A 61,329-nucleotide genomic window follows, 5' to 3' on the forward strand; every position below is an offset into this window, starting at 1 on the left:
CAGTATCGAACCCCAGCGAGCATAAAACATTTCCTATATCGGTCAGGCTGATGGTGAAAGGTGAAACCCTCTGCTGCGTGGCTCGACATGAAGAGATCAGCACCCGGGGATTGGACAGCTCCCGGCACACGACAGTCTTCATTATTTTCTTGGTGTTTGTTTGAGTGTCAGCGATCAAAGCTGACCTGCTTTGTTTGTGTTTATATGTGCTGCTGCTTCAGTGATGATCTAAGCGAGGCATCTGCAGTAAGATACAGTGTGTGTGCAGCGCACAGCGTGAACCTTTTTTCAAGGTTATGCCAAGTTCATCAAGATCTTACTTGGAGAAAAAGCAAACAAAAAACATGCAGCGTGGGCACACTGTGCAGTACACGAGTAAGACAACATGTGCTAGATACACAAGGAAAAAGTCTGTTTTAGTTGATGAAAACTGACTACAATCCTACTGACGCTCAGTTGTGATTAAAAAAAACAAAACTGGAAATACTCACTGGTTTCAGCTCGTTAGCTTACAAATGCAAATCAGCATCTTTAGGTTTCAGGCTATTGATGATCAAACAAGAAATATGGAGATAATTAAGATGAAACACATTTGACAACGTGTTGACAAGGATAATAAAGAAAGGTGAGAAATCATTTAATCTTAATTGATAACGCATGCAGACGACTAGTTTCATGTTAGTGCATAATTTCTTAATTATTATGATATTTGGTTAATTGGCACCTTGGATTCTGGGTGATATTTAACATGAATTAAGACAAAATATTAATAACACAAGCAGGAAAATAATCTGCAGATTACCATTTGTATTAACTAACTGCTGGCTGCAAAACTATTCAAACTTCATTTTGACACATGGACATGAGGACCAAAAGTCTATAAAATGCTCTGAATGAAAACGAGAGCGTAGCCACGGTGATGTCACTCCTGATTTTGAATGACACCAATACTGTTAAACTATAAAGGCAGCTTATGTAGGGGAGAGCAGTGTGTCATGATTTATGAGAGGAATCATCATCAATTTGCAAATGCTGAACACACTTTAATGACCACTAAATCACTGTGAATTTTGCTTTCCGCAATAATTAGTTGATACAACAAAACACATCTTTCAGCTTTTCAAACTTTTTTTTGGGAGACCTGTAATTTTAATGTGGCTGTCTTCTGTTCTTTAAATGTTCTATAGGCTGTAAACAAAATAGGCGTGACAGTCAACACAAAATATATTTTTTGTGACATTTTTCATAGTACATAGGTATAGTTTTTCCATTTCAAAAAGATTTATTTCTTACAGTTCTGTGAGATACATACTGGACTTGCAGGATAGAAAGAAAGTATCAATATGATACCGGCTGCCGGCTTTGGTATCAATTCTACTGATATTTGGATTTAAAACTTAAAACTAGTACCTGAAACCATGAAAGTCTTTACTGAGATCACAAATCGAGTCAGCACTGGATTCGTTTTCTCAGACTTTTATACAACGGCACTTCATTTTGAAACCAGAACTGTCAAATCCTGCTAACTAAAGCCCTTTTAAAGGAACTTCTGCAATAACTTCCCAAGTCTATCTATCATATAGTCTATGCTTTAAAGTAGAAAATATCAAAGTTTTATCATCACCAGACTTTCTCCTAATCAACAACAAGGCAAGTGGCAACGCAATCAGAGAGAAGACAGATGTCGAGATACAGCTGAGCAGAGACATCCTTCAGTTCAACCTGATCAAACTGTCATCTCTCTACAGCTTGACTAGATCTGTGTGGGCTGCGAACAGCTGTTCGCCAGTGGTGTGACTCTCCCTCTCCATCTTGTATACACAGTATCACACAGTAATATTAGGAAAGTTATGCCTATGTAGTGCTGATAAATAGATGCGCCATGGTGAAGGGATTGTCACACCTAAGCTTTGGGTGTTTAGGATGACATCACATTTCCTCCCCCTTCCCCTTAATGTACTTTTTAAAATGTTTAAATCCCATCATCATCACCTCTCAGGATATCAGATAAATGTGTCTGCATAAACACATTCATGACTGTGCGTCTGAGAGCACCCACTGGGTGTGTAAGCTCATTTTTGTGCACATTTGTGTGAGTGTATGCGTTAGGTGTGCCTCCGCCTCAGTGTGTGTTTGTGTTTCTGTCACTCACTGTGACAGGTATAGCGTTATAGGAGGAGAGGCTGGCACACAGAGACGCGGCAGCTCTCTCTTCCACTGCGTCCTTGCCCGTTCAACCCAGGCTGACAGTGAGCTGCCTCACACATGGCCTGGGTCTCATGCATATGGAGGAGGGCAGGGAGAGGGAAAACAGGAATAACAACTACCAGTATATGTGTGTGTATTTCACACGGGCGTATGTTCATGGTACATATCACAGCCAACCACTTGATGGAATGTGTTTGTTTACCACCTTCTGTCTCTGTGCTCTGGGACTAATGCAACCCTCCTCTCCTCTACTGTCCTTTCCTCAGTTAATCCCTCAATTTTTCTTCATGACTCTGGGCATCACAGGGGCCTCTCTCTACCTGATCCGTCTGGCAAGAGGGCCGCATGTCACGTAAGTTTTCATATTGTTTGTCTGCACACCGTAGGATTCTTCCACTTTGCTATTGCTAGTGTGAGTTTACAGGTTTTGAAACGTTGGCTGATTAAAGCTTGATATCAAACTGCCTGGACGGTTTGGTTTCAATAGCTGGTCCCAGTTTTGATCTGGGTCTCTGCTGACATGACATACTCTATTTTAAAACATAAAATCAGAAAGATTTGGAGTCAGCAAGTGGATGGAATACATAAAACGCTATCACCTCTGAACCCCAATGTCACTTGTATAGATGTGTTAATTTCTAAAGTAAAAAGAACCAAATGTAACCCCTGCTTCTCTTTAAATGTTAATTCGCTACTACTTTCTGCTGCTGAACTCTCTTAAAGTCATTATGGATTTGGTAAGACCCCTAAAAAGTTCGAGAATAATTCAGTCAGCTAAGTATTCAAAAATTGGTAAAAATTGTGGCGATAACAACAAAGAGGTTCTTAACCACCAAGGATCTGAAAATTAGGTCCAAATTACTGCGACATAGTCAGACAGTCAGAGTCCATCTTCTACCAAAGCCAATGTTCCATATCACAATTTGAAATAAAGTGATAAAAGATCAGAAACAACATTTTTTCAGTTTTCAGTTTTACTTGTCATATGCAAGTTAGCACAGGGTCAACATCGCAATGAAATGTATTTGACGAGCAGAAGACAGTCACTCAGCAGAATGGTACAGTAGAAGAAAAAAACCAGGTACCATCTTTGCCCATGCTTCTCCAAATTTCATGACAATCAATTCAGTAGCTGAAATTTACTCCCGTCTCAGCTACTTGTTGAAGCCAAACTACGATTGACAATGTCTTCATGCTTTTAATTTTCACAGTCCAAAATCTGATAAATCCCACATGATCATTACAAAAATCAGTGTCTGAAGGGTAGACAAATAAAACAAATAATTTGTGTCACAGAGGAAACACTCCACAGCTGGAAGGAATAGTGGATTAAAATACCAGGATCAGAGTCATCTTCAATCCTGATGAAGGACACAAGCCATCTGTTGGTCAAGTAAAACAGTTGTTCTACATACGACCAGTGTTGTTGGAGTTTTGACTTTTCCAACTAGTCACCATCAGCTTGCAACCATTGGAGAGCTGGTCAAACTTGGAATTACTTTGGTTTTAACAACTATGAAACCTGTAGGCCAACAGACCTAAAGAGCCCCTCCTCATGCAGCCTCTAAATTAACAAAGTTCAAAGACCAGAGTTCTTATTCTTTCACTTAGTCACAGCCACAAAAGACCCAAATTCAACTCTAACTGCCCAGTTCCTTCTAACATGAGTCTTAGACAATTAAAGTTCATGACACAACATGGCCTATTAAACAAAACAGAAGTTCTCACTTCAGCATCATTAAAATCCAGCCACACATGTTTAAACATGCTATCCATGCAAGTTTAAAGTATCTTAGAACTTGAAGTGATTGAACAAAATTGTCTGAAATTACCTTAATCAAGACTACAAACTCTCTCAGCTGAATACAAAGGAGCATTTGCTAAAAAGCAAGTTCTTAAGCAGCGACTTTGTATGGTTAATGCCTATTTTCTGGATGGCTTGTGTTTATTTCCAACTTTAAAAACCAAAAGGATATTTTGCCGAGTGGTGCTGAAAACACAGAACTGTAAGTATGCACTGATTTCAATACGAGTATCAAAACAAGGCGTAAACACTAAGAATAAGACAATTTAATCAGGTAGCAGCATTAAACTGTCATGTTTTAGAACTGCACTAACCGCACTGAACTCGGTGACCGCTCACATACAGTAAATGTTCACTGCTCGTGTCCTACTTTGAGCTACACAAACCCACTTGTTCTGAGGGTCAGCCATAAAGCCTGACCTCATCACCAGCTGCAGACACTACTGTTGGTGGTAATGGAAAGCGAGGAGGGGAGATATGCTTTCTCTGCCATCGGTCTCTCTGTCTCTTTGTTTGTGCTTTGGCGGTGTGACGTGTTGCCGGAGGGGAGGAGGAGGAGGGATGGACAGTCACAGAGGAGTGCTGTGAAATCCAGACTTTGGTTAATGAACAGAGGAGAACTGCCAAGTCACTGGGATGAGTTCACCTTATCTCATAATCACTCTCTCTTCTCCCCCCAACTTCTGTCTCCATTCGGCATCCACATATTTATCTTCTTTTGTCTCCGTCCTTCTGTTGCTCTGTCTTTCTTTCCCTTGTTATTTGTTGCATCGTGGTCTGTTACCCTTGTTTAAGTCTTTTTCTCTTTACCTGCCTTGCTTTATGCTTATGTTCTGTCTTTTTTCTCCTTTGTCCTGCTCCTCTTTATCCTGCATGCCATGAATCTCTGCACATTTGCAGCCTCTGGGATAAGAACAACAACCCGGAGCCCTGGAGCAAGCTCGACCCAACCTACCAATACAAGGTGACTATAATCCCATCACACACCAAGACCACATTTGCACCAATCATGCCAGAATAGTAATCTAGACAAGAATGGCATTGTTTCACTCATTCACTGAAAATCTCACATTTATCATCAGCTTAAAAATGACCAAAATAGATTCTGACAAATCAGTTCTGGCAAAATGTCAAATACATGACGCTGCTTCCTGGCTTTCTTCACATCTGCTCAAACAAAGGAAAACAAAGTGTCTCTCAAAAACAAATTAAAGCAGATGGAACCAGGAGCTTTTAGTGGTTGGTAATAATTTGCCTTACCTCTGAACAAGGCCAGAGCTCTAAACAAACTAAAGAAAATATAAACAAAACTGACCCAAAATAAAGCAGAAAAACAGCCACTTGACAGGACCCACTAAAGAACATTTGGATGATATTTTTCAGAGAAAAAGAGTGTTTTCTTGGGGCTTGAAGGCTGCGTTGCACGCTAGTGGAATGAAAGTCCCTGCAGACAAAAGGTCAGGGCATGGCATGTTTAATTCTCGATAGGAAGGCAAAGGTCTCGCATCGAAATTCTACTGAAGTCCAAACAATGATCATAATGAGGAGGGTGAAGTGAGAAGGGATGAGGGGGGAGGTGAGGGTTTTAGTGGCAGACCAATCAAGAAAAATACATGTGGAGAAAATAATCACTGCCAGTGATTTCACGGCTGGAGGTCTGAGAAGCGTGCAGGACACACACATGCACTCGCACAGTATTTATTATCCATGGCATATGCAAACTAAGGGTCGACCGATTAGTTTTATCAGGGCCAACGCCAGTAGCAGTTAATAATCCAGAGAATGATAACTGATATTTGGAATTTAAATCAATTTGCAGTGAATGAACATTTCGGTGTTCGGTGAACAACACAAAATTTTATTGGTATTTACAGTAAAAACTGCAAACTTTTTTTATTCTGGACGAAGTTGTTAAGAATGGATTATGTTGCCAAAACTGTTTATTTTATCTGAGGAAAAGGTCTCGCTGCAAAGTCTATTTTATAGTTTTCTTATACTACATTAGCCACGTTTGCCAGATCATGCAGAGACAAAAAGGCAGTGCAGGATGTGTATGAGCAAAGAAAGATGGTGGTGAGATATGTGGTAGTGACAGATGGCTTCACATCAGGAATTAGGGGGTGGGATTACATCAGGTACTGGCTCTTAGCTAATTTTTGTTTGCAGTGGTGATGGACAGGTTGACAGATGAGGTCAGGTCAGAGTTCCCATGAACTATGATGTTTAAAGATGACCTCATGATTGTAGTGAGGGTAGGGAGCAGCTGGAAGAGAGTCTGGAGACATGAAGGTATGCGCTGGAAACAAGAGGAATTAAAGTCAGAAGATGCAAGATAGAATATGTGTGAGAATGAGAAGGAAACAGGTGTAACACTGAAAATGCAAGGAGCAGAGGTAGTGAAGGTGCATGAGTTTAAATACCTGTGGTCAACCATCCAAAGCAAAGGACAGCAGATGAGAGGTGAAGAAGAGAGTGCAGATGGGGTGGAGTGGGTGAAGAAGAGCATAAGGCTGGGATTTGGTACAGAAGGACAGCAGAAGTGAAAGGCAAGGTTTGGCGATGGAGATGGAGGAACTAACAAAGAGACAGGAGACCAAACTGGAGATGGGAGGTTTGACAAGATTAGGTGTGAGCACATCAGAAGGACAGGATGAGTGGTTTGGAGACAAAAATTACAGAGGCAAGGCTGAGATGGTTTGATCATGCGGAGCGGTGATGGTGGGTATATTAGACAAAGGATACTGAAGACGGAGCTTCGAGTCAGGAGAAAAAGAAAGACCACAGAGAAGATTGAAGATCCATGGATGTAATGAAGAGCAGAGGATTGGTGTGACAGAGGAGGATGCTAAAGATGTTGTGAGATGGAGGCAGATGCTTCACTGTAGCAAACCCTAAAGGAAGCAGTCGAAAGTAGAAGAAAAATCCAAGCAACAATGACAGCGTTGGGGTGCATGTAGCCCATGAACGAAAGTCAAGGGAGTTTCACACCCTTAATTTAAAAAAAATAAAATAAAAACAAACATATCCGCTTCTGATCACTCACCAGAACTGCTTCACAGAGCTTATCTTGCATAGTTCCCATTTCTGTATAGCTGTATATCTCAGATTTCTGTAAAGTTATTTATTTATAAATACAGAATATTTATTTCATATTCTGTATAGTTTTTCATATTTATATCCTGTTCATAGCCTGTACATAGCTTGTACTCACTACAGCCTGTACATACTTATAGTTATAGAATATTCACAACATACTTCATACCGTGTATATTATAACATAATAGACCCATTTCTGTAATATACTTACATAACTATATTATTGCTAATATATATTGTAATATATCTATATCACTAAAGCACTTCTGGATGGATGCAAACTGCATTTCGTTGCCCTGTACCTGTGCATGTGCAATGACAATAAAGTTGAATTCTATTCTATTCTATTATCTGTGACGTAACCTGCAGTGCTCATTGGTTACACAGCACTCTGATTGGACAGTGGAATGGAGAGACATGTTTCTCAAGAGCACAGATTGGCTGTGATATACCCACCTCTCAAAGAACCATGCCTTTAAGTTGATTTACTTTATGTGGAACTCGGCCTCAAAACTTAAAGAAAAATGATTTGGCCAGGGCAATAATCTGCCAACCCCTACAGCAAACTGTTGTCCTAAAAGCATCAGTGGGATGAAAATATAAGAAAAAAAAATAGACAGAGGTCACAGTACATGGTAGTGTTTGTTTATACTAGAGGGTGAGAAGTTCTAGGCTTTTTTTGGTTTTTATATTCCCCTCTGTTTTTGTAAAATGCTATCCTAAAGACGACACTGATGAATTTAATTTAAGCAAAACAGATTTAAATGTATTCCTCCTTCCTTCCGCAGTTTGTGGCCATCAACACAGACTACAAGAACCTGAAAAAAGAGGGACCTGACTTCTAAAAGGTCCTCCAGGCAACTCCAGGGGCACCAAGTTTAGCAGGACCTCCTGCTGTTATCTCACTGATGTGAAACTTCTTTCTGATGCTCTCTAATATACACTGTGAACAAAAATAAATAAAGATCACATGAGACAGATGACTGGATTTTTAGTGTTGTCATAAAAAGTGTTGGTTTATCCAACTGACATACACAGCATTAAAAAAAATCTTTCAGTGGACTCTAAATATAAACATTAAGTTTTTTATTCTTAAACGGCTTAAATAATAAGCACGAATCAATCTGTGATAGTTTTATCATTTTTCTTTCTTGTAAGGGCACTTTAACTAGGAGGTCAAAGGTCAGGGTCTTACTCTGAAATTCATCTCTGAGGCTGGAAGTGATCCAGCCTATTTTCTCAAAGCTGCACATATCACACATTTGCAATGTTGATATGTGCAGCTTCATGACTTCTCACCCTACTCTGCATTACAACATAAACATGCTTGAGACATAAACAATTAAGCAAGTGTGTGTTTCATGCCTTCTAACCTTTCTAACACACTAACTTAATGATGTGATATAAAGTAAAGTAACATAATGCCAAGCTGTTATCTTCTTTTTTACCAAGTGCTTTGCATCATGCTTATTGTGTTTATGCAGATGTATTTCACATCATGAAATGGAATAACACACCAAAAAACACAGGATCAGCAACTTCCTACTACTTAAAACACACACACGCAAATAACAATAGGGAGCTTCTGTCAAACAAAGACCTTATGATGGCAACAAGAATTATTTATAATAATAATAAAAATAATAATAATAAACAGATGAGCAATTTACACTTTATTATGCACCAGGGTTTCATAGATGAGAAACAATGGAGCCAAAAGTAGATGGAAAAAACAAGAAACAGTGGACATGAGCGCCCTAAACCTGCATTCTTTCTAGTGGCCAGCAGGAGGAGAGGTCCGGGGTTAGTTATTTAGTTATTAAGCAGAAGATTTTAAGAACAGCATCCGCATATAGGAAAAATTTAACACAGAATTCCACTCACGCTGTTGGTGTTAATTAAACGGTTTGTAAAATTGTTACATACACTATAAGCTTCTAATATTTGTAGCTGACTTTTCTATTGAACTTTTTCATATTCTATAAAAACAAAAAAACAAAAAAACAACAACCTCCAGACAAAAAATAATATTAGGCTCATCACCTCACAAATCTGCGGCTGATTGGATGAGTAAGCCACACATGGACACATGCTGAGAAATGAACTTGCAGATAAAGAGGACAGAAATAGAATCAATCATGAGAGACTAATGTTTGTGTGGGTTACTGAGCTCTTAAACCAAGTTTCTGTCCCAGAAAGATGCCGTCCAAAGACACAAAACTGTTTGATCACTGCGTGTCTTTTAAAGACCAAAACCACATTTTTTTTCAAGGTATGGAGCAGGAAAAGGACACTCAGAAGCATTCGTTTCTACAAATATGTCTCCTGCTGGCACAATTCTCCCCTCTTGGAGAGTTCATTGAATGATGAATGTTGTGTGTCTGTGTGAGTCTACATGTGCGCGCGCCCTCGCTCAGTATCACTGGCCACCTGACAACATAAAATCCCGCTCTAATGGCACACAACCTGTCTCGATGACAGACCCCTGGGTTCTTCTAATACACTGCTTAATAGACAATCTATGTTCCAGACCCTGCATGGGTCCATTTATGTGAGTGTGTCTGTGTGTGTGCAGCTTTTAAACAGTAATATGCTTTCTCCAACAATGTGGTGACCTGCCCTGTGGGTATTGTCTGTTGCTGGGTATTGTGTGTGTGTTTGTGTCAGATGCACAAAACCTGCTGACAGGTAATCAGCTGGGCCAAAGTATCACACTGGGGCATAATCGCAAGGTCACACACACAGACACACACAGGGGGGACAGTTATTACCCAACCTGAACAGCTTCACAGGTCGCCGTGATTGCACTGCCTCTTTGCGGTAATATAAAACTAACACACAGAGGCGAGAGCAGCTCACTATGAAACAACTTACTAATTAGGAGTAAAAGCTTCCTTTTATAATCTATTCTGATGCCATTCACTCCCTCCTTATTTACTTCAAATATGACTTTTCAAAAACATCACCTGCACCCTGTTCCTTCACAAACATCATTTTTAAGCTCTCGTAGTCTAATAATACGCTTTCCTTGACTGCTTTTTAGCTATTTTCTAAACTCAACAGAAGTCAAGGCAACACTGCTATTTAAGGAGGACTATAGAGCTGAATTAGTATATTCATACGGCTTCAAAACTCAGTGTGTCACGGCCCAGCGGCACGAGGGAACAAAGATGGACACAGGTGCAGAAACCAACCCGGAAGCGAGACGGTAGGGAACAAATGATTTATTTCCGCCCACAGGCAAACAAAAGCAAAAGCAAAGCGGCGCCACCACACTCGTGGCGCGTAGGATTATTTACGATAAAGAGGGCGACCTAGACACCTCTAGGAGACGGCTGAACAGCAGAGGCAGCGGGGAGGTAGAAACAGGACTAGGCAGGGGCCGGGGCACTGGAATAAGAGGAGATCACGGTCAGTGGGATCCAGCAGACAATCAACGATCCTCCACAGTTGAATTGAGTTGCCTTACTTGGTTTCAGGTGGAGGTGACAGGTGGGGCGGAAGCCCGGAAGCGGTCGAAGCGTGGGGAGGCAGGCAAGTGAGTGGTGGGCCGGCAGGCCACGTCGTGTTAGCAGCAGGCGGCCCAGGTCCAGGAAGGCGGGAGTGAGGGAGACAAGATCTCCACTCCAGGTGCTACCTCTGAGGACAAGAAAAACAAGTAAGACATCACACAGCGTCTGACAGAGTTATGATGCTCCACTCGACTGACATGGGGATAGCAGATACTCAGGCGATGAATGGTTGAGAGCGCAGGTCTGATATACTGCTGGCATGATTGCTCACAGGTGGTCAGCCAGGGAGGAGCAACCGAACTCCGCCCAAAGGAGGAGGGGCCACTGTCGGAGACCTGCAGGTGCCCACCCAGACCATGACACCGTGTCAACAAACCCAGGCAATCCTTTTCCATAACTGCAAACATGAATGCAGACATGCAGCCCCAATCAGACTTCAGAAGGCAATGAACTATGGCAGCGTGTGATTAAGATCTCTGCTTCACAAACACAGGTAGTGCTGCTTTTCCATTACATAAGTTGATGTGAGAGCTCTCATCAGCGAAGCAGAATGAGACAGACTTATGAAGACCATCTCCTCCTCGATTAAATCGTCTCTGAGCAGATATTTTTAGAAGAGGATTAATTTTAATGGCTGAGATAAGAAGTAAGTTGTGGGTGGAGAAGGGACAAATAAATAAGTAAATAGGACATGCCGCAAAACAGGAGGCATCGGTGGTGGTGGTGGAGGGTAATGTGGCAGTTGTTGCGAGGCCCTGGGCAGATCCACTGATCTAGCAGAGATAGAGAGGCCTTTCATGTTTTCTCCCAGAGCTGGAGTGATGTAAAAATCAAAGAGAAAACCAATGTTTGTCTTTAACGCCTCTCCCTCATGACCTTTCATAAAGGAACAGGTTGTCAGTTTAAATGCTGCATTTCTACTTTTTTTAGTTTCTAAAAAAAAAATGGCCAAAAGGTGAATAGAAAAAGGATATAAATTAGATTAAAATTAAATGGGTTATGTAATTCCGATTTTTATTAAATTTAACTACAGACAGACCTTTTTATAGCAGAGATCTTTACCAATACTCGAATGCATCCAACTTTATAACAAGTATCATATTGTCTGCAATCATACCAGCATAATTGTTATGTAATAATATCATTATTATAGCAATACCGTCCGTTTTTGTTCCCCAGTGTGCACAACAACAATCAAACCCAGGCATGTCTGAGAGTAAGAGCCTCATAACAGCCTTTGATGACAATTTAGGACCTAAAAAGGAGCCACTTCAACAACCTCTAACAAATCTCAGTACTTCAGGTCTCCACCCAGCAGTCCTCGTAAAATGTGAAAATATGTTGATGGTGTCATCAAACTGCGCCTGTTTTGGAAGACTGTTGCGACGTCGGTCATATGCACCTGCAGTTGAATGTTAGCTGTTTTAATTTTTTCAGAAATCTCTCAGTCAGAACATGCTATATCATGTTTAGGTGGAAGCTAGCAAGCTAACTTCCTGCTAACTTTGGATGCCTGGATGTTAAACTTAATTGTTACATCTTGTAAAGCAGCAAAGCTGACCATTTTATTAAAGATTAAAGAATTTAGACAGTTTTTAACTCTCAGTGATGCCACAGTGTTCGTTAGACTTTGGGAGCTGAAGCAAATGGAGTTTTGGACCCAGATTACTTCCCGAGGCTCCTGACTACGGTAGCCATAATGATCCGAAACCCCATCAAGCGGTGCAGCCATTCGTAGCGTACCAAAGTTGTACTAAAAGATTTGACAGATTTTTTTAGCATAAGGTGCACCAAATTATAAGGTGCACTGTCGATCTTTGAGAAAATCAAAGAATTTTAAGTGCGCCTTATGGTGTGAAAAATACGGTTTACAGAAGAAAATAATAATAATAATAATAATAATGGATACTTTATTGATCCCCATGGGGAAATTACTTGTTTTTCTCTGCATTTGACCCATTCACTCAGTGAAGCAGTGGGCAGCCCACTAAGCAGGCGCCCGGGGAGCAGTGTGTAGGGACGGTACCTTGCTCAGGGGTACCTCAGGGTAGCCGTTAAGTGGATTCGAACCGCCGACCTTCCGATCATGGGGCGACCACTTTACCTACTGAGCTATCCCTGAATATATCACAATATATATTGTTACTGCACATGCTTCAAATTACATTGCAATATGGATTTTAGGCCATATCGCCCAGCCCTACCCACATGCAAACAAAAAACACCACTTGAAACCTCAATAAGATGTTCTGATTGCTCTAATCAGAGCTGCACAGATACAGATGAAGATCCACTTCAAGAACTGAATGTTTATTTCCAGGTGTCATTGACTTTAATGTTGTGACTGATGAATTTATACAGAGTTTTTATACAGCCTATACTGAGTTTTCATATGACTATCATCAGTAAATAGAAGGAGAAAAAAGTTGTATTTATCAACTTCACAAAACAATACCAGTAAGATCGAGTATTATTAAATAAACTGTAAGTGTTTATAGAGACACAATGTTTTGAAATAATTTTGTCTAAAGGCAAAGAAAGCTTCCCTGCAAAAATCAACAAAAACAGGATTTTATTTTAATGTAAAGGAACCAATACAGTTAAACCTTTAAGCATTTTATTCACACGCATCAGCTGGTGATATATACACATGATTTTGTATTCCAGTCTTTCATATGTTATAAGAACATCGCCTACAATGATGCGTTATTGAGAAGTGTGCAGAGCTGACCTTTATAACATCACAAAACCACAACACAGTCGAGCTGCTTGTGAACAAAGCTGAAAAGAAAAAGCAGAAAATGGCACATCCCACCAAAAATACAACAATGCACAGGTAACATCCGCTCTATATGAAACTCTGAATATGCCAGCAGCAACTTTATAATGTGGTGTATGAGAATAGCTCCCACTGTGTGAAAAGCAGGACAAAGAATTATGCTGCATTGGCAGTCTGGCTCCTTGAATCCCTCTTCACTTTAGGAATGAGAACAGCTTCCACTGCGGTAAGGGTGAAAACAAAAACAAAAACAGGTTTCAATTACTGGCTCCCTGCTGCAGGTGTGGGAAAATATTTGTTTATTTAAGGTCAAGGTAAAAAGGAGAAAATCTGTGTGTAAATCAAGTGTAACTGGCTCACTTAGAGAGCACTCACTGCCACACCGACACACGAACAGAGGTTACATGAAGAGGAAGTCATAGACAATAACTCTCTGCCTTGCTTTTTAGACTAGCTCAACTGATCCTTTGTATCTGTTTTCTGAAAAAAATAACACAGTTTTACTCTTAATTAATAGAGCACCAATTCAGTGCACTCACTGTATTGTCATCAGGGTCATTCAGTGTCAATTGACCAAATGCTTACAGCTTGACCATCTCTGATTTCGTTGATCTTGATGCTTTGATGTACAGTAAGATAGTGAAATAAAATTATAGTAAATGCATTTCATCTCTTGTGGTGTTTTATTATTTCTGCAGCAAAAGACTGTTACTTTATGGTAGATCTGAGAGGTCAAACAGACTGCAAATTAAGAACGCACTAGCAAATCAAAATACATAAAAGATGCTGAATAAAACAACAAAAGTAGAAAAAAGGCTCACAAAACACAACAGAAGTGCTTCTACGGACACAATAATGTGATGGACCAGTGTGGAAGTGACAAAAATAAAAAAAATGCAAAGGATTGCCCTGAGACACGCTTATAAGAAGCAGAAGGTTCTTTAACTTTTGTGGGTTTTTTCTATTTCTGTTGTGTTTTTGCTTCCTGTATATTGCAGTACATTTAGCCTCTCAGGGTCACCATAGTACAAGTGCATATATAATTTAGCCAAGTCCAAAATACATATTACAAAATAATCTGGACAAGGCAGGAAGTAGGAACTTATGAACTAGGTTCACACAAGGGAACCTGGAACTCACAGAGAACAGGGCAAGAGCGACGCAACCTAGAGGGACAATGCGACAAAGGGCAAGGGAAAGATGAGACAAAATATACACACACAGGATAATGTGGGGACAGACCACAGATGGAACGTAGAACAGAACCAAAAAACAGAACAATGAGTCCAAGTCCAAACAAACAGAAAGACTGGTAAGTCAGGAGGACAATTTCCTGAGGTGAAGCCAATCAGGAGGCCAGCTGGGTGGCCAACGACTGAGATGGAGGCTTTTGTTATTGCCTGTAAACAAAAATATAAATAACTCAAATATTCATATTGGGAAAGTGACACAGAACACTTTCATAAGTTCTGATACTACCAGACACCAAATCTATCAATGAAAGTGAAATTTAAGTTGTTAGATGCAATTTTTTTTAATTACAATGTTTTTGCAGGATACTCTTTCCCCCCCACCAATTTCCTAGGTTAATGTCTTTGTAATATTCAAATCAGATGAACGGTCTCAAAGTACCATTTTATGGTACTGGGTACACGTCATATATGGTAATCTGTGCTACACATTTCAACAGCTTTTCAAAAATTCTAGTGTAGGCTGTACTGTCAAATTTTCAAGCAAATTCAAGCTCCCACAATTTTATGCAGAATTTCAATTACACTTTTGAAATTCCATAGTCCTAAAGTCACAGTTTGGCCTAAAACACTTCAATGACATACCTTTAGTAGGTTGTACTAACTAATATGGAATGACCCATTATTATAATTGGCTATAGGTTAACAACTGTATAAGTTGTTTTTTTTATGTTGTTACTATATCATATGACTATCATTTGTAAGTGGACACAGCAGAAGTCAAAAAGAAAAACAGATCACAAAGCGTATAAAAATGTACTTTAAGAAGTGATTTGAAGGAAGTCAATGATTATGCAGCTTCATTTCCTTTGGTATGCTGTACCAAAGTCTAGGGGCCCTGATGGCCTAATCCTTGAAACACCCTGAAGGGCCAAACCTAATTACCTAAGGCCTCGAATTAGCTCAAAGGAATCAACTTTTATTCCATTTAGCTTGGGGCCAAACTCATATGTATGAGCAGAAATTTGTGCCATCAGAAACTGAATTTGAAAAAGTTAAATTTGAATTGCTTGGATTGAATCTGAATTGTAACTTGAATAAGTGCTTTTAAAAAACTGAATACGAATTAGCCTAATTTGAAATTCAATTTATTGGTTTGAAAATGATCATCACTAAATTGAAATTGAATTTTATTTTTGAAAATGAATTCATTTGCTTTGAAACTGTATTTCATCCTTTAAAAATTTAGCTCTCAAATAATTTCAGATTCACTTCTCACCATTCAGTTTCAAACGTAGTTCCAAAATTCAGTTTTTTGGGACTTACATCCGGTTCCGGTTCAAGAGTAATGAGCGCAGATTAATAGAACTACGTTTTACTAGAGGACCGAAAGTGTTACTGACGGGAATCTACAGTGTCTTGAGCTGAATTAAGACTTCAGAAGTCATTCGTCATGTCGAATGACCAGCGGATAAACTCTCAAGTTGGTAATAAATGTATTACATGTATAAGAACAAGCGTCATGTTAACAAATGATACCGCACAGTAACTTTTATGCTTATTGTAGCTGTTAGCTAAAAATGCTAATTTTGCGTAGTTTCCCCTGAATTCATCTTTGACAAACAAATATGATCAACTGTTTCTAGTAGAATTCCAAAGTTGTCATCTTGGACCCTCTCAGAGCCCTGTATGCTTGCAGAGACCCCTACAGTAGGGAAACATGCAAAACGGTGTCCAAACCTTTGTATTTTAGCTTTATTTATGTCTTACACAGCATCCCAACTCTTTAGCTAACTTAATAACTTTAGCTAAAGTGAATAGTTAGTCTAATTCATTAGTGCAGCATTACTGGATCACCTCTGTTTGAAGTGATATAATATGATATACAACTATCACTGAAACAGCAAACTTTGTAAGTTTATCTCTTTATAAGAGATCAGGAAAATAGCAGAGAAGGACTCAGTAGAGCAGGAGCTGGTTGATATGATGCCATCTGTAAAAAAACAAAAAAAAACCAAAAAAAAACAAAAACACAAAGGAAGAAAAAAAAAAAGCAGAGATGACCTGTAGCTATGATTCTCTTGTAATTGTTACTCGTAGCACTGATCAAAAAAAGTTGTCTCAGGTTACTTTAAAAAGGGGTGTCTGATATGACGACAGGTTGTTTCCACTCATGTCTAAATCTGTGTTTCACGTTTGTTAGGTACAGCTGGCAGAAAGATAAACTCCATGCTATGCAGGACTTTGTTAGGTTGTGCATTGTTGGTGCAGGGGATTCGATAAAGGGTCACGTTTGACTATGATTATCAGCACTAGCAGCAGCAGCATTTGAGGTAGCATGAAAGGATTAGGAGCCGGATTAGGATTACTGTACAGACCAGCATCATCCATGTGCTCTGATGTGATGCCACTGACACTATGAGAAGCACTCATGGAATAATTACAACGCATTAGTGTGGCTTGGATGTATAAATATGACTTGTAACATGGTTACATCCAGACAGACAGACAGCTCCTCCTGTTTATATTTAGATCATTTTATGGTCGTATCAACTTCTGCCAGGTTTAATCATGACAGGTGTTGAAGTGACAAAGGTACATTCATGCATACTGTGAGGCACACTCATACCGTCTCTCTCTCTCTCTCACACACACACACACACACACACGCATGCACGCACGCACACACACACAGCTCCACAGACATGACAGGCTGAAGATGCATTTCTAATTAATTGCTGACACTGTCATTTATCCCTCTCCTCATTAAAAGGACATGATTTATTGTCAGATCAGCTACCAAGGGAATTAAATTTTATCATCCTTTCATTTTAAACTGTGTGCGTGTCTCGGTGTGTGTGTGTGTATGTGTGTCTCAGTGTGTGTTTGCTTCTGTTTTTACAGCAGAGGGCAGATCAGAGGGAGTTTTAAGGCTATGATATATGACCGGCATTATGAGGAAATGTACCAGATGGGTAATACTGTGTACGATTATGACAATTACAACTGAAGAGTACTTTTTCATTGCACTTTTTCTTGCTTGTGAACCCATTCCTTTTACAGAGTGATTTTATGATCTGTTCTGCTGGTAAAACATATAACTCATCTGCTGTGCTTCTACAGAACGGAACAATGAAAATATTGTGGTAACTCCTGCAAGGGATTAAGAGCAAGCTGCGTTACGTAAGACGTCCAACAAAAAACAAATACTTTTTTTTTAAGGACGGAACCATTAGTGCTGACTGAAAGGTTTCTCACCAAGTTGTTTGTATGTGCGTGTGCGCGCGTGTGCATGTGTAAAGCAGTTTCCAAAACCTACTATGCAGGTGTGCAGTGTTGTTTTCAGTATTTTCTGATGTAAAACTGAGTTAAATTTTGGTTGCAGAAGAATAGTTACTGGTGTCAGTAGTCACACACATCACTCTTTATGTAGCTGTAATGCACAGCAGGTAACCTCGGCTTTGTAGGCATTAAGTAATAACAAACTCATAGAAGAAAAATACCATGACCACAGAATGAAGACCACCTGAGTGGATACCAACAAAATTAATATTCCCAAACTATACCTGAATATATTTATAACTGCAGGTATGAATTACTGTCACTCATTGAATTCGAGACCCCATAAATTGGCAGATTAAGGTTTTCTGAGTACTCCGGCAAAAGTGACCAACACTCTGCTGTCTCATTAACTGCAGACCCCCAAACGTCTAGCGTTAACCTCAACACAAAACCTCTGTACTCTGAGCTTTGTGTCATGGGCTTCCATGTTGGAGCAGTTCCTGTAAGTACAATGTTTCTATACTGCTTTTCTACTCTGAGCACTAGAAACTGACAGTACATTACTATAGTCATATTTTGTCACACACATCATCTGGAGACAAGTAAGGTACAGGCGCAATTTGCTTTTCATGATTCCTACAAATCAGTCTGCTTGTTAAAAGCACCTGCCTAATATTTGGCAGGTCAGCTTTCTGCTTCAAAAATAACTTGCTGGCATGGCATAGACTTGCCAAGACTTGTGAAGAGCAACATGAACATGTATCAGCATAAATGCCAGGAAAAAAGGTTTCCCACCTGAACGGCAAACCCAGAGCCTCTTGCAGCCATCTTAGACTGAAAAAACCCAAACAAAGCTTTATTCATTATCCCACCTCTAAAGACACGTCGTTATCACAAAATAATCAATGCTACTTTTTCACCTCTCACTGGTTTTATTGTCGTGGCTGGCTGATACACAAAAAAAATGTTCAGATTTTCCAAAAAAACCCATTTCAAATTGTTTAACTTACATATTTAACTTACATATTCAACAATGCACATAAGCTGTTATCGTTTAAATTCAAAGTAAAGGAAAGTATGACATAAATGTACCCTTAGTCAATTCTATTTTGTCATGGTTCAGTAGTGTGGATCCTAATGCACGATTCAACAAGATCACAGTTTTTGTGGGCCAATCGTGGCTCAAGATGATGAATGGATGTGTAAAGCGCTTTGGGGTCCTTAGGGACTAGTAAAGCGCTATACAAATACAGGCCATTTTTACCATTTTTGTGCTGGTATTCCAAAGGAAAAAACCCCCAAAAGCATCTGAGGAACAACTTAGAGAAAAACAGGGCAATGGAATACACTACCATGGGAAGAACAGCAGAGACTTCTAAAATAAATACACACCAGGTAATATATGGGGGGGGACACAGCTGTAACAAATCACGTCAATCAACTAAGCAGAGAAGCTAAAACTCAGAACGAAGTACATGAAACACAGGACTATCAAAATAAAACAGGAACTAACACATACCCTGAGACCCAGACTAAGACTTATGAACTTGATACAGATGATAAACAAGCACAGTGACCAGATAGAAGTAACAGAATGAAAGAGGAAACCAGACAACCATGCAAACAGGAGACAGAGAGACCAGACAGAAAGGGGGGCATGACTGGGAACACAGAAAGGGATCACAAAAGACGATAACTAAATATTGCATAACCAAAAAGATAAACTAGAATACAAACAGAGGATATAATAAATGGCAAAGAAATATAGAAGCCTGACTAAAATTGCAAAAGAGCCAAATTAAAACAAGTGACCCTCAAAACCACAAGGATTCACTAAATCCACAGAGAAACACAAAGCCTTGGGTTCAAGACCCAGAAACCATGACACATTTTACACGAGTGAATTTAAAGAAGTGTTTCTTGTTACGCATTGAAACCAACTTGAATGTGCCACCTCATGCTCAGACATGTAAATCCACAGATTTAATATGCATATCTACACATCACATAACATGCATAGCTGAAATATCAGGGACTCTGACTTGATCAGTCCTGCAAGCAGGAACCTGGCACAACACATGTTCACGCAAACAAAAGACTCCTCCACAAAAATACAATCCCGGCGCCAGCTTTAATGCATCTCTGTAAATCCTGCTGAGGTCAAATGGTCTGTGATGACTCGCTGCACAAGGACCAGTCCACAGCTCCGAAAAGATTCAGACACATCTAAACACTGCCACAGGTGTTCTTATTAATTTAATTAAAATGACAATAAAAATGTCTTCATAGATATGACATGAATAATCAACACAAAACAGCTGATAACCTAACAGTGGACAGTGGCAAAGGCTGAATGAACACTGGTTCCACTGAAATATTTTTTCTTGTCCTACTCCTGAAATTAAGTGAAATATGTGAATGTTTGCATTTAATATTCACTTTTCAATGCCAATATTTTCTGACACTGATAGCAAGCCTATAGGAAACCTCCAAAACAACAGCACCCTGTCTACAGGGAAATGCTAAACAACTCAGCCCAACACTGGCACAAAAATAGTGTCACAATACGGCTGTGTGCAGGCAAGAGTAGGACCCAAACGCAAACTCACAGAGTCAAAAGGTAAACTCAAAAAACACAGCTTTATTGCTGGCGTGAAGTGGGACACGAAAAACAATACAAAATAAACTAAACTGGGAAAACTAAAGCACAAGGAGCCACAGGGAAAAATCACACAGCTATGAGGGAGGACGCAACACTGACAAAGAGAAACATGGGGCTTAAATACACTGAGGGATAACGAGGGGGAATGAGCCACAGGAGGAGAGCATAGCTGAGAGTAATTAAGCAGGACGAGGCAAGGGGAGCAAAACTAGAAACATTAACATAGAACAGACTGTGAAAGTAAAACAGGAAACACACTGACGGAACTCAAGACATGTGAACTTAACAGACTGGGGGAGACAGAACATAGGGACCTGAAACATGGAACAGAAAGGCACAGTAGATCAACATGAACATAACAACGCCACAGGGGAAGAGTAAAACTGAACACGATGAACACAGAAACACCAGACCTCTTCACAATAAAACAGGAAACATAATGAGACGTAGACATGACAACCCGAACTTCACAATGTAAGACACAGACATGAAACACATGAAGAGCAGGGGAGATTTACCATAGTTGGAAACACGAGGGGAAAATAATAAGAACTAGAAACACTTAAGCATGATAACAAATGAACTTAGGAACCTGAAGGGCTTACATAAACTAAAACATCAAAATGAACTAAAACTCAAAACACTGGGTCATAAGACCCAGGATCGTGACAAATAGTCCCAAATGCCATTCTACTTTATGCAAATTAGCCAACTGGTATCGTCATACAAACAGCTCAGCAAGAGAAAACAACCTCATGCAAACGTTTAAAAAAATAGATGGATTCTATTGCATGCAGTGGTTAGATGTTACAATATAAGGCAGTAGCAGTAAATAGAGAGAAGACTTCAGCCTCTGTTGGACATATTAGCACAAGCAGCAAACAAAAACCTACCTGTGGATGCAGCCAACTGACATTAGCAGATGAACCTTTTTCGTAGAGTGGGAAAGGCGTGAGTTGTCCGGTGCAACTCTTCCTATTGGAAACGAGCAAAGGAAAAGTATTTATGTTTATGAAAGTAACTATTATAAAACCAAAAACAACTTTTAGCAAGTTTGCTTACTTTCATGGTAAATGAGTGCCAGGTATTCACACCCACTGTTAAGCAGTCAGCAGGTAAGAGAACAGCCGAACGGTGGGCGGGGCATAACAATTTAAGTATAAAAAAAAAGAGCATTGAGGCACGGGCAGTGTGCCACATGAAGGAACCAGCTCTAAAAATGTCCTTTTAGCAAATTGCAGTTCATTTTCCAGCCACTATGATAGACTCACCTGCTAGTGCAAACATTTTCTTGGCAGCAACTATTGTATTGGGGCAGGGATAGCTCAGTAGGTAAAGTGGTCGCCCCATGATCGGAAGGTCGGCGGTTCGAATCCACTTAACGGCTACCCTGAGGTACCCCTGAGCAAGGTACCGTCCCTACACACTGCTCCCCGGGCGCCTGTTTAGTGGGCTGCCCACTGCTTCACTGAGTGAATGGGTCAAATGCAGAGAAAAAACAAGTAATTTCCCCATGGGGATCAATAAAGTATCCATTATTATTTAGGCACGTTGACATGGTCAAGATAATCTGCTGCCGTTCTGACCAAGCTGACTTTGAATGTGGTTGTTTGTTCCAGAAGGGCCGGACTGAGTGTTTTGGGAACAACTGATCTACTCTGATTTTCTAACACAACCATATCTGGGATTTAAAAGAAATATATCCAGTAGGGGTGGGCGATATAAACGATATACGATAGACAGGATATAAATTTGACCAACGATAGAGATTTTGATCTATCGCGATAGCGCATGTTGATGATGTCATCAAGCTGCGCCTGTTTTGGTCAAAAGCATCGCAGCGGCTACAATCAAATTATGCCGGTGAACAGATGTTAACAGAGATGAAGCACTTTTGAAATATGGGGAAAGCCAAAAACTGCGCTTCCTCCACTTCTATAACATTGATTCATTAATATTGAATTCTCTCTCAGCTCTTCTATTCCCATATTGTTGCAGTATATTAATAACTAACCTCTTATTGTGGATGAATAATCTCAGTTGTTCTCCTGACTGAAGTTTGCCCCGTGTATAGCATCCTGCTATGCGATTGCATTTGTCCCTAACCACCAGAATCCCTCACGTTAACTTTTATCATCGAGTGGAAAAAAAGTTGGCGTTCATCCTCCAGCTTCACTGTGCTAATGTTATGCTAACATAGCTGTGTTGCTAGCAATCACGTAGCACAACATTATATACCAGGTAGTCCAACTTCATTAACCCTGCAAACGCCACTGCTGTTTAGTTGTCTGTCTTCATTTATGTTGGAAGTGGTAGCAGAGCTGTACGTTTTAATTAGTTTCAAAAATCTCTCAGAACATGGTATGTCATGTTTAGGTGGAAACTAGCGAGCTAACTTCCTGTTAACTTGTAACTCCGTTAAATTTAATAACTTCTGTTTTCATGGATGTTAAACTTAATTGTTGCACCTGGTAAAGCAGCAACGCTGATGATTTTATTAAAGATGAAATAATTTAGACCGTTTTTAACTCTCAGTGTTCGTTTGACTTTGGGACCTGAAGTCGATGGAGTTTTGGACCCAGATTACTCCGCGAAGCTCCTCACCACAGCAGCCGTAATGCTCTGACAATCCATCAAGCAGTGCGGCTTACCAAAGTTGTACTAAAACATTTTTAACAGATTTTTGCACGCCAAGATCGGTTCGAGGTCAGTAAGCACAACCAGAATTCATACATAAGGCACACTCTCGATTTTTGAGAAAATTAAAGGATTTTAAGTGTGCCTTATAGTGTGGAAAATATGTTATACAGAAGAAAAGAATATATCGCGATATATATCGTTACCGCTCGTGCTTCAAATTATACCATGATATGGATTTTAGGCCATATCGCCCAGCCCTAATATCCAAATACCTCAAAAAAAAAAAAAAAGGCTACATTTCACTGTGTGTTATACTTGTATAACTATGCATGTGACAAATAAAGAACCTTGAACCTTGAACAGTGAACGGCAGTTCTCTGAGTTTTGATTGTTAATGTACTGACAATGAAGTACAACTTTTTCAAACTCTATCTTCTCTATATCATGGTCAACATGTTGACCAAGGATGGTTAACAGGAGAAAACCTTTCTGGTACAATGATAAATCACAGAAACTCATTTACTTGCTAATGCTAGCTGGAGCTTGCAAGGAAGCGCAGATCGTAACTGATCTCAGAGCTGTGAAAGCAGGGCCAGTGGCAGCATGCCTGCTGTCTTGGTTTCCCTTAGTTTACTGTCAAAGACATGAATGTTATCTACAATGGCCATGCGCAAACCACCAGTCACCCTGTTCCAATCAGTGTTAAGGTGAGACGGGCACACCTTCAGAGACACCTTGCTATGAGATTGAAATAAGCGTAGCTTTGAGGGGCAAAAAAACAAGTGAACAGATGCACATATTAAATGAGATGAGTTTTTAATTCATGGTTTGTCCTGAAGAAATATTACTGTGAGGTGTACCAACCAAATGGCCAGTGAGTGTAACAGGCTGACTTGTGGAAAACCAACCAAACTGCAAAAAAATGTTATAAGGAAAAACTTTTTCATACTTATTTTATAAACCAACACTTTTTTGTAAAACGGTTTGTAAAAAGTTTTCTTCTTGAAAACCAGAAATGAGGTATCATGAAATTAAAAAATTCAAGTGTAATTATATGAGTATGCATGTAAGTGGAGCTGTAGAAAATCTGTACTGTTTAGGAAACTTTCATCTGCAAACTCTGCCAGGTAAATGCCACCAACAATGTTATGTCAATATCAAATAGATGCATGCATTCACATTTTTTTTCTATATATTTTGACTAAATTAGTTTTTCAAAGCTTAAGATTTCTGTTTTAATCCTCTGCAAATACGTTAAACATAACAATATAACAGAATTACACAACACAGACCATACTTTCATTACTGGGGTTTATTAGAATGGCACTACTAAAATGAACACAAACATGAAAAAGATTGGTTCAAACCAGCAGTTGTCAGTTAAAAAAAAAAATCAGAGACTTCTGAACACTATAGTAAAATATGTTTTGACTGAGTTGTGATGTAGACAGTTTATTCGCATTTGTTGAAACCATGTGCACTGTGGAGGAGCAGAATGAGCACATGAGAACAGAAAGGGCCTCCAGCAGGCCACTAGTGTGAATGTCTCTGACCAAAGATTAAGAGACAGACTTCATGAAGGTGGCTGGGGCCTGACATCCTCCAGTGCGCCCTGTGCGTATTACCTGGCACCTTTTAGCATTCGCCATAGAATACCAGAATTGTCACTAGCCTTGTGCTTTTCAGTGATGAGAGCAGGTACACACATTAAAGGGTAAATGGTAAACTGACTGGAACTTATATAGCACTTTTTTTTTCTATGCTCTTTCTATTTAACATTCACACGCATTCATACTCTGATAGAGAGCAATTTGGTGTTCGTATCTTGCAAAAGCCTGCCCAGCCAAAGATATTTGGCATGCACACTGGAGCAGATAGGGATCGAAACACCAACCTTCCAGTTAGTAGGTGACTGTGAGTAAACATATCCAGTATGATTTTTCTTTTTCATTGAGATCACAGACACTATGACACCGACTTTTGCTAATTATTTCTTCCACACACTTTTGTTAAGAAATCATGTGAAGAAGAAAATCTTCACACACACAATAGAAAATATGTTGTTCTGCTCTAGAAAATCTGTCACATTTGATTGTTTCTTTAACTCAAAATGGAAGCTATGTTTCTACCCAAACAGATGACTCGTGACTGCAAAGCAGTATAAAAATTGTTTCCCGTATATGATTGAAAAAGTGAATTGAAGCCATTTCAGTTCACAGGCTCCAGCCACATTTCACTCCATCCACACTTCTGCCCTGCCGGCTCTCTGCCATCTGGCTGTGATAGACCCGTGAGTCCACAGTGGGCTAATGGTCGGAGAACCCTGGCATGGGAAAGGGCCTGGCAAAAGCTTCAACACGGTGGCGCAGATCTGCGATGCGAGCCACCGTTTCTGGGTCCTGAAGAAGGAAGTTCTTGAAGTCCTGGAGCTTTCCTGCAAACAACAACAGAAAAGAGAAATGCTCAGATGTTTATTCTTAGCTTCCTCTGTTTCACTACCACTGGGCATTTTGTCTTCTCTCATGCAGCAATTTTAAAGACCGTGCACTATATTTGACTTTATAAATTCACTAATGCTATTACAGTTAATAATGAACAGTTTCAAACTGTGCTTTGGTAAAAAGAATTTCAACATGTTTTAGGCATCCACTGAGCTACAGATTAATCTGCCCCCCTCCTCACAGCAGGCTCACCTGTCTTTTTCGTGACATCCAAGGCAATCTTCAAACCCTCATCCATGAACTCGACAACTTGCACAAAGTCAGCTTCTTTGAACTGTCTCGAGGTCAGGGCTGGAGCACCTGACAGAGAAGAACACATCACTCAGGTTGAAATAGACTATGAACTATATACTTCCTTTTGTACTTTTCCAGTTTTACGTTTTTTAAATTCTTGTTCTTGCTTTTTTTCTGCTAATTTTGCCATATAGTTTTTAAAAATTGTATAGACTTGGAGCTTCTTAAAAGGTCAGTAATTAATCTATACAGATTCGACTACACAAATACTAATGGCTGCCACAGTGCAGGACAAAAGAGAAAGTAATAAGTGCAGTGCATTGGATTACAGGTACGAAATATTGCCTTAAGATAATGCTAAAAATGAGGGAGTGTAGATGAGAAGCTCTTGAACTTCCTGAAAGATGATTAAAAAGCCAAACAAGTTTAATTAATCATGAACAGCTCAGTGCTTGTGGCTTAATTTGTGGCTGACTAATTTCCATATGCAGAACTACATTTTTAAAAAAGCAACACAGATTAATTGAAGAAGGTGGTGAATGTAAAATAAATCTGACAAAAAAAACTTTATAACATTGCTGGACAACTGATCGGTTTCTTTTAACATTCAAAATGAATATACAGGGAAGCGCATGGTTTCACAACACCCCTGGTGTGTGTTCGGCCAAACACAGTGTGATGTGAAGCTGCTTCTTACCTAGTCTGAGGCCACCAGGCGCCAGGGCGCTCTTGTCTCCAGGGCAGGTAGTCTTATTGGTGGAGATTGACGCAAGCTCAAGTAACCTCTCAGTCCGAGCCCCGTCAACACCCCTGGGCCGCAGGTCCACGAGGACCAGGTGGGTGTCGGTCCCACCTGGAATTTTTAATGAGGACAGAAGCATGTTGTTTTGTAGACACACAAACCTCGCTGTGAAGCATTTGATCACAGCACCTTGTCACACCAATGTATGAAACACAGATATTAGATTTAGCTTAAGAAGGAGTACTGCTTGACATTTTCTCCTCTTTTATGTGCTTATCTGATTCATGCTATTTATACATTTCACAACGCTGAAACCAAAAAAGCCAAATTAGATTTTGTTCATTTAATAAGATTTAAGTGTGAAGGAGACAAATAGATCATTTATTTAGATCCCCGTTAGCTTCCACAAGAGTAAATGCACATGTTCCTGGAATACAGGCCGTCAAAATGCACTTTTTTAAGCAGGACACGTAAAAGTCTAACCAATAATAGTGACAACCACCAAAGGTATTATAAATATCTTTATTCTAGACATAATAAACCAAAAAACCCACAATAATCCGAGCTGCTGGATGACTGTGTGAGGCAGTTTTTTGTTTTCCTTTTGTTTTCTTTCTTTTTTTTAAGTGAGGACTCACTAAATTGCTGATTTTGGGACATGAGTGGATAATTATGTGTTCAGAGTATCAATGGAAGTACCTGATAATGTTGCTTTCTTTAAAAACATGGATAAGTCATTACACAACCTGTCAGCTAGTTTACCTTGCCTGGGCTGCAGGATTTGCTCATTAGTTCACAAATTTGTTGGTTATGGACAAGATGACTTTTATACTGATGCTTTTTTTATCTTGGTGCTCCTTACATCAACTATACAAAGGCAGCTCTCCACAGCACTTCATTTAATAGTTAAACATTATGAAAATCTATCAGAGTAGCCCATGTGCAACTGTGTGTAATTCTACTACTCTGGAATTATCATTTACAAGTTCATAATGTACAGAGTTCAATTTTCAAGATGGCTGACCATTAAAATAGAGAACTCTACAACATAAATCTCAAAAATCACCCCCAAAGAGAATGACAGTGAGGAGATTAATGGGATAGAGTAAATCACAGGCCAAGCGTGTTCTGGACTGCGTTTTCTTTTTCTTTTTTTTGCTTGTTTGTTTTCTTAAGCACACATTATGTCTGAAGATTGCTGCTAATTAGACAACATTTAGGAACTGACAGCATTATTTATAACCTGTGGTGGAACAAGAACATTTTAGGCCTCTTCCCACTTTGGTAATGACGCTCTCCATTAGCTGAGACTATGGAAGGTAGTTGTACAGTGTACCTCCTAGTAATTAGATCGTATGAACTTATTCTAGCTTTGTACTGAGAAAATGCAACTGGGAGATGTTAACTAATTAGATTCCACTTCCAGTTTACAAAGGTTTTAAGAGTCATCCAAACGTTATAAGATACGATATTATTGGTCTCTGTGATAGTTTGTCACCTGAAGGGAACTTAATCAGGAAAGTCAGACAGGAATTGTCTTTAAAACATTTCAAACAACTGTTTCCAGATGAAAATATTATACCTAAACAGCATTATTTACTGCATCTTCCTTCTCAGATTAAGGCTCTTGGTCCTACAGTGAGGCATATGTGTATGCGTTTTGAGTCAAAACATTGTTTCTTCAAGCAGTGGGCTCTGAAAAGTAGTTTTAAGAATATTTGTAAATCTCTTGTGAAGCACAACCAACTTTATGAATGTAGTCAGAACGTGCATGAGAAACATCCCATTTTTTCAAGTGAAGTCGACATGGGTCCAGCCAAAGAGGTGAAAAATGTTCATTATGTAGAAGGCAAGATTAAAGACTTCATTGAGCAAGTTGAACATGTAGTTTCTGTACAGTGGATTATGCTACATGGAAATATACATTCATGTGAAAAATCTTTGGTTATTTCTGATGTCATAAATGATGCTCCAGAGTTTGCACTTGTTAAAAACATCTATATTGTAAATGCATCTGTGTATTGTTTTGAATGCCAGCCTCTCTCTACAGTTGGGTGGAATGATCAATATTTAGCTTATGAGGTAGAAGTTCCCTGTCTAGCTCAGGCAAATATTTTTGTGGATGCTGGAAATCTTGTTGATTATACAGCATACCACTATGTAAACTTTAATAACAGCAAGTACATTCCAGCGAAGTATGATCTAACTGACATCATCAAACATTATTCTTGAGTCTTTTGTGAATATGTGGGCTGAAATAAGGTTTTTAAAGACTGGCAAAAAAATTGTTCTATTTACTTTTTATTTTACTTTTGGCGCAATCTGTTCAGTGAGGGAAACAATTTCAGTGTTTTGCCTCCTTTTCAATGTCACATTGATATGGTTTGACTGGTATGTAAGAAAAATAAATACACTGTGCTTAAGATACTAAGACTCATAATAATGCAATGTTGGGCATGATATTAACCTGCAGTTCTCAATAAAGTAGATTTGATGTCCTGATTCAAGTTAGGTCTATTTCTTGAAACAAGATGATACATCTTTTACAAATAACACAGCAGCTTAAAACGTTTATGAAATTCCAAAAAAGCTTGTTTCGTGTGAGATATGACTCAAAACAATATGTTTTCTAGAGTTTTTCACTTAACAAGATATCCAAGATGCACTGTCTAAAAACAAGTTCCTATATCTCACTGAAACGTTACTCTTTAGCTGATTATGGCTTATTTTAAGTGTGATTAGATATTTTGACTTGAAATAAGACAAATATACTTGGTAAGATTTTGAGTTTTTGCAGTGTAACAGTTGAAACTAAGTCAACCAACATTTATATAGGGTTTGTAAAAGCACTGAATTTGTGTTTTACTGGTACGGTCTTTCACTCTTTCCAGTTATTTGGCTAAAACATTTACTAAGGGATTAAAGAAGGGTGTATGTACACACTGCAGAGTAAGCACAGGACAAGTCTGTATTTTTAGAGTATCAATTGAAGGCTATACATCAAAAAACAGCTGAGGCCAGCGTATTGGATTCAGTACAAGATTCAAGCATTTGCTCACAACCGCAAAGTGACCACTTTCATCTGATTTTATTTTCTTGACTGACAAGGCAGGCGCAGCAACATTAGCCTATTTGCACATCATGAATTTAAATGGATTTGTGCTTTTTTTCTTGCTGTGTAATTTGCATTTTGTTACAGGACATTTTATGTGAATTTTCAGTGTTAAATGCTCTGTGCTGAGTCTGTGACTTGGAAAATAAAGAATTGAGTAAATACACACTAGATTACCTGATACCAGAGTGTAGCCTTTGCTGAGAAGAGCTGCAGCCATAGCCTTGGCATTCTTTAGCACCTGGTCAACATACTTCTTAAACAGGGGAGACTGTGCCTGGACACACAGAACCAAAACCATACAGTAAGTTTATCATTTGGCTATCAAAAATAGATACAGACATCAAGAAACTGTATGATGTAACTGCATCATGTCTAGAGTTTTATTAACAAAAACTAATGTTATATGCATCTTGTGACAGAACAGATTACTTCCCCTCTGCTGACTGAAGTTTATGCAACATGTTCTTAAGGTTGTGCAGACCTGTCTGAGTGCCACTGCTACAGCACCAATGGCATGGTTATGAGGTCCACCCTGCAGGGAGGGGAAGACGGAAAAGTTGACCCTGTCCTCGAGGTCGTACATGATTTCCTTTCCCTTTTTGTCAACTGAGCGAACACCCTTCCGATAGAAGATGAGACCAGCCCTGGACAGAACAGAATCTTTTACTGATGAAGCACTTTTACTATTCTCTAAAAACCAAACCAGGTTTGCTTCTCAGTAATTTGATTTTTGTTCCCACCCGTGTCTCTTACAGTTTGACCTTACCTTGCTCCACGGAGGGACTTGTGCGTGGTGGAGGTGACCAGGTCAGCATGTTCAAAGGGCGAGGGGATGGCTTTGGCTGCCACCAGGCCACTAATATGAGCCATGTCAGCAAGCAGGTAGGCATTGATGTTGGTGCACAGCTGGAAGAAAAAGAGGCAGGATGAGGGAACAGTTATAAAATTAAGACCAACATGTATACACATGTGGCAGGAAAGTTCCAGTTTTTTTCAATACAAGATCAATATGACAAAGACCAAAGAATTGATTGTGGACTTTATGAGGATCAGGAAACATGTGACCCCTGTTTCAATACTGGAGGTCGATGTGATAATTGTGGAGAACTATAAATACCTGAGAGTACACACCGACAATAAACTGGATTGGGTTAAAAACACCACTGCGCTCTACAAGAAGGGCCAGAGTCGTCTGTATTTTCTGAGGCGGCTGACGTCTTTGAAGATCTGTCAGAAATGCTCAGAATTTTCTATGTCTGTTGTGGCTGCTGCCATCCTCTATGCTGTTGCATGGTGGGGCAGCAGGTTGAGGGTCGCAGATGCCAACAAATTCAATAAACTGATCTGAAAGGACAATAATGTTGTGGGGATGGAGCTGGACTCCCTTAAGGTGGTGTCGGAGAGCCGAATTTTGTTGAAAGTAAGGACAATGCTGGGCAATACCTCCCGCCCACTCATCTGTGCTGACCAGTCACAGGAGCAGTGTTAAGTGAGAGACTAAGATCACCCAAATGCACCACTGAAAGACACAGGGAATCAGTCTCACTTTACAACTCCTCCATCTAATACACAGTGCAATAGTTATACCCTTAATATTTGCACACCCTCTACTGTGAAAATAACAAAAATAACAAAGTTTTACCTAATAAAGTTTCACCTACTAACCGGAAGGTTGGTGGTTCGATCCCAGGTCTGCTCCAGTTGGGCAAGATACTAACCTCCATGTTTTCTACGATCAGAGTATGAATACTCCATTGGTGTATGAATGCGTGTGTGAATGTTACAAAGGAAGCACTTAGTAACTCGAAATTTAAACGCAAATTAATAGTAGGTTGGTCCTGTCAGAGAAGAGTGTTTTTTAGATGTGATATCAAAGGACCATGAGAGCACCATGATAGCAAAAACAATGTATGTGCCACTATGAAATATGACAGAAATATGTTGGGCTCTGTTCTAAATTTTTCGGACTCAGTGAAACACTTCTGAACTGCAGGAGAGGGAACCAAAGCTTTGGTACTGCCCTTGCATCTACTGCACATGTAGAGGCAATCTGCGCATGCCAAATACTGTATGCATTGGCTTTGGAAATAAACAAACATTCATTGCAGTAATGATCATAGTTATGCACGGTTGCTTTGGCAGTAGTTAAAGCAAAAAGTTGCCTGCCGTTAATACTTGTACCTCACATGTGTCTGACTCCTTTTATAATACTGCACTGTGAAATGGACACTCCGAATGCAACAACAGATACAGTGCTGGTCCCCCAAAAGGTTTCCAACCTTTCAGTTACTAAATCAATGTAATAGTCAATTTTAAATTTAAACAAGCTCTTGATTCGTGCCAGGTAAGTAAATCCCAAAAAGTTGATTCTGTTCATCTGGATGTAGCGTTTTCAGTGAGAGAAACATTAATCACTCATCCAAGGAGTCACTTGGATGAGTGATGAGCTATAACAGAAACAACAAAAACTGATTATGAAGTAGGAAAACCTTAAATTTATGGAATTCACATAGTAGTATATGCCCCGTTTTTGGGAAGGCACCATGAGATTGCTTTGTCTGTTCATATTCCCAAAGACCAGGCCCAAACAGCTGATAAGTTACACACCCACGCACATCTATGAAGTTAAAACTGGTCCAATTATTTCGTTTGAAACAACGTTCAAACACAGCCAATGTCCAAAGAACAACTTTGAAACACCTTCATAAAAGAAAACTAGGAGAAGATCTGGCATGTCTTATGCGAAATGTAGAGAAATTATGGGGCACTCAAGACTCTTGCACAATATAAGAGTTTAAAGAGTCTAAAGAATAAATCAAAATATTAAATTTCAACCTAACAAATAAAATGAAGGACATGCTCAAAAATCAAACCGAGGTCTGTAGAAGTAACGACCCAGCAAACAACAGGCTAAATAAAAAATAAAGTTCTACCAGTCTCAGAAATAACCTTCACATGCGGTTTGGTATCTATGAAGAAGCTTGTGTGCTTGTATTATTTTCTGTATTGAATTTTCTTTTTAATTTGATCTATTTATTAGATTAGATTGAAATGGATGAGTGAAGAACTGCTTACTGAAAACAGTTTTGGCGATTTGCTGTGTAAAATGTCTGAATGGTCGAACTGACTGTAAAGTTTCATCCATGGATTTTACATTTTTTAAAATTGAACTTTTTATACTTTAATGGGTGAAATGTTTAAAACAAAAACTAACATAAAATGTGAAATTCCATTCAGTTTTATTTATACAGCCCAAATTAAACCAGTGGCCTCAATGCACACAAATCTATTTAATACTTCAATTTCTTGTCTCCATTTATTTATTTATACTATTTGTGCTTTATGTGTTCTAGTTCTAATGTACATATTAACCGGCATCTGTTTGTGGACAGCAGAGACAGAATTTCATTGTACAGAGAAATGCTTACTTTGTACACGACAATAAACGCTTTGAATCTTGAATGTTTATATTATTAGGCAAAGACCCTACAATAATACTGAGAAAATCATCTATAGCTAACTATCCAAGTCCTTTTTTAAGACAATTTCCTTAAGCATTAATAAAGTATCCTGAATCGGGTGCAGTTCCCTGTGCTTCACAAAGACTTTAAATTAAAATCACTGAGCCTCCAGGATTAGCCTGAAAACTATGAGGTGAAAATACCTTCTCTTTTCCATCTGGATTAGATTTGCAGTGTAAGGTTTTTGGCCTTTCTTAGACACTGTCCCCTGCTTTAAGGTGACACAGTCCTGAGTTCAGAAAAAAAGTTCAAAAGAGAGCCGAAGCTATGATGTCCCATCTGGACAAGCCTCTGTTCCACTAGCTTCTGTTACTTAGCGAAATCTTACTTAGCATTTCTTTCATGGGCCTTTTTTTTTTTTGGGGGGGGGGGTGTCTTCCTGGGGTTTACTTTTTATGTTTTGGAACAAATCAGTGCTCACCATGTTTAAAAATTGTAAACACTTATGATTTGCTCTTATGATAAGCTCACTGCAGCTCCTTTCAATTAATATTTTTAAATTCCTACTGATCTCTGCCATCTGTAAAGTTCTCTGCTCACAGTGCTCAGTTGGACTTTACTGCAGACATATTAAATATGACCCCTAAACTCACCGTGGACTCTGCCAGGCGGTTACGTCTTTTCCAAAAATAAGTGATTTAATGAAGACACCCAAGCCCTGATAAAGCTCAAACTTAGCACTTCAGCTTTAGTGAGTTTTTGACACTGCTCAAATATAGATAAATTACATTGTGTATGCATATAAAATGTTTTTCAGATACAATGTCTTGGCACTACATTTACATTTACCCCCCCACAGTTAAGATTTGAGGACTAACTCCATCTGTTAACGGTACCCATGTTCTCTAAGGAAAGACATTTCAAATGAGAGCTGGTGTAATTACATCCTTCAGCAGTCTTCAGAGGCCTGAAATATTATAACGCAATTCAATAAATCCTTGCTGTCTCTTGCCAGCATTTATTGAAAAAGGCACAAACAATAAATAGCTCGCTAACATGCAAATGACTCGCTGGCGAATGATCAGAGCAGTAAACAATCTTTTTAGTGCTCCAATTAATATGCATTATCGTGACAATCTCTCTTCCTCTCATATCTGAACTGGATCTGCACGTTTATTAGATTAAAAGGAAAGAGGGTAAAGAACACAAGAGGGTGAAGCGCGGCAGTTGATGAATACCGATAGTAAAAGAAAAAAAAAACACACACACAAAAAATGAACAACTCTACAATCTAGGTAGCTCACCCCCGCCTAAAATGTGAAGTCTGCCTAACAGATTCGGCCATAAAACAGAGAACAGTTGCACAGAGACATGCCAGGGGGAAAATATGGCCCCTCTTCAGGCCTAGTGGCAAAGTAGTTATGGTGCTTAATAAAAACACAGCTCTGTAATGGTGGGACACTCCATCTGATGGTACTAGCTAAAGTGGAGCTCTGCAACAAAGGGAAACAGTCATGGAGTGAATGAAGTGAATCAGCGGGTGGGTATAACAAAACAGATAAAGGGGCCTCTTGTGCACCGTCAAAGAGAACAGTGAAGTGTGTGGTTAAAAGTTGCTACTGAATACTTGTGACTCAGTGTGAGTTGAGTAGTCAACAGAAGAAGAAAGCAGCTGTGTGTAAAGTGTGTAATGACCCTGAAATTAGTGTGTTTGGAAAATGTTGAAGCTTCAAAGTGAATGCTCTTTATTTAGAGCAGACGAGTCTCCATTTCTGTCGGACGAAATTAGCAAAGACACGGTTTGAAGTAATGCTGGCGAGATGTGACCTGTCGGTATGGGAAGCTGGTGTGTTTGGCATTACAATGCAAAGAACGGAAAAAGACGGGGTGAACATGGGGTGAGCTGTGAATGCAGAGAGTTCTCCGTGCACCTTCTTGATGCGGGCATAGTCAATGAGCCGGGCATAGGCACTGGTGCCAGCGATGATGAGCTTGGGCCGGAACAGCTTGGCCGTCATCTCCATCTGGTCGTAGTCTATAAGTCCTGTTGCAATCTGCAGAAAGGGAGACAGATTGAGGAAACAGAGAAGATAAAGGAAGAGTGTGAAAGAATAAAGAGAAAGTGGAAGAAGAATGTGAGAATATTAGAGGGAATGTAAGGGTCAGGAGAAAAAAGGAATATGTAAAGATCAAAAAACTGTCAGATATCTGAGTATCAAGAGCAAACATATCTACACGGAAGAGAGATTTTTTCCATTTGAAGCTCATTCGAAGCAGCTGTATTTGAAGTACTTTGGCTACCTTAAAAGGGGAAGGAATTTATCTAAAGGAGGCATTTATACCCATCATATCATGGAAGAAGATGGAGCAATTGCAGTAATGCACCCCTACTTATCCTAATTTAACCATTCAGGGACCTGCTATGCTGGTGCAATGAACCTGAACAGATTCAGGTTGGTTTCGAGACTCTCTCTGCCCCCTTTTATTAAAATGAACAATGTAAGAAACACATTAGACAATCCATTTTTTCCAGTAAATGCAATTTGAAGTCACATGAAATGGAGCCAGGCTCACCCTGTCCAGTGACCGATATGTCTGATGCCTCATAGTGAAGTTTTGCCCCTCTAGTCCACCTTTAAGCGTCAGAAAAGAGAAGCAGTGAAAGACACCAGAATGCAGCCGAAAAACAAAGTGAGGGACAAAAACAATGGTGAATAAGGCAGACAGAGACACGAAAAAGAAGAGAGAAAAGGAGGAAGGAAAGCTTTATTTAGACAGCCTGATAATCTCCCATCTCCAGAGCACATCTATGGATGCCCCCTCACTCCATCAACCTGCTCATTGTGAAGACAGAGCCAGTAGTGCTGGCCAGCTTGTCGATTTCCCATTATCTTTCTCACAGAGGGGTCCTGCTTGCCCATACATCAGCAGGTCTGGACACACAGACTCTCATGACCATCCATCAGCTGCTACCAATACTGCAACTATGACCCCAGAAATAAAATATTCTACACTAAATATAGTCGAGTGATCAAAAGTTTATGTTAATTTTAAAAAATCACTTGTTAAATCTGATGCAACCTAACTTAACAGATGCTGGTGCAGGTGGAAAATACTTTGAATGTGTTACAAGTATAGCAGTAAGACTACATGGTCGCCGTATATTGACTATAAACTTGCGAACTGCCCTGTGTCAGCAAACAGCTGCCAGCAAGTGTCTGTTGCGTTTAAGTTTTGTGAAGTTAGACACTAAATCCCTAGCCACACTGCCTCATGTCTTCCCTCTGGGGCAGGGAAACAAACAGGATTTTCTAAAAGGCTATTATTGTCTTTACATTTCTTGCTGTTGTTTTGTGTTTCTTTCAATGAATAAGTTAATGATTTTAAACAAAAAGAGTAACACTGTAAAAAGATTCAAATATAGTTTAGTTATCCCAGGTGTTCACATTTGATGAACACAAGCTGACCAACACTGTCAGCATAACTGCCAATATTATGACAGCAATCTAAGACATGGCTTATTGCTCAGTATACATTTACTGTAATGTGGCAGTAGTCATTATTACATTATTATTTTTAAGTTTAAATTCTATTATAAGAAGAACTAGCAAAAAAGCTGCGTGTGTCGGCCTTGTGCAATGTGTTTACATCTAACTCTAACATACTGAAAGCTTGACTGTCTTAACATTTGCTGGCTTATTGGCTTTTGGAAGACTTCTCACACTGACATTCGTAAGACATCAAAAATACATCAGTATATCTCCCAGTTTTCATACTCTACCTCCAAAAAGCGAATCGTACTACACTGGTATAAATAGTAGGGCTGTGCGATATGATCAAAATGTCATATCCCGATATGACATTTCTTATCCCAATAACAATATATATCACAAAATAGTGCATTTTCTGTAAATTCTGTGAATCTCGGGGAACTCGACTTGTGTGAAGCGTTTTCAGCTGGGCGTCGTGTACCTGGAGTCGAGTGTTTTGACTGATGCATTAAACTATACATTTTTAGACATAACTTGTACTGGCTGTCATTTTCTTTGTATTTATTACACGGTGTGCTGTGGGGAAAAGCCTGTTCTAATGTTTGAGTCTAAGGTGTATTTTGAACACCTGATGGCTCTTTTTTGCTTCTCATCCGTTAACTCTCTCCATACTCGTTCACGTGATTCTTGCGTAGGTGGTTGAAGAGGTTTGCCTGCTCTGTGTTTTCTGGTCCGTGTCAGACTTTTCATAACCAAACCCTGTCCATGCTACAGAGGTAGCCCCTCGTTTAGGAATAAGGTCCTCGATTTGTTTTGACTGGTCCTTCTGTTTGGAGCTACCTGGTTCTGCCTCATCTTCACTGGCCATGTTGGCATTCTCTGTGCCCGCATCCACGTGGTGACTGTAAGCACCATTTATAGTTACCTTATGTTTTTATTTCAGGTAATTTGTTTGACGCATATTCTGAAATTTGATGTTTGAGAATAATGTATATCATTTCAGTGTATTTTGAAAAGTTGAGCTTTATTGTGAAAGGTTTATGTAGAAAATAAACAAGCAGACGGCGGAACCACACAATGATTTTACCGTTGCTAATGAAAGTACGTGTAAAAACAGTCGCTTGTCCGTCCATAGTGTGGTTATTTTAAATCGCCACTACAGTGACCATCAAAACGATGAAAAAATATTGCCGTAAACAGCTTATTTTGCGACACCACAAAACAAACGATAGCATAATATGAAACGATGTTTTCATATCCGATATGTATATTCATATCATCCCATATGTATCATCCTATCAAACAGCCCTAATCAACAGGTGTCAGTAGATATTAGTAGAAGGTTTTTCTACTTACATTTAGCTTGTAAGGCATTGTCTCAAAGTAGATTGAGGTTGCAGAGATTCTTTTCACATCAGACATGTAGCCGTGAGACAGACTGGAGTGAGAAAAAACAATATATACATAAAGAATAAAACATGGAAGTTCAAAGACTCTGTTTGTAAACCTTTTCACAAAATTTTATTCAATATGAATATCAGATTTGTAGGAAACTAAAACAGGGCAGTAACACACTACAGTTGACCAACAACTTGGGTGGCTTTAAAAGTGTGTGGATGAAGAAAAAACAGGACCAACAATGAAAATAAAGCAACAGTGAATACTAACTGTCCACCATCAGATACGTCCAGGCCCATGATACGATCGTGGGGATTGAGTACAGCGGTGAAAGTGGCAAAGTTGGCAGGAGAGCCAGAGTACAGTTCGACGTTGACGCCCCACAGAGCTGGATCCAGGTCAAAGGCCTCCAGAGCTCGTTTCTGACAGAGCAGCTCAATTTGGTCAACCACTCCTCCTCCACCATGAGACCTGTAATGGAAAATTTGTTTCAATTCATCTAATGTCCGTGTACTATTGGTATGTCATTGTGACTTCCTGGTACAAAGACGAGTGCTTGAGGATGGGAAAAGAACTAAGTGCAAGCTGAGTTCACATGCATGACATGCGATGTTCCCTCTAAGCTGCGCACGTGCGCAATTGCGCACTGCTGACACGGTCTCTGTGCACAGAAAATCTTCGTTGCGCACAAAAAAAATCTAACCTGAATTGAAATTAAAATTAAAATTTCAACAATTCTGTTTTGCAGTGTTAGTCAGTGAGTGACTGGCTGCTCCTGTATGGGATTAGAACGATGCCACCTTATCCCATAGTCCAGCCAATGATGCGATTCACATTCGTATATACGCAGCTAATCAACGTGGTTGACAGGCTATGACAGCGTCCTTATGTGCCGACACCGGTGTTTTACCTGGCAAAGCGGCGTGGCTGATGTGGAGTGAAGCCACGTTAATGACAACGTGTACAACCATTGGAGATGTGAGCAGGACAGACGGAACAATTGATGGAAAAAGTGTGGACTTTATACCAGTTTTTAAATTGTGTTGATCGGCCACGTAAAACCAGAGTTATGATAAAAATATATGAAATGCTTGGTTTTCTTCCTGAATACTATTGTTGTTTATATTTACTGCGGGAAGAAACGTTCTATAAGAAAAAACGCTCTGCCTGTGAGCAAAAACAAAACCAAAAACACCCCCACCCTTTCCTATTGGTCGAAAAAAGTACAGCCTGCAGGCTGATGTTCTCCTTTATCTCATAGTGGAAAGAAATAATTTTTGGAGTGGCACTCCAAAAATATTTGTATTGCATTAAATTTGATGCAGAACAGCTGATTGTTCTGTAAATAGTTTGAAATGTTTATTAAAAAAAACGCCTTGGCTGCATTTAAAAAAAATAGCTGCAAAAAACTTTGTTTGCCAAACTGAGATACTTTTTTTAAAAAGTAACTATATAATTAATTGTCCAACATTGGTCATTATATACTGTATTTTGCAGTCAGAGAGTTACAGGACAGAGGTGTGGACTCGAGTCACATGACTTGGACTCGAGTCAGACTCGAGTCATTAATTTTATGACTTTAGACTTGACTTGAAATAATGTTCTAAGACTTGTGACTTGACTTGGACTTTTACACCAATGACTTGGGACTTGAATTGGACTTGAACCGGTTTACTTGAAAAGACTTGATATTTTACCCCAAATATAAAATTTAACATGCATATTATATAGAGATTGAAAATGTGACGTCATTCACGGGTAGAACCGCAAAGGATTCTGGGAACTCGTGGCAAGCGGTACTAGCGCACGCAGGCTTTCAATTGAAACCAGTCACACAGCGATAAAAAGAAACACAAAAATGTCAAGAAGCTGTTGTATTATTAACTGCAATAGCCGGTCGCATGACAGCCACGGGAAGCCGACGGGTAAAGAGATCGGTTGTTTTCGGATTACGTTGTTGAAGAGAAATTGTTCGAGCCATGTTTCCGAAGTAACAAAGATGCGACTGGATTGCAGCCATTCAAAGACCAATTATAACGTCCCAGAACACTCCAGCTCACAGGTTAGTCTGCTCCAAGCATTTCCACAAAGGTCAGTCTGCTGTTGTAGTTAATGCGTCATTTTTCTTAACATAATTGGTGATATAGGTTACAAGCAAGTCTGGCGCTGAACAGAAATTGTTGCGCTATGCTCCTTTGTTTATTGTGCATAAATAGTGAATTGTCCTGACACAATATTGCGTTTCGCTTCTGTTATTATGGTACACTGACAAAAACATATACTTTTATTCACAGGGTAAAACAGTTGTTTTGTATCACTAATTGTCCAGTGCGATTACAGCATACAATATTATTGTCACTGCTACATTTCTGTGATGCTACCAGAAATTATTTCCACTGCTAATTAACTACCGTTGAGCTCAAAGGTCCTATTAATAAACGGTTAAGGAATGTGTATTTATGACGACGATTTGTGAGACTGGTAAACTTATGATACGTACGATGGTCTTTACTTTCTACACGGTGCATTTCAAGGTCCTGCACCCATCCGTCGGTAAACTGTACCTGGGCTTGTTGCAGTGACCGGAAGTTACTAAACTTCATGAGTGTATGCACTCACTCCAAGAACCGTATGATTATAAATATGCATATAAATATGCTACGATGAGATAGCTGACTTCATCTAACTAGCAAATGTTTTCCAGGCTACGTTGGTGATGCAGTTTTTTTTTAAATTATATATTTTTTAAAATATCATTTATTTATGTATGATATTTTTGTCATGCGATTTTAAAGCTGGTCCTACAAGCGCATCCAAGAATAACATGCAGCTTATCTCAGAACTGTCGGTGAAAATTATTCTTGGAGCTAGGTTTAATTGAGCTGCATTTTAAAGAGGTGCAATTTCACAATTTGTGTATATTTTCTAAGTTCACTATTTTGTCATGTGTTGAGAAAAACACAGATTTAAAAATTACATGGTCTAATATTTACATTTAGCATATAACTGCAACATGCTTTTTTTCGTTTTTTTTTTAAAGACTCGAAAGGACTTGAAATTCAAAATTTCAGACTTGTGACTTTACTCGGACTTTTACACCAGTGACTTGAGACTCGACTCTGACTTGCCTGACATTACTTGAGACTTGACTTGAGACTTGAGGATAAAGACTTGAGACTTACTTGAGACTTGCAAAACAATGACTTGGTCCCACCTCTGTTACAGGACTCTCTCACAGACCACAGACTCATAATACAAGTCAGAGCTTTATAAAAAAAAAAGAAAAAAGAAGAAAGATATGTTTTCAAAATTGGAATTCAAGTTATTTTTACTCCCAATAGTGTTAACAAACTACACAGGTCAATGACTACATTTTTGTTTTACATTTTCATTGTAAGTGGGCTAAAGCAGTTAATTAAAAGTAGTCTAACATAAATATAAATGCTGTAATTTGATTATCTTAATAAACCATGTAACTTGGATGGATTCAATGCTGGTGGGACCACAGTGCACACGTCTGATGTCGCTCACAGTGGTCCAAGGGACCGCTCAGGGAGTTTGTGTGTTCGCTCAGACACATGGAAAATTAGAGGGAACATTGATGACATGCTTTATCTGTATTCACTATGTCGTTGGTCCCTTAAACCAGGGATAGTTCATTTTTGGCCAGCAGAACAATGCCGTGAACACAACGGACAAGCCAGTGTGGTGAACTGCTGTTAACTGCATTCCATGCAAATACAAAATGAAATTATCATTCATCAGATTAGCTATACCAGTCTGTTCAGTCCATTAAATCTATTTTTGTTACAGCCAGCCCCTGATGGGAACTGCCTATATAGCCAACAGCAATCACCAGCTACTTGCCATCTATTTGTCTGTTGCTTGGGATTGAGCAGGTAGGACATATTGGTAAAAACCAACACTATGACAGGTATACATTATGGACACAAATGTTCTCCATAGTCTAGAGTCATCAGTACAAGCAAACCCTCTAAGTAAAGCACTAATTTTGCATTGTCATTTGGTACATCGCTGTAAAACTGTTTAGACTACGGCCCCTTTAACATATTTTCACACATTTTCCACAAACAGTAAATTTAGTCAAGAAAGATCTACACCAACCTAGACCCAAAACTTCCACAGCAGATGTGAGGCATCTCTGGTGAAAATCAAACCTTTTCAGTGGAATTACAGATGAAGGTGCAACAGATGGCTACTTTAAAAACCACTCATTCAATGAGATCATCCTTTTGTTACATTACATTAAAAGTGGGAGAAAAAAACAACAGATGAGTGGGATGTCGGGAGGGAAAAAAACAAAAATTAAAAACACAGTCAGTGGGAGAGAGATTTGTGGTAGGATTGTATTCCAGGAATCAAAGGCATCAAATGAGATGAATTTCAAAACATGTCATCTTTCTGGTTGCTGCTGATAAATGCGACTTATCTGAAGGAAATAACAGAACTAAACTGAAAATAGAAAACATGCAACTATCAGCCCGGCACTAAATTCTTCAAATATAACCCCTCAGGAATTTTCTTTGGAAAGGCAGAGGCTGTGGATTATGTACCTGGTAAGAAATTACTATCATGGGTAAACAAGACTACACAGTATAGATCGGTGTGTGTTTGTGCACGTCTGTAACAAATATCCTCAAGCACATAATATTAATAGTGAAAACAAACAGAGGTGTGGCTGAATAAAAACGTACTTTATGACAGGGTTGCGTGAATATTTGTTGGTAAGACAGGAGCCGAGAACTTCCTGAGCTGCTCGGCTGCAGAAATTCTGCAATGAGAACACACAGGCGGACACACACAGATCAATGGCACGAGTAGACAGAAGGGACAAGGACAGCAAATTAAAGTCTGTTAAGTGATAGTGAGAAATCCCCCTCCGGCAAGAGGCAATCATTACAGTATTGAACCTCTGGACTTCCATAGACTAACACTCTGCACTTTCCAATGATTATCCCCTTGCAGCTGGAGGATACAAGATAATGCAATAAATGTTTCTACACATGCTGAATTACATCAGGATCGTTGAGACGCACTGAGAAACAAATTTTAGTCATTATTGTTAGAGGAAAAAAAGCATACTGTTTCCTTTGTATCTTTTCAGTTTGCTCAAGATGAAATTTATTGGCTGGACTCATTGACTGATGATGTTAGTAGATGCATTCCTTTGCCTTTTTTTAAATCTGCAATTACTGCAATACAGTAGAGCTTGACCAAAATCTTAAAATCTGAGTGATGCAGCCCCGACTGTGTAACATGTCTCTCTTGTATATCGTCACACTGGTCAGTAACAGCATCTGACATAAAATGAACACAGACAAATAAAGTCTGAATGCTGCCTCTCTGAGTGGGGTGGTGGTTGTGGTGTGTTGTTATGCAAATGCTTCACCTGTGAGCCAAGAGGAGATCAAGGCAGATAACAGCTCCAGTAACAGCTTTCTACTGCATCCGTCTGTCATGCCAACTACTGTGCATATATTAGAAAGGAAACGCATTTGCTTCTTAGTGTCAGTGTGTGTGTGTGTGTGTGTGTGTGTGTGTGCAAAACTGTACGTCTTCTCATCGGAGGAATGTCTGTCTGAGCTGTACTGTGATGTGACTTGCAGAGTGAGCTGGGGAGGAGGCAGAATGAAGACATCAGCTTTATCTCACACTAGAGTGGTCAGGCTTTGTGTTGAGAGGGGGCTGACATACTCCACTGAACTGTGGCGAAGAAGGAACAGGAGGAGAGAGAAGGAACAGCAGAAGATAAAACCTTGTCTGCTCTTCTGAATAGTAAAATTTTTCATTTCACACCATCCAGCCTTGGAATGAAAACAAAGAGCTGCCCAAATCTTTCTGATAACTGAGCTAGTCTCGCTCACAACAAGCAGAGTTTCTTATAAGTGTTTTTACTATTAAAGAAGTTGAGTTTGAATGACTTCCAGCCTACTGTGTACAGTTCCTCAGTGAGTGAATAATGAATTAACAGGAAGCTTGATATGAATTTATTCCTGTCAGAGATCATGACATCAGTTTATGAGCTGTATGTGTGAGACAAAAGTTCAGTTTTAGAAGCCTCAAAGGCCAATGGAAATATTTAAAACAGGACATTTGGAGGTATACAACATTAATGCAGACAGCAAGAGGATTCAAGAATAAATAACTTGGCAGAGTGTGAATTTCAAATGCTATACCCACGATCATGTGTTGGATTTGGTGTGCACATCTATCACAAGACCTCAAAGGCTTTTCCCTCACTTTTCCAGCCAGCAGTAACATGTAGAATAACTAGAATAAATATCCCAAAGTCGGCGCATTCATTCATTAATGAGAGGGGATTAGTTATTCTCAGACAGTTGCACTGCTAACATGTCAGGGAGAGGCTATCAGCTCTCTGAGACACCGAATAACTGCTTACATTGACCATCTTTGCTTAAAAAAAGAAAGACAATTGAATCAATACAAAAAAGTGGAACGAGTGTCTGACTGACTAAACCCTTTTAAAAATACGTTTTTTTTAAACAAGTGAGTCTGTCGCCTTACAACTCCGTGACAACAGTTTTAAAGGACTGTGAAAAATTCAAGCGCCTATTCTCAACTGAGTGTTTTAAGGTGGTAATCATTAGTTATATATTTCAAATAACCATCCGCTTCAATCAAAATGACGAGAGGAAACAAAACCATTTATAGATTAACATAAAAGGTGTGCGCTGACGTATTCTGACTTTCAATGTAGGTTTCTATATAGATTTACTAGCAAGTTGCACCAGTTCAAACTGGGTTTTAGTATAAACAAAAATTCTTTCATATTTACAAAGAGATTACAGTGTGTAAGAGATGGGAACTCAGAGATTTTTGCAACTGACCCTGCTGCATTTACATTTCTGAGAGTTCCTTTCTCAGAGAACAAACTGATTTACTAATGTTTGCCAAATGCAATTTACTGCCAGTTGCGCTGATGTTGAATGATATTTTTTCACACTTGATATTTAAACAAACTCATGTCTATGATTGGAAAACTAACTGCAACCACAAGCGAAATTTGGAGATTGCGCTCACATGCTATTTTGCGCCACTTAATCTGGCTCCTAGTACCTCAGATGCAATGAGCTCCAAACCACGGCACTGCCTGTCCTTCTCCTTCTGCAGCAGATTCCACATCTCGGGGTCATCCTGAGCCAGGCTCTCCTGACCCGTCCAAGGACGATCTTCATCCGCTGCACGGGTGGCAGCGTGAGACTGGTGGGCACGTGCACTGAGACAAACAGGGACTCGCTGGCACAGCGGCTGTGGGTGGAAGACGAGTTGGGAATATGAGGAAAGAAAATACAGAAAGGAAAAGGTTTGATTTAGAGTTTGTCAGCTTTACACAGATATCGCAGTTACAGTAGAAATGTTTTCTAAAACTGTGTCATTGCACCAAACTGGGTCATGAGTTGCCAGAGTGTGAGATTGTGTCCATCATCCTGCAGCTAACAGATGGTTGTATTGGATTTCCAGGTACAACTATTGTATATTTCCCACCTAATCATGTCGTTCTCTTTGTAGCCTGCTGAAAGCTTATCATCTCAAAGTTGAGAAATCAAATTAGTTTGACTTGGTAGCCACAGATCATGGTGCAGTTAAAGTCCCTGTCATCTCCTAAAGTTGCTGAATTTTCATGGACATTTGTCAGTTTTTGGTCACCATGCTGCTGCTAGCTGTCCTATTACAAAGAACATCAATTCTCTAGTCTTTATTTGATCATTTCATATATTTAAAGTGTGATTCTAATTTGTCCTGTACAAAAAGGAGACATTTGCCTCCTTTCAACTACTGCGCTTCCCTTACACTCTAATGCAGCCTGGTATAATTAGAAGCTGGCGTGTTTTCGTGATATCAATAATCAGCATGGTTGTTCAATTATGCCTCTATCAGCACTTCTATAAACTGGGACCGACTTTTACAGCCTCAGTGTACCAGAAGGAGGCATATAGAGAACAGATTCAGCACTTCCTGCTTATCTAATCTGGACTGGGGCTGGCGAGTTCTTTCTCTGCTGCAATGCTTGATCGTGTGAGAGTGCAGACTCCATACAATTTTCACTGGCTCTTTTCTAAAGTGAATCCTGATCCCACTTTTCTTTGTTAGTATGACACACCACCGACACGGTGCTTGGACCATCAGAAAACCTCTGAATACACACAAAAAAAGGTTTGTGTTCTATTTAAGTGGATTCCCATTATAACTCTCAATCAAAAAAGAAGCACTGTGTGGGAGAGCTGTAAGGTTAAATAAAATGTTGACAGGTTGATTGCACTCAAAACAAATTGGCTCATTCTCTTCATTTAATCAGCAATATGATGATGATGACTCTGTGCTGAGATCAATCGCCCCACTACAAACCTATAGTTATCATCTGTACAGGTGTGCTGGGGTGTGAGGGACAGCCTCCTTTTAATAGCGCCATTAAAAAGCAATTAACACAATACTTAGGACTCTTTAAGGACACCCATATGAAAAACATGTAATTATGCTTATTCCATGCAGTGTGAATTAAGTTTGGCTTTTTACTCATTTGAAATGGCTTTATAATATTTACCAGTGTTGTTTTTCACAGGCTTTAAGATATATGTATATTCTCATTCTAAATAATCTCTACAACATAAAGAGGTCTAGCTATAGTATAATTCAATACACTCTTTAAAAAATAAAATAAAATACCCTAAAGATAGTTTATCACCTTCATTGTGGTTGTCTACTTCTTCCTCTGCTCCCCAGTGTGGCAAAAGAGACAACGGTGACACGCCAGGGGAGCCAACTGGCACACTAATGACTGATTTCTAATAGTCTCTACCCTGGCCTTCTGTCACCAGTAGCATTTATGATGGTGGAGATTTCCCTCCCCAGGATCCTGGAAAAGACAGGGCCTGGGAGACAGGTCGAGCTGCCTCTGAGGACACATTTCTCGCCAAAAAAAAATCACACGGGTCATTAAACCTTGACGGGAACTGTCCTTTGCTGTCTCTTTTTCGACTGTGGCACACCAACGCCAGGAAACGCAGTGGCAGAAAAAACCCAAACTGAGTGGCTACAGGGTTACTGAAGACTGAAAAACAGACAAGGCTGCCTCTCCTTTCTCCTCTTCACCTTCATCCTTTCCCCGCACTATCCTGTCACCCTACGCCGCTAAGCACTCTCAACCAAGTAACATTTGTGTGGCATTTTTGTTAGTTCCTCTTGTCATCGATGTGAATTTCACAGTGTCCAAATGGGAAAGCTCTGAGCTTAAACAGCCAAAAGACAGGTTACTCCCTGTTGTGTTTCTTTCTGTTTCCCTGCTTCATTTCTCAGCCTTGATCATTATGGGAGATTAATTAATAAACACAAAACAAACTGATCCAAGAGAAGCGAGAGCCAAGATACAAGCACCAAATATGTCACAGCGGGACTATTTTTAGGCGACAGATTACGCTGTCGTTTGAAGGTGAACTTGATGAAAACTCTGCTGTGAGAAAAGGGGCGGGATAGGCCGCGTCAACCTGGGTGCTGAGCACAAAATAATGACAGAGTCACAGATGCACTACATCTGCGTGACAATGATAAGGTAATTGTTGGCATTCTGCCTTCCCTGTCAAACATCTGTGCTCAAAGTACAATTGCGAAACAGAAGAAAAGGGAAGGAAGAAAATCATTTCATTAATCCTACTTCTGTATTGTTTTTGCCCGTTTCCTGAAGCAGCTCCTGAGGAGAGTCAATTTTACAGATGACTGCTGTCCATCAGCAGCTATACCAAACAACAATCAACCCAGAAAAACACACACTAACACACACACACACACACATGGGATTAGAGTGGTGAAAGTAGGTTGCAACGATTCGATTATAAAAAAAAAAATCCTCAACGCAAATTTTTTGCCCTGGGTTTTCCAACAAAAAACTGATAACACAACAGTAGCAGTGAAGATGACGCTGTTGTAGTTTAATGTAGAGTTTGTCCACACACACACACACACACACACACGTCGAAGAACAAAGAGGCGGAGCCGTACTGAGAAGCAGAACCCGATACTGTAATCACCATTAAAAGCATTTCTGTTAAAAACCCGGGGAGGAGTCCTGCATCAAACAACCTGTTTTACAGGATCCAGTATGTTGAAAAAAAGCTTTTGTAGCTGCTCCTATCCACCGCAGCAAAAAACTGCAAGACATTATTGACAATGTTGGTCACTAATAACCAGAGAAGTCTGGGACCAACAGACTTAAAAACTCCTTTGTCCCACACGCCATTAAACTCTTTAACTCCTCGCTGGAGGGGAGGCAGAGGGGAAACAGGAGGACAAAGGGGGCGGGGACAACTAAGCAGTAGTTTTTGCACAAACCAAACACTAAATAAGAACTGATCACTGTGCGCACGATCTGATATCCTTGTGTTGGTGTTGGAATAACTATCTATCTATCTATCTATCTATCTATCTATCTATCTATCTATCTATCTATCTATCTATCTATCTATCTATCTATCTATCTATCTATCTATCTATCTATCTATCTATCTATCTATCTATCCATCCATCCATCCATCCCATTTTTCTATTGCAGTGATATACTCAGCGAACAGGGGTGAGTTTAAAGGAGGGCATGGGATGTACTAGATCATATTTATTTCAAAGCTTTAGTAACATTACTTTGCTTTTATATTGATTAAATTATATTAATATTTAAAAATATAAAAATAAAACCTTTTTTCAACCCGCAGGCCAGTAAAAATATACATAAGCTAGCAGAAGTCACTGACCCAGTGCTGTTTGACGCTGAATAATTATAAACATGAATTATTAAAATCTACACCATCAGAATGTCTGCTTTCCGCAGCAGGAAACGTTGCATCGAAGCATAGTGCAAACCTCAGACAATGCTGATTTCCTCACTTCATTCCAGCTACAGCTTGTTCCTCTAAAGGCTTAACACCACACCTTCTCCTTTATTCATTACAACATTTAATAACTCAGACACACCAGACTGCCTAAAACTAAATCTGAGCCCTGGCTGAACGACATGACCCAAGCTGTCAGGCGCGACTGCCGTCGAGCTGAGCGCAAGTGGAAAAAGGACAAACTACAAGTGTCATTCCAGATGCTGAAGGACTGTTGGCGTCAATATCAAAGAACTGTAAAAGATGCCAAAAGAAAACACTTATCTGACATTATTTTGTCAAACTGTCACAACCCGCGTGTTTTATTTAAAACTATTAACTCTGTTCTTAATGCACCATATACTGACTGTATCAAGCCCTCATCAGAAGCCTGTGAAAATTTTTTACACTTTTTTATTGAGAAGGTCTCCTCCACAAGGGCTCAAATCTCTCCTTGTGCTCATGACCTCTCAGTCTCTGTTTCCTGCTCTGCTGTCTTTGACAGGTTTGAGCCTGTGACTCTGTCCTTTTTAAAGGAGACTGTTGGTCATCTTAAGCCTACAGGGTCTCCAAATGATGCTGTCCCTCCTCGACTTTTAAAAGAGGTGTTACCTACAGTTGGTCCTTTGGTTCTTGAACTGGTAAACCATAGTCTGATGTCAGGTGTTGTCCCTAAAGATTTTAAACATGCAGTAGTCAAACCCCTGATTAAAAAACCTTGCAAATTAGCTGGCCTATCTCCAAACTACCTTTTCTTTCCAAAATTCTTGAAAAGGTAGTTTACAGCCAAATAATGACCTTCCTGGAAAAGCAAAATGTGTTAGAAGGTTTTCCAATCTGGTTTTAAACCCTTTCATAGCACTGAATCAGCCCTTTTAAAAGTTTTTAATGACATATTTTTAGCGACTGATGCTGGGGACTGTGTTGTTCTTGTGCTTTTAGATTTGACAGCTGTGTTTGATACCGTGGATTATGCCATTTTATTCTCTCATTTGGAGCACTGGGTGGGCATTAGGGGCACAGCACTGGAGTGGTTCAGGTCCTACTTGGCGGGGCGAACTTTTTGTGTCAGCCTCGGTGACTATGTGTCGTCCTCCGCTCCCCTCTTGTGTGGTGTCCCACAGGGCTCAGTTCTAGGCCCCCTCCTCTTCTCTTTATATCTGCTTCCTCTTGGTTCTGTACTGAGAAAGCACGGCATTGCTTTCCACTTTTATGCTGATGACTGTCAGATCTATGTCCCTCTAAAGAAAAAAGACAGATACCTTACACAGCCATTACTTCAGTGTCTCGATGACATTAAGGCTTGGATGTCTAAAATTCAATGATAAAAAGGTGATGGTTTTTGGTAGCCCCACTGAGACCCCCAATGTGTATGTAGATTCCCTGGCCCAGTATGTTAAGCCAACTGTCACAAACCTGGGGGTCAAAGTGGACTGTGATCTGAAGTTTAACAATCAAATTAAGGCAGTGGTAAAATCTAGCTTCTTTCAGCTGGCAAAAATAAAGCCAATTCTTTCACGGCAGCACTTTGAGACAGTGATCCACACCTTTGTTAGCACTCGGCTGGATTACTGTAATGCACTTTATATTGGGGTCAGTGCATCATATATTAGTCATCTACAGAGGGTGCAAAATGCCGCAGCTCGTCTTTTAACTGGCACTCGAAAGTTTGAGCACATTTCCCCTGTTTTAGCTTCACTTCACTGGCTGCCCATTTCTTTTAGGATTCATTTTTAAATTCTTTTATTTACTTTTAAAGCTCTCCATGGCCTAGCTCCATCTTATCTCCATGAGCTGCTACAGCCTTATACACCCACCCGCTCTCTCAGGTCAGCTGATCAGCTGCTCCTGAAGATACCCAGGACTGGGCGTTGTAAAATTATGATATTATTTTATGCCATGTTATACCCCTAATTAAAGATTGTGAATTATTATGTAGTTTTAGTTTGCATTATTCTCCTGAATTAGAAGAAGCTGATAACTATTGCATTAGTTAAACTGATTTGCATTACATTAAATTGCTGACTTGTTGTGAATGAATGATATTGTTTTATGATGCATTATATTGCTGAGTTATAAGAAATACTGTTCGCAGAAGGTTATTGTCTAATTTGTCTGAGTAGAAGAGAACAGAGTGTGCTGGAGTTTTCTGCCCCATTTCAGCAGGAGCAGATAAACAGGGAGCCAAGGTCGTAGCTTAGGCGCTGTGTGAGAGAGAGCATGTGAATGTTTAGGCTTTTTATGATAAGGTGGAGGCACCAGAGGTTATAAAAGTTTGAGCAATGCTCCACCATTTTGAGATTTTGAGGCTGTCTGCATCAGTGTCCATCTCCCACGTGTGTGATCATTAAATCATCGTTTGACTCAACCCGGCCGGACCAGTGTTGTTATTGTGGTTTTTTCTCTTGTCTCCATCCCCAATATTTTGAACCTTAACAGCTTGGGGGCTCGTCCTGTGGTATTGGGGTGGAATTTAAAAGTTTGGACGGTCCGAGGTTGTCGAACGGACAGGCACGAGCCAGTGGTCTGATTTGAGTGGACAAAAGCCGGCTTATCTAAAGGTAAGGCACTACCTGTTGAATTATTTCCAAAATGTGCCAAATTGGATATGACTAAATTAAAGTCTACTCACTGAAATTACTGGTAGAGTGTCTGTTTTGATTTTGATGAGAATCACCGTGTGTTATGCAGTTAAAGTTGCTTAAGACTATTTAATGAAGTTGAAGAAATATGAAACTGTTCCCAGAAGTAACAGAGAATGTTGGGTTTGAGTCCCTGGATATTGAGCTGAAGGCTCAGGTAGTTTGGTAGGGAAATTAGGACAGAAACTGTTCCCAGAAGTAACAGAGACTGTTTAATTGGTCGTAAAAAAGTTATCTTTCTTCGGTGAGACCCGTTATGGTAAAATTTTTCAAAATCGGTTAGGTTAAAATTATTATAGGACGGCAGCCCAGAAGTCTGCTAAGAAGCACATAGCCCGGGGGTTACGCCCCCTCCTGGCCGTGGACGCGCGGTCTTGACCTGTCGGCGAACAGGGGTAGTTCAGTTTGGCTTTAACTGTGGGGTACAGGGCATCCCGAAATAAGCTAGGAGTTAGAATCTCCTCACCGTTTAAATGGTGTGATGTGCTTGTTTGGACAAAGTTAAATTGAGTTAGGGATTTAGAAGTTAGGTCAGAAACTGTTCCCAGAAGTAACAGATACTGTTTGATTGACTACAAAAAAGTTGGACTTTCTTCGGTGAGACCCGTTATTTTAAATTTGTCGAAATTTGTTAGGTGCTGAATCTGTCAGGCCTGTCAGTGATTGTAAATATAAGACGTCTTTGTAATATAAAATAGAAGAGTTTTGTCTGAGCTTTGTGTGACCCTGTGTGTGACGACAGCGCACTGCAGCGCTGCGAGCTATTTTTAGACGGTGTGTGAACATGCAAATGAGCTGTGACGCGCACAGAGGACTTTGCTTCCTGTTTTTTGAGTTTTATAATTTTGATTTGCAAACAATGATACATGCCTGTAAGTAAAACGCTGATTTTGCTGATTATGATACTACAAATAAGGTGTTGAATGACTAGGGTGTGAATGATGTTGGAGTTTAAAGCGGAAACTCAGAGAGGAGTGTGTTGGGAGACTGGCATGTAGTCTGCAGTGCAAAGGTGGGCGTCTTGCCTGCTAGTCTATTTAACTGTGATGAAAATGATATTAAATAAATCTCTCAGTGTGTTGATACAGGTGGCTATGGGGCTGGACCAACTGCCCCCACAAGCACGGCGGCCGAAGCAAAATTATAGTAATGGACACAAAATCAGCAAGAATCAGCAGCTGTGGAAAAGACAGCAGCTAGCAGAGAATTAAAGGAGAAATTAAGAGAAGTTTTACACATAAAATTGCGGCCAACAGACTTGTGGAGGTTGGGAAGGCGCCTGGAGCATCACAACAAGAAGGTGAAACAAAAACACACACAAGCAGAGAAATGTATTTTTTTTAAATAAATAAAAAAAATCTATGTACATATCTAGGAAATAAAGCACTGTCAGAACTCTTTGTTTTGCCTTTGACTAATGTAAGGAAGTCTTCCAAAAAGACAGGATAAGGTTATTTTATTTGACCTCTTAGTTCAGGTTGTATGTAAGCCTCATTTTAGGACATTTTAGGACATTACTGTACTTATGATAATTTAGTCATTTATGCATTTAGGAAATATTTTATTTAAAATATATAACTTCAGTGACAGTGTTTAGCTTTTTTAGGCCACATGCTGTATGCAGTTGAATTATCAAAATAAAATGGAAACCAATGAGCAGTTCATTCCCAAAAGAGCTGTCTTTTTTTTCCTTTTCTTAATATTTACTATAGCTCATCAACAAAACAGAAGTGTTTCTTATTCGATCATGTAATTAACTCAGAGAATAATCGATCCTCGATCACTAAACTAATCGATAGCTGCAGTCCTGGGTGAGCCCACAGAAGAACACAACAGATATTTAAGGTTGCAGAGAAGAAGTGTCAACAGCGCAGCAGCATCCGTCAGTTTGACACAGCGTTGCCTCTTCCTCTGTCACTGACTAATAGCAGGGCTGCCCATTACAAATTGCCCTGTGATACACTCTTGATGACACTAGACTGGAAATCTAGACTAAAATCTGGACGGGGTGAGGAGGCGTAAAGGGACAGAGGCACAGTCAAGACGACTACACTCCATTCGGATCAAAGGATTGTCAGGGTGACAATCAGAGACTTAAGCGATACTGGCAACAAAGGCAATCTTCAGGAGGCGTAGGCAGTGGAACGGCACATTTATACTGTAATCTTTGCACTGCACTTCTTAAAGATGGTTTCCTAGTGCTTCAGACACATGCTGTGGATGCTAACACTTTTGGGTTCAAGGCTGGCTCAAAGCCTTTCGTCCATGAAACCCCGCTCATAAACTCTATCAGGTCTACAGTGTGAAATATGTTTTTGTTCAAGTCATCCTAGCTTTTAAATCTTTTAAATCATTTTTTGGACAGCTAAAAGCTACTTTGGACCTTATCAATGCAGCTAATCCTGTCCAACAACATAATCCGATTAATGTAAATCTGTCAAAATGAAAAGCTATGCACTAGTTGTGATTCTACCGAAATTACAAGGAGAGAATGTCAACTTTAAAATGTTTTCTTCAGTTAATTCAAAATAAATACAAATAAATTAAAAAAAGGTTGTATTGCAATTGTAGTAGACCTGACTAAACATATATGTTTAGTGAATGGGAGTCAGTGCGCCCAGGGCAGCTGTGGCTACAATGTAGCTGCCATCACCAGTGTGTGAATGTGTGTGTGAATGGGTGAAAGACTGAATGTAGTGTAAAGCGCTTTGGGGTCCTTAGGGACTAAGTAAAGCGCTATACAAATACAGGCCATTTACCATTTACAATCAACACAACATGCTGAAGTTCAAACTGAGCACCAGAACGAGGCAGAAAGGTGATTTAAATGACTTTGAGCTTGGCTTGGTTGTTGGTGCCAGATGGGCTCGTCTGAGTGTTTCAGAAACTGCTGATCCGATGGGATTTTCCCACACAAATGTCTCTAGAGTTTACAAAGAATGTTTTTTCTTAAAGTTTCTTTTGGTAAATTGATGTCAGTTTCTTGGTTACATCACTGATAGGATGACCTTCCTACTGGTCAAGTTGTTAAAGGCCTTCGGCCATATCAGTAAATCTGTAGGAGGCCACATCTCTTACTGACAACTAAAAATTTTCAAGTGTTCAGCAAAGCAAACCCAAAAAGTTTAGATGTTTGAGCTACGTTTAGTTCAACATGACCTCTAGCTCTCACAAAAACCATTGGTTATAAAAAAAAGTTTGATGTACACGATTCACTCTACAGTCTGTGCGAACAGCAGCACTCTCCAATGTTTTCACAAACAATCTTATTATTGTCTCTACACCTCACGTCTCACTTTGCAAAAAACTGAACTGATGAAAATCAAATCTGAAAATAATGTTAATTATAAAATTCAAATTCCATATCTGTCACTCACAGGTTGCTCTTTCAAAGATGTGATCATTTAAATTTGGGAAAATGTTGTGTTTTTTTAAAAAAGCTCAATCTGGAGTGTGCCTGTCCTTATTATACCCAGAAACAAGGTTTGATGCCAATGTGCAAATCCGGGTAACATCCTCTTTTATGTCTGGGGGAGACGTGATAGGAAGTAATAGGAGTGGTCCTGGTGCCTAGGAGGCAGGAGAGAAGAAATCAGAATAATCGACTAATCCAAAAGTAACTAAATATTAGGATTTAAGCACAATCTAATGGAAGATGTTTGCCTGCAAAATTACTGCATGTATTTAAGAGCCATTTGAAATTGTTAAACACATTCTTCAATAATCCAACTGTACTTCAGATCATGAGTTTTCTAAATGTAACTAACATTTACAGCGAACAGCAGCTGTAGCTTTGTTTCCTTGTAAATTAATTGGTGACGAATGTTGTTAAGCAATCCACAGGCAAGTTCTCACATGTCATGTAACTCCTATCACACAATGAGGCACTCTTTGGTATTTTTTGGCATCCTAATATTTCAGAATCAGGGCTTTACTTGACTTCATACTCTGTGTAAATAATCATTCTGTACATACGATAACTTTTTAATCCTACAACTGTTTATAACTTGCATAGTTCCCATTTCTGTATAACTGTATATCTCAGATTTCTGTATAGTTTTTTTTAATTTCATATTTATATCCTGTTCATAGCCTGTACATAGCTTGTACTCACTACAGCCTGTACATACTTATAGTTATAGAATATTCACAACATACTTCATACCGTGTACATTATAACATACCATAATAGACCCATTTTCTGTAATATACTCACATATCTATATTATTGCTAATATATATTGTAATATATCTATATCACTAAAGCACTTCTGGATGGATGCAAACTGCATTTCGTTGCCCTGTACCTGTGCATGTGCAATGACAATAAAGTTGAATTCTATTCTATTCTATAAACCCTTTGTCAGCAGGAATGGCAATCAATAAACATCTAAAATATTTACAGTTATTTATTATCAGACTAAATAATCTAAGACTGTACTTACATTAACTGCATTTGCATTAAACTGTACCTGACTCCAACCTAACCATGCCACTTCTTCTCCACTTTTTCCAGCACTTTTTCCCATGCAAACAAAACTTTACAAAGCTAGGTCATTAGAGCTTAACTTATATGAGAGATCGTTTTTCATGCATAGATATAATTGTTAGGTCCCAACAGTTCCGACTTGCCACACAAACTTTAAATACACTGTTTTGGTTGGGTTTTTTTGTTTTTTCATTTTTAAAGCATGCTGATATGAATCTAATACTCCAGAATAAATAAAAACAAAGCCAAATCTGGTTTGCAACAAAGTTTGACTTCCTAATGAGTTGTTGTCCTTCTTTTTTAATTTTTAAAACCTCACTTGTTTTATATACTTACTTTATAAGAGTATGTTTTAATCCAAAGGTAGACAGTACACAGTTCAGTATGATTTCATCCAGTCTTTTTTTTTTTTTTTTTTACAAAGTGATCATCTGTCGAGCTAGCACAAAAACATACAAATACAAGTATAACACGCAGCATGATAACACATCCCGGTTCCAAGTATTTGGACTGAATATCATGTTATCTTTAATGAAGGTTCTTGTGCAACCATTATTAATTTACACTTAAAAAATAATAATAATGAATTCACTTTTTATGCTTGTAAGCTGTGGCAGTCGCTGTGGCATCATCACGTGGACCCAGCTGCATTCACCAAACTTAACCTCTGGCAACCTCAAGTTTCCATGAATGCAGTGCATAAAGGGCAGACAGAAAACAGCCAGCGGTTTATTGCTGAGCATTTCTATTTATTAAATATAAACACTACAGTTTACTTAAGCAGCAGTAAGAAACATTACCTCAGGGGCAAAATAGCACAGAAATATATTACAGTTACCCGTGTGAGTCGTCTCAGAGCGAATAGCCGCATATTTCCAGGTAGACCTGACGAAGAAGCAGCACAGCAGCGCCCACACCCCTGACAGAAACGAAGGGCTGGTTGAAAAAAAAAAAAAAAGTGTAGTCACTTTCGTCCTACCGAAGGGTTCGATGGGAAATGTAGGCACACTGCAGTGAAGAAAACACAAAAACTAGCTGTGTGCCTACAGTGCTCATATACAGAAGTGCCCAGAGTGCGTGGTCGCACTACAGTCCAGCTCCTAAAGCATGAAGTAATTATTTAATAATCAGATAAGATAAGATAAGATAAGATAAGATAAGATAATAAGATAAGATGCCTTAATTAATGTCAAATTACAACAGAAATAAACATTGAACACAACCTATGAATTAGGGCTGCACAATTAATCGTTAGAAAATTGCAATCTCAATCCATACTCATTTCGAAATGACAACGATTAAAAAAAAAAGAAAAAAAAAGATGACGTATGTACCGGATTTTCTTCCGGGACATAAGCTGCATGAAAACAAGCGCCCACTCTTCAAACAACAAATGACTCAACAAATGACAAGGGCGGAGGCTTATACCACGTGATACAGAAGTCAGCTGGCAGGGAAAAAACAACGGAGAGCACGTGAGAGATAACGAAGCTGTAAAGGCCAAGAAAGTGACAGGAGAAAATCCGTCCCGGCAACCACCCAAACATCAATAACGGGAACCTTATACAGTATGTCTGTGAAGGTTCTCAGTCTTCATCCGAGAAGCTTCTCGGATGAGAGGTGAAACGTCTTCAAGCAACTTAAAGAAGTCCAGACGCTTTTCTTTGCAAGCTCCTTTGACAACCTTATACAGCGCTTCCCCATACCTGTCGAATTTCCGCAGGCGCAAAGAAATTACGGAGGTTATCACTTATCACCTGACCGAAGATAACACTGTTCAAAACGAGGGATTTAGGAAAATGATCAACACCCTAGACCAGTGGTTCCCAAACTTTTTGCTGGGCCCCCTTTGTTTTACAAGAAAAATGTTCGCGCCCCCCCCCCCTCCCGCGCGTGCACGCGCACAAACACATCCTCCAACCACACCCTTATTTTGCTCCATTTCGGTTTATTTCACACCTCAAACATTCAGTAAACAATTAAGCAAATACAAGTAATCTGCAATAAATTACAGGTAGTAATAAAATAAACTTATAATTCTTTTATGCTACATCCACACCTACATGAGTATTTTTGACAACTCAGCTGTTTCGTCCACGTAAACGGCGTTTCGAATCACCGAAAGCGGAGATTTTTTAAAACTCCTTTTTTGCGTTTACCTGTGGATGAGGAATACAGAGTTCGTTGCAACGTCAAAGGTTTGTGCCTTTTTCCACATCACGTTATTGTTTACATGAGATGAATTGCAGAATGGCAGATAGAGACAGAATACCGTTTCTGTTAATCTGACTATCTTCAGTTTTTACAGGCTTACATACACACATGCAGTTACTGTCCCTCTATTTAGAAAGCCAGAGGCGTCACCTTGTGATTATTTTACCTGTAGTTGTTTTTTTTCCTGTGTAACAATATTCAACATTGCTATCAATAAAAATGGTAAATGGCCTGTATTTGTATAGCGCTTTTCTAGTCCCTGGACCCCAAAGCGCTTTACACAACCTGTCATCCACCCATTCACACACTGGTGATGGCAAGCTACATTGTAGCCACAGCTGCCCTGGGGCGCACTAACAGAGGCGAGGCTGCCGGACACTGGCGCCAACGGGTGAAGTGTCTTGCCCAAGGACACAACAACCGAGACTGTCCAAACCAGGGCTCAAACCGGCAACCTTCCGATTACAAGGTGAACTCCCAACTCTTGAGCCATGATCGCCCCTATACATTTTCAAAAAGTGTCTCTCTGTGCAAAATGGGTTCAAAAACATAAACAACTGTGGGATACTGTTGGTCCGTGATTTAGACAGGGGGAATTTTCTCCCCCTTTTCATACTGCGCCCCCCCCCCCCCCCCGCAATGGCTCTGCGCCCCCCCCCCCCCCCCCCCCCCCCTAGGGGGCGGGCCCCACACTTTGGGAAGGTCTGCCCTAGACAAACGCTACACAGTGCCGTCCGGCAACTATTTAAAAAATGTTGCACTACCTGCTCTAAACACGCAGTGTCGAGCAACGGTGGGGATGGGATTATAAGCAGTACAACATTTTTTTATGTTCAGTTTCAACTGTTACGAAGTTGATGTGCAGTTAATAAGTGCAAGAAATATTTATGATTCTCATTTTATGCAAAATCATGCAGCCCTACTATGAATATAAACAAGCACAACAAGCATATAATTTAATATAGTAAAATGCAAAACATAATATGAAAAAAAAAAACTTAAAAACTAAAGAAAAGAAAGGGACACAGTGCTCTGTGCTCATCACAGCTGAACCAGCAATACTGGCTGGTTGCTACATTTTATATATGACTTTTAAAAGAGAATTTCCCTGGAAATATACATGTATGGCATGAACTACATGGCACTACTATCTCTATAAAATGTGGGTAAATTTAATTCAGTGTGTCAGGTATAATCTTTCCAGTTTTTCTCTTGCCTCTTATATTTTATTCTATAAAACGATTTCAGGCAAACAATTGGTTAAAAATTGTGAAACATGATTAATTAATAATTCATTGTTAATCATAGGTAATATATATCAAGTTAGTTAAGTTTAAGTTCATGTAATAAATTGGTCATTGTCATGTACAAGTCCAATCCTTTTAAGGTTAAACTTTAATTTTTAATTTGTGATTTACAGTCTCTGATCTTAACCTCAGTGATTATAGGCCGATCTCCAACCTTCCTTGTATCTAAAAAATTCTTATAACAGCAGTCGTAAAACAGCTAACTGATAATGTGCAGAGGACTGCTTTTACTGAGTTTCACTGAGGTTTCAGAGCTCATCACAGCACAGAAACAGCTGTAGTGAAAGTTACAATTTATCTTCTCATGGCCTCTGACAGTGGACTCATCTCTGTGCTTGTCCTGCTAGACCTCAGTGCAGCGTTCGATACTGTTGACCATAACATTCTATTAAAGTGATTAGAGCACGCTGTGGGTATTACAGGTACTGCACTGCAGTGGTTTGAATCATATCCATCCAATAGAGTTTGTTCATGTAAATGGAGAGACTTCTTCACACACTAAGGTTAATTATGGGGTTCCACAGGGTTCCATGCAAGGACCAATTCTGATTATACATGTTTCCCTTAGGCAGTATCATTTGAAGGCATAGCATACATTTTCATTGCTATGCAGATAATACCCTGCTTTTATATCTACGAAGCCATTGGTGAACACACACCAATCAGTTAAACTGCAGAAATATCTTAAAGACATAAAGACCTGGATGACCTCTAATTTCCTGCTTGTAAATTCAAATATTGTACTCGGCCTTGAAAATTGTAGAAATACGGCATCTAATCACATGTGTACTCTGGATGGCATTACCTTGGCCTCCAGTAACACCGTGAGGAACCTTGCAGTCATTTTTGACCAGGATATGTCCTTCAATGCACATATTAAACAAATATAGGACTGCTTTCTTCCATTCGCGCAACATCTCTAAAGTTTGAATCATCCTTTCTCAGAGTGATGCTGAAAAACTAGTTCATGCATTTATCACTTCTATCCTAGACTACTGTAATTCATTATTATCAGGCGGTCCTAAGATTCCTTTAAAAGCCTTCAGTTGATCCAAAATGCTACGTAAAGAACGAGCATATTTTGCCAATATTTTTTTCTCTAGCTCTCTTCATTGGCTCCCTGTTAAATCCAGAATCGAATCTAAACTCCCTTTCCTCACGTACAAGGTCTTGAATAATCAGGCCTCATAGTAACTCAATAGAGCTCTTCACTCTCAAACTGCTGGTTTACTGGTGTCTCCTAGGATATTTAAAGGTTGAATGGGAGGTAGCTTCTGTGGAACCTGCTTACAGTTTGGATTCAGGACACAGAGACAAGGGTAAACCAAGGCAGGCAGGTTGGTCTGAACTAGGAAGCAGGATTTCACAAATTTAGCACACTCCTGGGTTACCCCTAGATTTTCTGATGACTGTCTATAATTAGAAATCATCAAATGAATATGTAATTTAGCTTGACCCTTAAATGACCCTTAGAATCTGGACTCTTTTTACCCTAAGGAAAAAAATGCCACCTTCCAAAAACTGCAGTAAAATTATGGTAATTTTTTTTCCATTTTAAAAGACCCATAGTTTAAAGGCCAGTATGTTTACATAGCTCCACAGTCAATAATTGGTAACAGCATTGATTTATTTTTTCTTTAAAAAAACAAAAACAAACTGACACT

At 39.5% G+C, this 61,329-nt stretch overlaps 2 protein-coding genes across 2 annotated transcripts in view; one reads left to right on the plus strand and one right to left on the minus strand.

Annotated features, from left to right (window-relative positions):
- The window catches only part of LOC147331501 (cytochrome c oxidase subunit FA4-like), an 8,985-nt gene extending 897 nt beyond the window's left edge, over positions 1 to 8,088 (plus strand). The window contains exons 2-4 of the mRNA XM_086293873.1: positions 2,475 to 2,560; positions 4,913 to 4,976; positions 7,897 to 8,088. Coding sequence (XP_086149999.1) covers positions 2,475 to 2,560; positions 4,913 to 4,976; positions 7,897 to 7,953 — 207 coding nt within the window. The 3' untranslated portion in view covers positions 7,954 to 8,088. The remainder of the gene's footprint in view (positions 1 to 2,474; positions 2,561 to 4,912; positions 4,977 to 7,896) is intronic.
- A 16,366-nt stretch (positions 8,089 to 24,454) lies between these two features.
- LOC147331502 (serine hydroxymethyltransferase, mitochondrial-like) lies at positions 24,455 to 57,072 on the minus strand. The gene is made up of 12 exons (XM_086293874.1): positions 56,983 to 57,072; positions 45,214 to 45,405; positions 42,831 to 42,907; positions 38,386 to 38,586; positions 38,074 to 38,155; positions 35,158 to 35,280; positions 30,532 to 30,671; positions 30,247 to 30,409; positions 29,940 to 30,039; positions 26,606 to 26,761; positions 25,867 to 25,974; positions 24,455 to 25,607 (listed from the first exon to the last, which is right to left on the minus strand). The coding sequence occupies exons 1-12, from the start codon at positions 57,013 to 57,015 to the stop codon at positions 25,480 to 25,482; spliced, it is 1,503 nt and encodes a 500-aa protein (XP_086150000.1). The 5' UTR covers positions 57,016 to 57,072; the 3' UTR covers positions 24,455 to 25,479.
- Between the last annotated feature and the right edge of the window lie 4,257 nt (positions 57,073 to 61,329).

The sequence above is a fragment of the Aulonocara sp. 'chitande type north' Nkhata Bay genome, linkage group LG5 (assembly GCF_057382095.1).
Source record: "Aulonocara sp. 'chitande type north' Nkhata Bay isolate Kocher_YH1m ecotype deep benthic linkage group LG5, A_spYH_male_GT1.1, whole genome shotgun sequence".
Taxonomy (NCBI): Eukaryota; Metazoa; Chordata; class Actinopteri; order Cichliformes; family Cichlidae; genus Aulonocara; species Aulonocara sp. 'chitande type north' Nkhata Bay.

Coding starts and splice junctions, on each gene's coding strand:
- LOC147331502 (XM_086293874.1), bottom strand. CDS start 57,015: ATGCGGCTATTCGCTCTGAGACGACTCACACGG. Junction 30,040..30,246: donor TAGCAGTGGCACTCAGACAG/GTCTGCACAACC, acceptor CTGTGTGTCCAG/GCACAGTCTCCCCTGTTTAA. Junction 25,608..25,866: donor GGATGTCACGAAAAAGACAG/GTGAGCCTGCTG, acceptor TGTTGTTTGCAG/GAAAGCTCCAGGACTTCAAG.